At 45.6% G+C, this 60,618-nt stretch overlaps 1 protein-coding gene across 1 annotated transcript; it reads right to left on the bottom strand.

The window, feature by feature from the left end:
• Positions 1–27,390: 27,390 nt before the first annotated feature.
• LOC117089605 (myocardin-like) lies at positions 27,391–50,429 on the bottom strand. The gene is given in 11 exon segments (XM_033221036.1): positions 27,391–27,653; positions 27,655–28,000; positions 30,383–30,440; positions 32,813–32,901; positions 32,904–33,037; positions 33,039–33,159; positions 33,162–33,393; positions 33,768–33,834; positions 45,993–46,160; positions 49,766–50,025; positions 50,370–50,429. Coding segments are annotated over 11 exon segments (1,755 nt in total). The 3' UTR covers positions 27,391–27,433.
• Positions 50,430–60,618: the final 10,189 nt, after the last annotated feature.

The raw sequence follows: 60,618 nt of genomic DNA, 5'->3' as shown, positions 1-60,618 counted from the left end.
GACTAAAAAACTATACTCTACATATTTATGCCTTCGGGAAATGTTAAATATTGTGAAGCAAAGCAACTCATTATTGGTAAGACAACCAATTAAAACTGCAGAATTGTAGAGGTTACGGGTTACATGTAGAAGAAAATTTCATAGCAATAATCTTTTAAGACTATGTGAAGAGACTCCACAGTGAAGCAGAAATCAGAAGAGGCTCATAGACAGAAGAGACTTACCTTGTCTCAGATGAGACTTTGGACAGCAGACATTTGGGTTAATGCTGAAATGACTTAAGACTTTGGGGGACTGTTGGGAAGGCATGATAGGTTTGGAAATGTGAGGACATGAAATTTGGAGGGGCCAGGAGCAGAATAATATGGTTTGGCTATGTCCCTGCCCCCATCTCAACTTGAATTGTATAGCTCAGAATTCCCACGTGTTAGGGGAGGGACCCAGGGGGAGGTAGTTGAATCCCTAAGGTCTCTGAAATGAGAGCAGAATTAAGAATACTGTGTATGCTCTCAGTTCACCAGTTTATCAAAAGTAGCTTTATGATTCAGAAGGGTGTCTGTTCTTTTGCAATTAGAAGAAAAGAAAGAATATTTTATATTTCGACTCTTTGGATTTTCTTCACTAACAGTATTTCCAAGGCTAAGTAAGGGAGTTGCAAGTAGCACCAAGAAAAAAAACAGGCTTGAGCAGCTTTTTAAAAATGGTCTTAAAATATGCAAAATGGAGCCAGGTGTGGTGGCTCACTCTTGTGATCCCAGCAGTTTGGGAGCCTGAGGTGGGAGGATTGCTTGAGGCCAAAAGTTTTGAGATCAGCCTGGGCAGCAGAGCAAGATCCCCATCGTTACAAAAAAAAAATAGTGTTTTTAAAAATTAGATGGATGTAGTGGTACATGCCTTCGAGTCCTAGTTTCTTGGTAGACTGAGGTAGGAGGAGCTCTTGAGCCCAGGAGTTCAAGTCTTCAGTGAGCTATGACTGCACCACTGTCCTCAAGCCTGGGCAACAAAGTGAGACCCTGTCTCCCTCCATATATATAGGTATATAAATAAATATATATAAATAATATATTTATAATATACATAAATAAATATATACTTTAAATAAATACATATTAATACATATGTATTTATACATAAATATATAAATATATATTCATAAATATATTTTATTATATATATATATATATATATACCCACATGGAAAAGGGAAGGAGCCAAATTATCAAAGAAGTTATTGAAGAAGAAGATGTATTTGTCCTGCCAAATATCAGAACTTTTATAAAACTACAGCAATTAAGACAGTGTGGTCTTCACTGATTAACTGACTAATGAAAGAGAATAGAGCGCTCCCAAATAAATCTCCACAATTTTAATCTTTGATATGTGATGTAGATCACATGGCAGATCAGCAAGGAAAGAAATAAATTTTCAATAAATACAATTAAAAAATAGCGGTTATTGCTATAGAAAACAAAATGAAATTATATTTCTACTGTGCTCTATATACAAACATTAAATTCCAGATGGACCAGACTTCCATGTCAGAAACAAAACTTTAAAACTTTTAGTAGAAAATGTAAGTGAATGAGACACAAAAAGCCATTTAACCATTAAAAAAGAATAGACATTTTGACTATCACAAAAGTAAGAACTTTTTCATATCAAAAAGTGGAAAGATGGGCTGAACATGGTATCTCAAGCCTGTAATCCCAAACACCTGAGGTCAGGAGTTTGAGACCAGGCTGATCAACATGGTGAAACCCAGTCTCCAGTAAAAATACAAGAAATTAGTGGGGCATTGGTGGCAGACACTTGTAATCCCAGCTACTTGGGAAGCTCAGGCATGAGAAGCATCTGAATCCGGGAGGTGTAGCTTGCAGTGAGCCACTGCACTCCAGCCTGAATGACAGAGCGAGACTCTGTCTCAAAAAATTTTTTTAATTAAAAATAAAAGTTAAAAATTGAAAAGATAAACTATAAACGAGAGGAAGATATTTGCAGTACCTAAAACCTATGAAAGATTAATATCATATCGACGAAGTATAAGGAGCTCCTATGAATTAATTTTGAAAATAGCAACCCAACAGAAAATTGGGAAAATACATTAATAGGGATTTCACAAAAGAGAAAGTCCCCAAAACATAAAAATTTTCTCACCCTCATTAGTAATCAGGAAAATGCACAAGATACTACATATCTATTCTCTCCAAAAATATCAAGAAGTTTGAAAATACCAAATGTACTAGTCCACATTCACACGGCTGATAAAGACGTACGTGAGATGGGGAAGAAAAAGAGGTTTAATTGGATTAAGGGTTCCACATGGCGGTGGATGAACAGCACTTCTTACATGGCAGTGGGAAGAGAATATGAGAAGGAAGCAAAAGACAGAAACCTTGAAAAATCCATCAGACCTTGTGAGACTTATTCATTATCACAACAATAGCATGGGAATCTCTGGCCCCAGGGATTCAACTACCTTCCCCTGGGTCCCTCCTCCAACACGTGGGAATTCTGAGTGATACAACTCAAGTTAAGATGTGGGTAGGGACATGGCCCAACCATATTATTCTGCTCCTGGCCTCTCCAAATCTCATGTCCTCACATTTCAAAACTTATCATGCCTTCCAACAGTCTCCCAAAGTCTTCACTCATTTCAGCATTAACTCAAATGTCTGCTGTCCAAAGTCTCATCTGAGACAAGGCAAGTCTCTTCTGCCTATGGCCTGTAAAATCCAAAGCCCATAAAATCCAAAGCTAGTTACTTCCTGGATACAATGAGGGTACAGGTAATTGAGTAAATACAGCTGTTCCAAATGGGAGTAATTGGCCAAAACAAAGGGGTTACAGGCCCCATGCAAGTCAGAAATCTAGCAAGATAGTCAAATTTTAAAGATCCAAAATGATCTCCTTTGACTCCATGTTTCACATCAAGGTCATGCTGATGCAAGAGGTGGGCTCCCACGGTCTTGGATTGTTCTGCCCTGTGGCTTTGCAGGGTATATCCCACCTCCTGGCTAATTTTATGGGCTGATGGTGAGTGTTTGCAGCTTTTCGAGTCTCACGGTGCAAGCTGTCAGGCCCAATACAGACCTTAGAATGAATTAAGGGTGTAATTGATCAGTTAACTTCAGGACTTGTTATTTCAAAGAGATACATAAAATGAATAGATAGAAAGGCAAAAAGAAGAAAAACACACAACTTTACACACAAGAAAGAGGATTTAATCACAGATGCAAAAAATGTATAAGAGAATACTTTTGCAATCTTATGTTTACTTATTTTAAAGTAAGCTCTTTATTTGCTTGGAGAATATGAACTCCTACAGGTGTTTCTTTCTTTCTTTTCCCTTTTTTTTTTTGTTTTTTTTGAGACGGAGTGTTGCTGTGTCTCCCAGGCTGGAGTGCAGTGGCGCAATCTCGGCTCACTGTAACCTCCACCTCCTGTGTTCAAACGATTCTCGTGCCTCAGCCTCCCTGAGTAGCTGGAATTACAGGCACCTACCATCATGCCCAGCTAATTTTTGTATTTTTAGTAAAGATGGAGTTTCACCATGTTGGCCAGGCTGTGTTCGAACTCTTGACCTCAGGTGATCCACCCGCCTCTGCCTCCCAAAGTGTCGAGATTACAGGCATGAGCCACTGTGCCTGGCCTGCTACAGGTTTTTCAAAAATAGGTAGGAAGCATGAGGGGACCAGAAACACTGAAAAACTTGGAAAACGTTTCAAGGAACCATACTCCCCAAAGTAGCCAGGCCCATATGGTGTTATGGGGAACACTTTCAAAGCTTCAAACAACAGATAATTCTTCTGCTACTTAAGATTTCAGAGCACAGAAACAAAATGAAAGCATCCAAACTCACTTTATGAAATGGTCTTAACTCTGTTATCAAACCTGATGAAGATGGCACAAATGCCAAAACAACAAACCAATATCGCCTACAAGAATAGATACAAAAATTATTAATAAAATGTTAGTAAATAAAGTCCAGCAGTATATGTGTTTACATATAAACGTGTTATACATTTTAATGTTATTGAGGAAAAAAATTGGAAAATTGAGATTCATTTAAAAAATGAAAAATGCCCAGATTCTTACTAATCAAGATAACACTGGAAATCTATAAACGTGTTTCAAAAATAGAATCAGACTGTTGTTAGGACAATATGTTCTTTCTTATCTTCCGTTATTCTAAATATCTCTGTGATCAACATGTTAATGGTTAAAACTTTTTGCATATCTTTACTTCAGATCAACACTAAGTAATCAGAATTTCTGCCTTGAAGTGTGTCATGTTTTTTTTTTTTTTTTTTGAGACGGAGTCTCGCTCTGTCGCCTAGGCTGGAGTGCAGTGGCGCGATCTCGGCTCACTGCAAGCTCCGCCTCCCAGGTTCACGCCATTCTCCTGCCTCAGCCTCCCGAGTAGCTGGGACTACAGGCGCCCGCCATCTCGCCCGGCTAGTTTTTTTGTATTTTTTAGTAGAGGCGGGGTTTCACCGTGTAGACCAGGATGGTCTCGATCTCCTGACGTCGTGATCCACCCGTCTCGGCCTCCCAAAGTGCTGGGATTACAGGCTTGAGCCACCGCGCCCGGCCGAGTGTGTCATGTTTTAAAACTTTTTATATGTATTGCCAAATTATCCTGTAGATAAAAAATGGAAATTTTCGCCCTCCCAACTACAGCGTGTAAATACGCCATTTTCCCCATACCCTAACCTATGCTGTGTATTACTGCTCTTAATAATCCTGCGAGATGAATAGATGAGAAATAGCATATTATGCTGTTTTAATTTGCACTTGTTTTTACCACATTAAACATTTTCTCACATATTTCATGGCCGTTAGTATTTCTTCTTTGGTTAATTAATTCTCTATGTCCTTAGCCCATTTTTCTGTTGTAGGTCTACATTTTCTTACCAATTTTTAAAATATTTTTAGTCATATTAATTATACTAATGCTATTGTATCTTATGGCAAATGTTTTCTCTAGTTTGACCTTTCCTTTTCAACATCTCTGATGTTGATTTTTATCTTCCAGGAATTCTACGTTTTTTGCTTGTTTGTTTGTTTTTAGATGGAGTTTCACCCTTGTTGCCCAGATTGGAGTGCAATAGCACAATCTCGGCTCACTGCAACCTCCATCTCCCAGGCTCAAGCGATTGTCCTGCCTCAGCCTCCCAAGTAGTTGGGATTATAGGCATGAGCCACCACAGCTGGCCAATTTTGTATTTTTAGTAAAGACGGGGTTTCAACATGTTGGTCAGGCTGCTTTTGAACTGCTGACCTCAGGTGATCCACCCACCTCAGCCTCCTGAAGTGCTGGGATTACAGGTGTGAGCTGCCATGCCCAGCCAGAATTCTACATTTTTGATGTGGTCAGATCCATCAATCTTTTCCTTTATGTTTTATGCCTTTGGTTTAATGCCTAGAAGTCTCCCTTATCCCCAAAGGATAGAAATATTTGACTACTTTTTCATCTAAAACATTTATGTGTTAATTTTCTTTATTTTTAGTAAATTTTACATTCAACTTCTGGTAACAAAATGTTAACAAAAGCCAGTAGTTTTGACTCATTTCTCCCTCCAATATCCATTTGAAATAATTCATCAAATGTAATAGAGCAATTCTGTGTCACTCATGAAAGTTATGCAAGAAGTAAGGGAAATATATTTTTTCACTCTAATTTGCATTCTTGGTGAGAACTGAGAGAAAGCTGCTTTAATATAACAAGAGCTGGTTGCCATGAAGAAGAGCCACATTAAACAAGAAAGAGTTCTTCAATAAGAAACACATGACTTCCAAACTAACGAAACTCCACGGAGGCAGGAAATAGCAGATCTGGCACTGCCCAAAATGGAATTACTGTATTAGAAGACGAGCTGGAAGAATGATCCCAAAATTCAGCGGGGAAAAGTAGGTAATGCAATGAAATGGTGAGGAAGAAAGAAAATAGACGTGGAATCTTTTTTCAAAATATTCAAACAAATTTGTAATAGAATTTGCAGAGCAGATGATGAAGAAGAAATAAGCATAAAAAATACTAAAAAAGGCCAGGCACGGTAGCTCATGCCTGGAATCCCAGCACTTTGTGAGGGCGAGGTGGGGAGATCACCTGAGGTTGGAAGTTCGAGACCAGCCTGACCAACAGGGAGAAACCCCTGTCTCTACTAAAAATGCGAAATTATCTGGGCATGGTGGCGCATGCCTGTAATCCCAGCTACTTCGCAGGCGGAAGTCATGGAGAGCCGAGATCCGGCTATTGCACTACAGCCTGGGCAGTAACACTGAAACTCTGTCTCAAAAAACAAAACAAAGAAACAAACAAAAAAACATTTTGCAGAGCTGAAGAAAGGTTCAAGTCAAAATTAAAATATTTCACTAAGGGCTAGAAAATATTACTGCACAAGAAAAACAAAATTCCTAGACATATCTTGGTTAAATCTCTGAATTTTGAAGACACGCACACACACACCAGAAAAAAAGAAGTTTGTCTCCAAAAAGAGAAGCTAGTTTGCCTCATGCTCACATCTGCAATGCTCAATGCCAATAAAATTTGGAGCAAGATTACAGGGCACCCACGAAAATAGGTCATAACTCAAATACAACTCAAAAGTCTACATCTGGCCTAACATTCACAAACGAGGGCAAAAGGAAGTCGACAGGCAATGACTGAAAAGGTTTATCAACTACCCATTTTTTCTGGAAAAAAAACCCGCCAAAATTACTGTTTTTCAAAAGAAATAAAAATCAAAATATAAAACAGGAGAAAAAGTTCTTCATGATCTTGTGGTAGACAATGATTTCTTAAACAAGACACCAAATATTCTAATCTTAAAGGAAATAGTGTCAAATTGGACTACTTAACAGTTAAGAACTTTGGTTCTTAATGGTTCATGTGATGATACCATTAAGAGAACTAAAAAGGCCAAGCCCCATGGCACATGTGTGTCATCCTAGCACTTTGAAAGGCTGAGGCAGGAAGATCACTTGAGCTCAAGAGGTCGAGACTAGCCTGGGCAACTCCAAAACTCCATTTCTACAAAAAAAAAAAAAAAATACCCAGACCTGGTGGCAGGGCCTGTAGTCTCAGCTACTCTGCAAGCTGAGGTGGGAGGATCACTTGAGCTTGGGAGGGTGGTGGCTGAATTGAGTGGAGACTGTCACTGAACTCCAGCCTTGGGAACAGAGTGAGGCCCTGTCTCAAAAAATAAAAAACAGAATGAAAAAGAAATCATCAGAGTGGGACAAATTATTTGCAATACATTCAACCTTCATAAAACACAGAGAGAGAGAACTCAACTCCAAAATATATAAAGAATCCGGATGGGCATGGTGGCTCACACCTGTAATCTCGGCAATTTGGGAAGCTGAGGCGGACAGATCACTTCAGCCCAGGAATTCAAGACCAGCCTAGGCAACATCTCTACTAAAAAAACACAAAAATTAGCCAGACCTGGTGGCGCATGCCTATAGTCCCAGCTACCCGGAAGGCTGAGGTAGGAGAATCACCTGAGCCCATGGAGTCAAAGCTGCAGTAAGCCGAGATCAGGCCACTACACTCCAACCTGGGCAACAGAGAAACAGTGCGAGACCCTGTCTCAAAGAAAAATAGGTGTTTGATTGATAGATAGATAGATAGATAGATAGATAGATAGATAGATGTATGTGTGTATATATATGTGTATACATGTGTGCGTGTATGTGTGGGTGTGTGTGCGCATGTGCGCGTGTGTGTGTATGTGTGTACATAGAGAGAGAGCCTCCAGGGCCGGGAGCGGTGGCTCACGCCTGTAATCCCAGCCCTTTGGGAGGCCAAGGCTGGTGGATCGCCTGAGGTCAGGCGTTCAAGAACAGCCTGGCCAACATGGTAAAACCCCCGTCTCTACTAAAAATACAAAAAAATTTAGCCAGGTATGGTGGTGGGTGCCTGTAATCCCAGCTACTTGGGAGGTTGAAGCAGGAGAATCACTTGAACCCGGGAAATGAGGTTGCCATGAGCCAAGATCGTGCCACTGCACTCCAGCCCAGGTGACAGAACAAGACTTCATCTCACAAAAGGAAAAAAAAAAAAAAAAGAAAGAGAAGAATCCTATAAATCAATGGGAAAAAGGAAGAAACCTTCAGGATAAATTGACAAGAGATCAAGAGATTTGAATAGTCACTATCCAAATGGCCCAAGAACACAAAACGTTGCTCAACCTTGTTAGTCATCCAATATATGCCATTGATGTGAGAATGAAATACCACCACACACCCATGGAAGAGCTAAAATAAAAAGAGACTGGCTATACCAGTGTTGATGAGGATGCAGACCAAGTGGGACTGTCATATAATGCATTTTGGTGGGAGGAAAATCAGTACAGTGCTTTAGAGAGCTGTGTTTGCAGTACGCGCTAAGGCTAAGCAGTATGCACACTTCATGACCCAGTAATTTCACTTGTTCAACAGAAATGTGGACATATTTGCCACAAAAGGCACGTGCTAGAATGTTTGTATTGGCAACATTTGTAATAGTCAAAAATTAAAACCACTTGAAGTCTCCATTGACAACACAGTGGATAAAAAAAAGTGGTGTATTCACACAATACAATGAATCATATGAATTCATTATCATACAAAGGTGGTGTATACACGGAAAGAAAAATGAATGTATTCATGCTTCACCTAACAATGGATGGAAATGTGGATGAATCTCACAGTGGAGGCTGAGCATAAAAAGGCCAAATACAGAACAGTATATACTGTATGATTTCATTTACATCAAGTTTAAAAACAAGCAAAGTGAATCAATGGTAATAGAAGTCAGCATGGAACTTATCTTGGGGGAGCTGAGAAAGGGTGCTGTAGTACCTGGGAGGTGGCACACAAGGGGCTTATACAGTTCTGGTAACAGAAATGTCCGATTTCTTGATTTAAGTGGTGGTTAAATTGAGAATACTGATTTAATAAAAATTTATCAAGCTCTACACTTATATGGTGCACTTCTCTGTATCATATTTTAAAAATTAATATTTATATATTAATTAACAGAAGCTTAAACACTTGGAAATTATAAGGCAGTCTTCTAAGTTACCTCTTAGATCAAAAAGGAAATCAAGAATGTAATTATAGAATATATAAAAACATACTAGTATTGAAATATTGCATAAAAACCCATAGTTTCACCTCAAAACTGCACTCAAATTCAGAGAGATATTTTTAATGTTATCAGAAAGAAAGAAACAAGTTATGCTTTTATCTCAAAAAGCCCAAAAAGAGGAAAAATAGAAAATCATTATCAGCCAGGTGGTGTTTTTCACGCCTGTAATCCCAGCACTTTGGTAGGCTGAGGCAGTCGGATCACCTGAGATCTGGAGTTGGAGACCAGCCTGACAAACATGGAGAAACCCCATCTTTACTGAAAATACAAAAATTAGCCAGGTGTGGTGGCACATGCCTGTAATCCCAGCTACTCGGAGGCTGAGGCAGGAGAATTGCTTGAACCCAGGAGGCGGAGGTTGCAGGGAACTAGATAGTCCTATTGCACTCCAGCCTGGGCAACAAGAGCCAAACTCCGTCTCAAAAAAAAGAAAAAAGAAAGAAAAGAAAAAGAAAAGAAAAGAAAAGAGAAAAGAGAATCAATATCAAGCAACATAGAGGAATACATTCATAAAGGTAGAAGAATATGGATAAAAACAAAAATGATTAATAAATATAAAAATTACTGTTATGATAAAACAATAAAAGAAATAGATGACGAGTCCAAGAGAGAAAACAGAGATATGCAACGTTAGGAAAAAGAAAATGGTAGTAGGTTTGGATTCCAATTCACCAACTCAGGTGTATTTTCCATGACTGGACTTTGCGACTTCAGACCCATTCTATGGAGTAGCAGAAACAATGTTAGGCATTCAAGAGTTATCTCCTTTTTCCAGCATTGGCACTCATTTTTCTCAGGGGCAGAGGGTGTACCATATGTGGTACCATGACTGGAGGGTGGAGGAGAGGTTGTTGAGCTTCAGCCTGGGTTATTACACTTATTTGCCATCATCTGCTCAGAAGCCTGTGTGCATCTAATTTCTGGATGTCAGTTTAGGTCACTGTTGAGTATATCCTCGTTACAGACCATAAGGCTTTTTCATGAGTCTCTCTTCCACTTAACTGCAATGCCTGCTTCTTATAAGTGCTAGGAGAAAATTCTACAGCTTCCATGCCACTCTAGATGATAAGCAACTCATTTGCACCTCTCCAATGTTTGGGTTCCCAGAAAACCCCCTATGGCAGTGGAGCAAACCTCCAAGGTAGGTCAGGTCTGTCTGTCTGCCTGCCTGCCTGGACCTCGCAGAGCCCTTTCCACTGTAACGGTCCATGCACTGCTTGCACGTTAACCTTAGATATCTTTCTTCTCTTTGGGGATTTTGATGGTAGAGGTAGGCTGGGTGCCATGTGCAAAAATTAAAATTACCAGTAGAGGAGCAAGGGGATACATCTGTTGGTGGATCATCAGAATCTCATGTGACAACATGCAGATGTAGAGGCCAGAAAAATAATTGTAAGAGAATATTATGTATTTTGTTTAATCTTGATTGAGTATTCACAGTTGGGAAGGCACTGTGGTAAAGGCAGGGCTATCTATAGAAGTAAAGATAGACAAGAATGACTCTTGGATCTTCCCTTTCTCTCCTCTTTTCCCTTCCCAGCTTTTCTATTCTATCAATTTCGAAGTCTTTGTATTTCTACTAATACTTATGAATATTTGCATGATCTGCCCAGCTTCCTCTACTTTTTTTTTTTTTTTTTTGAGACAGAGTTTCTCTTGTTGCCCAGCCTGGAGTACAATAGTGTGATCTTGGCTCACCACAACCTCCGCCATTGGGTTCAAGTGATTCTCCTGCCTCAGCCTCCCCAGTAGCTGGGATTACAGGCATGTGCCACCACACCCAGCTAATTTTGTATTTTTAGTAGAGATGGGGTTTCTACATGTTGGTCAGGCTGGTCTTGAACTCCCGACCTCAGGTGATCCACCCACCTCAGCCTCCCAAAATGCGGTGATTACAGGCATGAGCCACCATGCCCAACCAGCTTCCTCCACTTTTGTGACCCTCACTCTGGCTTTCTGTCTGGATATCCCAGCAATTCTTCCTGGTCTTCCCCTCCCTCCACCCTAGCTATACGACTGTGCTCTGTTCCAACTGTTCTGCGATTCACCCAGCTTTTTGCAGTGCAACTTGTTTATTTTGCCTGTAAGTCCTCACATATGTGAATTCCTCTGGTGGGAGTACTTTTGACTCCTCTGTGGTTTTTTTTTTCTGTAATTTCATCTTTTATTTTAGGTTCAAGGAATACATGAGCAGGTTTGCTACATGGGTATATCGTGTAAGGCTGAAGTTTGAGGTACAATTGATCCCATCACCCAGGTACTAAGCATAGCACCCAATAGGTAGTTTTTCAAACATTGGAAAGCTCCCTCCCTTCCCCTTTTCATAGTCCCCATTGTCTACTGTTGTCATCTTTATAACTGTGAGTACTCAATGTTTAGCTCCCACTTATAAGTGAAAGCATGCAGTATCTGGTTTTCTGTTTCTGCCTTAATTCACTTAGGATAATGGCCTCCAGCTGCATCCGTGTGGCTGCAAAGGACATGATTTCATTATTTTTTATGCCTGTGTAGTATTCCATGGTACATATGTACCACACTTGCTTTATCCAATCCATTGTTGATGGGCACCAAGGCTGATTTCATATCTTTGCTATTATTCATGCTGCAATGAACATACCAGTGCATGTCATTTTGGTAGAACAATTTATTTATCTATCTCTCTGCCACCTGTAATGGGACAGCTGGATCAAATGATAGTTCAATTTTAAGTTGTTTGAGAAATATCCAAACCATTTCCCACAGTGGCTGAACTAATGTACATTCCCACTAACACTGTATGTGTTCCCTTTTCTCTGCAGCCTCATCAGCATCTGTTGTTCTGTTGTTTTTAGATCGTCTTGTTTTGGTTTTGTTGTGTTTTGTTTTTTGAGATGGAATCTCTCTCTGTTGCCAGGCCAGAGTGCAGTGTCACGATCTCGGCTCACTGCAACCTCCACCTCCCGGGTTCAAGAGATTCTTGTGCCTCAGCCTCCCGAGTAGCTGAGACTACAGGCGTGTGCCACTGCACCCAGCTAAGTTTTTGTATTTTTAGTAGAGATGGGGTTTCATCATGTTGGCCAGGATGGTCTCTATTTCTTGACCTCATGATCTGCCCACCTCAGCCTCTGAAAGTGCTGGGATTACAGGCGTGAGCCACCGCACCTTGCCAGACCTTTTAGTAATAGCCGTTCTGACTGGCGTGAGATGGTATCTCAATGTGAACTCCTTCTCTTTGATGACCCAAACTTGATGTCTAGAAAACTTTCCCTACCCCACTTCCCCAACTATGTTATTGATCCAACTATATACTCTAATATCACCTAACATTTCTTCTACCGTAGCCCTTATCACGTTTCACTGCCAATACTTATGATAAGAGGTAACATTATCCAGTGTTTACTGTTTGCCAGGAACTGGGCAAAGTCCTTTGAAAATATTATCCATTTAATCTGCATCACACAGCCTTGAGAGACAGGTACTATGATTTACTCCATTTCTCCAGTGGGGAAATTGAGGTTCAGAATGATGTTTAAAATTTGTTTTAAATTGTACAAGTGGTAGTAATAGGATTCAAACCCAGGTCTTACTCATCCCCAAGCTCTTACTTGCTCTCTCGCTCATTCATGGACTGTTCACAGGACTAGAACTTCCTCAAACACACAGTAAATCCAGGCTGTGGTTAATTCCCTCTGAGAAGTCGCCTCCTCTGTCAGCAATCTATCTGGGAGATAATAGAACACAGTAGCTCTAGAAGGAATTAAAGACCCCCCTCATTCCTGAAGTTTTCTCCAGCCTTGCTGATAGGCAGACCATCCTTTCTTGGTTTTCTACCCACTCCCTCTCATTCTCCTTTGCCAGTGCCTTAAATGTTGGCATTCCTCAAGATCCTCTTTTATTCTCACTCCACACATTGAGTAGGTCATAGTTATTCTCTTGATCTCAGTTAACATCTGAATGCTGATCCCTTCCATATCTGTTTCTCTGTTGAAGGCACTCTGAACTGCAGACCTCTCTATCTGAGAGATTGCTGAATGAATTCTTTCAGCAGGCCTGTGGCTAGGTAAACACACCATGGCTCCCATCTCTGATATTCTTCATCCCTGCCTATGGTGTAAGCTCCAGCAGATCACACATGATCTCCTGTACCTTTTTTTTTTTTTTTGAGACAGAGTCTCACCCTATCACCCAGGCTGGAGCACAATGGCACCATCTCCACTCACTGCAACCTCCACCTCCCGGGTTCAAGTGATTCTCCTGCCTCAGCCTCCCAAGTAGCTGGGGTTACAGGGGCACATCACCACACCCAGCTAATTTTTTGTGTCTTTAGTAGAGGTGGGTTTTCACCATGTTGGCCAAGCCCGTCTCGAACCCCTGACCTTGTGGTCCACCCACCTCAGCCTCCCAAAGTGCTGAGATTACAGCCTAAGCCACGGAGCCTGGCCCTGTACTTTCATCTCCATACTGCCCTAGCCACTGGTCCACGCTCAAACTGCTTCTTTTCCTTCAAACTTCCTCTCTGTCCTACGGTAAGTCAGTGTCCCCGCATCTACAACATCTGTGGCTGGATCTCATCACTTCTCAACACTCTGAGGTGGGGGCTTCTCTATCTCCCCATTCCCATATACCTTGGGATTTGGCAGTGGGGTTGAAATCCTCCATATCCTCACCCCTGCTTCTAGACTCTTATTAATCCACCTTCATGCAAAAGCTCCTGCTTATTAGAAGCATATGCTGTGGGGTTCTGGGGCTCTACCACTCCCCCTCCTTCCTTCATGTTGTCATCTTCATACTTCTCAGTTATTTCTCCTCACTCATTGACAATTTTTTTTTAAGACAGAGTCGTGCTCTGTCACTCAGGCTGAAGTGCAGTGGTGCTATCTCAGCTCACTGAAACCTCCGCCTCCTGGGCTCAAGCGATTCTCCTGCCTCAGCCTCCCAAAAAGCTGAGATTACAGGTGTGTACCACCACACCTGGCTAATTTTTTTTTTTTTTGTATTTTTAGTAGAGATGGAGTTTCATCATGTTGGTCAGGCTGGTCTCGAACTCCTGGCCTCAAGTGATCCGCCCACCTCAGCCTCCCAAAGTGCTGGAATTACAGGCTGTGAGCCACCACACCCAGCCTCACTGACAATGTTTAAGCTTGGATTGACCTACTCCTGCACTCCACGTCCTGCTGTCATTTTGGATTATATTAATGTCTACATGGCTGCAGATTTCCAGCCCTTTTACCTTGTCCATCCCAATAATTTTCACATCTGCTTCATTTCGTGTACATATCCCCAAGGCATCCTGTGGTCTTCATGGGGAGCTCCTCTTCTACAGAGTCGTCAGTTCAGACATACTCCTCTGAGACAGGCTCCTGGTCTGAAAATATTCTTGCTCACCTCACACCACACCATGAGAACTTGGGGGAGACAATACAGCACCTGTGCCAGAATCAAGCACACTGGGGTTCAAATCCTGACTCTACCATCTACTGTGTGCTCTTGGGCAAATCATTTACTTTTCCCTATCTTAAAAATGGAGATGATAGTAGAATCCAACTCTCAGAATTTAGAGAGTTAAATGAGAAAGTGTATGTAGAATTGACTTATTTCACACCAGGCAAGTGACACAGGACACATTAAATTAATATTAGCTAATGCAAGAGGGTGCCTCATGGCACGCCTTCTGGGCTGGAGTGTTCTGTTTTGGAGGAGATTGTTTTTATTATAGGGAGTTCTCAGTTTAGTGACCTCTCTTGATTGTGTAGAGGTAAGGTAGGTAGGTCCTTATTGTTCTGGGGACAGACATCCCAACCCTTCAGATCAATATAGGCTGTTTCTCCAGACGCCTCTTGTCACAGATAGTGCTGAAGAAGGTTGAATTGGTTTGTATGTCAATTCCAGAGGTTTTGAGGAGGGCAGAGACCAAGAGGTGAAGGTTTTAGCTTCAGATTTCAAGTTAGAGAGACCTTTAGGGAGAAGTGGGTTGGAAACCCACTTCTAAAGAAAACCTGGGCTGGGTGCAGTAGCTCATGTGTGAAATCCCAGCACTTTGGGAGGCTGAGGGGAGTGGATCACCTGAGGTCAGGAGTTTGAGAGTGGCCTGGCCAACATGGTAAAACCACATCTCTACTAAAAAAATATTTAAAAATTACCTGGGTGTGGTGGTGGGTGCCTGTAATCCCAGCTACTTGGGTGGCTGAGGCAGCAGAATGACTAGAGCCCAGTAGGTGGAGGTTGCAGTGAGCTGAGATCGCGCCATTGCGCTCCAGCCTGGGTGACAAGAACTCTCTCTCAAAGGAAGAAGGAGAAGGAGAAGGAGAGAAAGAAAGAGAGAAAGAGAGGAAGGAAGGAAGGAAGGAAGGAAGGAAGGAAGGAAGGAAGGAAGGAAGGAGGGAGGGAGGGAGGGAGGGAGGGAGGGAGGGAGGAAGGAAGGAAGGAAGGAGGGAGGGAGGGAGGGAGGGAGGGAAGGAAGGAAGGAAGGAAGGAAGGAAGGAAGGAAGGAAGGAAGGAAAACCTGGTGTCAGGCAAGGAGGAAGGTTGTCAATCAAATTATCTTGAAGCTAGAAAGAGATAAGACCGAGTAGCCTAGCCCCTGCACCATGTCAACTGAACAACTATGGTAAATGAAAGTGTATGAGGGTTCTAGGTCCTTCAAGTGGCTTGTATTTAGGGTGATCATGGCCCTTATTTTGCCTGTGATAGTCCGGAATATGCGTATTGTCTTGGCCTCCTTTAGGATTTCACATTTGTCCTGAACAAAAGTGTTGTGCTCTAGATGATAAATTATATGGTCACCCTCATGGGGTCTTGTCCTTGCCAGACCCTGGGAAAGTAACTGTGTGAAGCTTTACCAATCTGATACACAGCAGAGGCACACAGGGCTCAAATCTTGCCCTGGGAAATGCGTAACAAGAGCACAGGATGTAACACCCTTTTCTAGAGGGTCATACCACTCAGAGTTCTCTGCCAGTCCCTGGTGGAAGTCCAAGCTTACTTGGGCATGGGAATGTCTTGCCTAAGCATGATACCAAGGGAGTAACACCACACCTTTTGATGAGCCTCCTAGGCTGATATCAGGAGTAAGTGGAAAGTCCCTGGACTTCCCTCTTGGCAGCTGTGATATCAAGTCCTTCACCTAGAGGCCAGGAGGCACCCAGGCCCGTCTCAAAACAACCCATCTTAGTTGATTATTGTAGGATCTCTAATCTCGAAGAATATGTGTTTCTGTTCCAGTTCCATTACAAAAGATAGAAGCAGTGGATCCCTCTTCCCATTACTGGACACAAGGACGTGCCTTAACATATGGGTGTGATATGGGCTTTGGTGTGATAACATGGACTTCTTGTCAGTCTAGGCATGTGAGTATCAAGACTTCCATTTTGAGCCATTCCCAAGTCTCCACCCACCTAGCCACATGACTGTGCCCAAGTTGCTCTCACCTTGCTTACTTGCAATCTTCTTATTAAATCAAATGAACACTTTTCAGTCCTTATCTTTCCTACTAAACGGTGAACATGGGTACCCATTTACATTATGATCACGATGATGGCAATATAATTACATGATTAGTAGTATTGCATCAATACTTAGTCCACTTCTAATTTTTTTATCCTACCACTTTCTGACTCCTAGCTTCACTTTTAGCATAACACTTTGTTTATTCCATGGTTCGCTATTTTACTTCCTCTATAGTCATATCCTGAGCACCCGGTTCTGTTTTCTTGCTTTCATACCCATTTCTAAAGCACCCTCAACCTGGCTCAACTTTCCTTTCTGCCTTCTCTGCTTCCACTTTTGGACTGTTGATGCTGTTGATGAAAAGTCCTACCATTGTGCAGAGGGCATGATCTACAGTCAAGTTTTCCACTCTTCCCAGGCATCCTTCTATGTCTCCCAATCAGTTCTCTCTCCCATTCTCCACAGCTCTTAATTCCCACATTATCCACTGTTATTAAAACTCCGACTTCATTCATCTTCTGCCGTATAGGTGAGTGTTATCTCTCCATCTTGTTTCAAGTGTCAAATGTAAGTCACCCTGTGAAAATTTCCTCAGTGCCCTCCCACCACACCTGTATGACCTGCACACAGACCTGCATCTCTACCCACCCTCCTCTTTCTCTCCTGCCTCAACATCCCAAAGGCAACCTAACCTGGATCTCATTCTCTGCCTCCTTTTCTCTATCTTACACTACCTAATTCTCATTCGCTTTGAAATCAGCTCATATCTCTTTCCTCTTGAAAATTAGTCCTTTAAATGTCTGACTGTCTGCTATGGTCTTGTGTGTCTTCCTCTTACATTGCCACACTTCTTGAGAGAAACACCTGGATTCACTGTCTCCACTTACTGACCTCCTTTTAATTCCTCAGTTTGTACCCACCTGGCCTCACCACTACATCCAAATTGCTCTCACCTTGATTATAAAACACCTTCTTATTATTAAATCAAATGAACATTTTTCTTTCCTTATCTTAGTGGAACACAGTAGCATTAGAAGGAATTAAAGACCCCCCTCATTCCTAAAATTTTCTCCAGCCTTAGTGATAGGAATACCATCCCCTCCTGTTTTTCTAGCCACTCCCTCTCATTCTCCTTTGCCAATACCTTAAATGTTGGCATATCTCAGGATCCTCTTTTATTCTCACTCCACATAATGTATAGGTCACAGCTATTCTCATGATCTCAGTTAACATCTGAATGCTGACCCCTTTCATATCTATATCTCCATTGAAGGCACTCTGAGCTCCATATCTCTCTAGTGAAGACTTTTGACTTGAGTGTCCCTCAGATACCAGATGATCAAAAATCAAATTCATTATTTTTCCTATCAAGTAACTCTTCCTCATCCTGGTCTTTACTTCTGTGAATGGCACTAACATACGCTCCAAATTGAGCTCTTCCTCCTCCAAATCCAGAACCTGTCTCTCCTTGCCCATCCATACCCAATAATCAAGTTCCATATTTTGCAATCTATTAACGTGTTTCAAACCTACCTTCATCTCTCCATTTCCACCACCATCTGCCTTTTGGCTGGGTTATTGCCATGAGCTAAGTTGTTACCTTTTCTTTTGACTGCCTCCCAAACCCCATCATTCTTCTTTTGAGACAGAGTCTTACTCTGTCACCCAGGCTGGAGTGCAGTGGCATAATCTCGGCTCACTATAACCTCCGATTCCTGGGTTCAAGAGATTCTCCTGCCTCAGCCTCCCAGGTATCTGGGACTACAGGCGCGTGCCACCACGCCTGGCTAATTTTTGTATTTTTCGTAGAGATGGGAGTTCGCCATGTTGGCCAGGCTGGTCTTGAACTCCTGACCTAGGTGATCCACCCACCTCGACCTCCCAAAGTGTTGGGATTACAGCCATGAGCCACTGCACTTGGCCATCCCATCATTCTTTATGTTCTAAATTCGATATGTTGGGTTACTCATCGTTTCTCATGTCTGTAGAATAAGGAGGGCACAGCGATTTATCAGACTAACTCACACAAATGTACTGTGCTACCCCTCCCATGTCCTTAACACTCCAATCCACCTTGTAGATGGACTCATCTTTCTAAGGTGAAAGGGTTATAGCAGCACTGTCTTGCTTAAAACTCTTCAGTGATGTCCCGCTGTTTACAAAACAAGTCTAGACACCTCAATGTGTCTTATGAGTCCCTTCATGGTCTGGCCCCCATCTTGTCCCCTATTATGGATTGAATTGTGTTCCCTTAAAATTCCTACGTTGAAGTCCTAACCCTCAGCACCTCAGAATGTGAGCTTACTTGGAGCTAGGGCGTTTACAGAGGTAATCAAGTTAAAGTGAGGTCATTAGGCAGGGCACTCACGCCTGTAATCCCAAACCTTTGGGAGGCCGAGGTGGGTGGATCACCTGAGGTCGGGAGTTCAAGACCAGCCTGACCAATATGGAGAAACCCCATCTCTACTAAAAATACAAAATTAGCAGGAAATATGGTGGCAGGCGTCTGTAATCCCAGCTACTTCGGAAGCTGAGGCAGGGGAATTGCTTGAACCTGGGAGGCAGAGGTTGGAGTGAGCAAGACTCCAACCTCTGCCTCTCTGAGAGCAAGACTCTCTGTCTCTTTTCGTTGAGCAAGACGAAAACACTGCAGCCACGGACAAAAGGCACACGGGAGCTCGTTTTCCTGCAGAAGAGGAGCAGGCCCACATCACGGAAGAGGCTTGTGTCTTTTCAGGGCTCTTCTCTGAGAAAACAAGCCACACCACGACACGGGCTGAAAGAGGAAGCCGGGAATGGGAGATGGCCACAATGCCAGTCACTGGAACGCTGGCCTCACTGGACAAGCCACCCGTTTGGAACCCCTACCCTTTACCCGTGGCAGTGGCACGGTGCTGTACCCCGCCTGGGCTTTGGCCTCTGCTCCGTCCTCCCTCTGGCTGTGTATCACCTCTTTCTCCGGGGCGTAGATGGTTCTCGGTCTGGCTGGATGTCTTCCATAAGGATCACTTCCCAGTCCATCAGGGAGACATTTCCTGGAGATCCCTGTCATGATTGCTTCGATTTGCAAACCTGCTTCGGTTTGAGTCGATTTCCAGCGGGGCAGGAGGAGCTACAGGGCGCCTGCTGGGGTCTCAGGACTCCACTTCAGATCCGACTCTGGACCCCTCCGGGTGAGAAAGTATGGGCTGAGCACATCTAGTGAGACAGGCAGGCTCTCGCTGCAGCCCACAATCATCCCACGTGTCTCAAGGAGTGCTGTCCACTGAAAGTTCACTGACCCATCTCAGCCCTCTGCCTCCCTCCTCCTTTGAAAGACAAGTCCTTTTCTTCTGGGACAGGTGCTGTCACATATCTTCTGCACATCCAGTCTCATTTCTGAGAATGAGACTCCCCCCTGCTCCTGCGGGGACTGACCCCCCTGAAAATTTCGGCTGGCTGGTAGATCCCAGGCGTTTTTTGACTTTCCCTGGCATTCATGGAAAGGTTACCTGTGCCCTCCTTCCACCGGGCACATGCCTGGACACCATTGTTTCTTCCGCAATCGCCCCGTGTGCCCTCAGTGACACACGTTCACACAATCTGCTCGAGGGTACGCCACTGCCACGCATTGGCTCCACCTGGGAATCGCTGCCGGACCTGGTTACACGTGTCCTGGAAATCGGGATCAGGTTGAAGGAGCCCCAGGACCTTTAGATCAGGGCAGGCCACTGCTCTTTCAAAGGAGGGAGGCAGGAGCAGCTCCTTTCCTCACAGCCTCAGAGGGAACCAACCCCGCTAACACCTTGATTCCAAGCATCTGGTCTCCAGAATTGTGAGGCAACACATTTCTGTTGCTTAAGGCACCCTGTTTGTTGTTCTTTTTGTTTTTCTTTGAAATGGAGTTTCGCTGGAGTGCAGTGGTGTGATCTTGGTTCACTGCAACCTCTGCCTCCCAGTTTCAAGTGACTCTCCTGCCTCAGCCTTCCGAGCTCACCATCACGCCAGGCTAATTTTTGTATTTTTAGTACAGACAGGGTTTCACCATGATGATCAGGCTGGTCTCAAACTCCTGACCTCACGATCTACCTACCTCGGCCTCCCAAAGTACTGGGATTACAGGTGGGAGCCACTGTGCCTGGCCACTGTAGTACTTTCTTCTGACAGCCCTGGCCCTTTTTTTTTTCCTACGCTTCTACCAGCAGTACCCCTGCCCCCTTGTTCTACTCTCTACATCCCCTGAAGACGGTCAATTCTCTTAAATCTTCAGGCCTTTGCACAGGCTATTTCCTCAGCCTGAATGCTCCTTTCCTTAGTAGTTTGCCTGCCTAACTCCTGTGTCATTTAATGTCTTGGCTTAGTGACTTCCTCCTCTGGAGAGTTCTTCCTGGCCATCCATCCTTCCTCCACCTCCACCCACAAGACTTTATTAAATGCCCTTCTGGGTAGCACATAGCATGCAATTAATCAGACTATGCATTATTCCCTATTTTCTTGTCTCCTCGCTGGATGGCAAACTTCCTGAAAGTAGGAATTATGTTGTAGAAATCTACGATTTCTGCCTTTTCAGCACCCTTTGGTACTAGCTCCCCAATTTTCTCTTAGAAAAACTCATCTTCCCTACCGCCAGTCCATAAGATTCAAATGATCCCACTCCATAGCTCAGGGCTGAGCAGGGAATCCAGACCCTGTGCATGTATTTATATCTGCTTCTCATGGCCATAGAGATAGATTCAGGGGTGACCATTACCTGCTGGGACCACTGAGAGCAAGCTCTGAGATTTCTGCCAGGACTCTCAGGACTGAGAAACTCTCCTGTTGCTGGAATTACTACATGCGGGGCTGCTGGTAACCCATGACCTTGTTGATTCTACATGGGAGAGCCCACCAGAAAGTAAGGCTGACACAGGGGCAGAGAGAGCTGCGGTAGGGAGAAAGATCAGTTCTTAACTAAACCAGGGCTTGGGATATTTGTCCACTCCAGGGCTTTTTTCATAGTCTGACATTTCCCTTATGTGGTTCATATGTTCACCAATGACAAAATAATAGGCAGGAGTAAACTTAAGTAGAAAAGGTAGATTATAAACTAGGTCTTATTCAGGGTGTCCATATATATAGGCCTCTTGATACCCAATTTATCCTGCGTTATTATTCAACTTGCTCAGTTACTAAACTGATGAAAACATTGAATTGGCTAAGTTGTATATGAATGTGTGTATCTTAATGGGCATATGCATAGCTTGAGAATCTGTTTTGTAAAGGTTCTGATGGTATTAGTATGATCCATAGTAATATCAGTCAGGTAGTGTGTGCAGTGCTTAAGATCCAGGCTTTGGAGGTGGGCAAATCGCAGTCTGACTCTTGGCTCTGCCATTTCTCAGTCGTGTAACTTTAGGCAATTTATGTATCCTCTGAGCCTGGTTTCTTTATTTGCAGAAATGAGGATAATAATGATACTACTTCATGGGGCCATTGTGGGAATAAAAGGAAATAACACATATAAATAGCACATAGCAAAAAGCCTGGGTACATCACACAGCCACGAGAAAAAAAAGCTTTACATTTCTTTTTCAAATAAACATTTTATTTAAAAATATATGCATTTTCTTTTTAAAAAAAGAACACATGCCAACTTTGGTATTTTAGCCACTGCTTTTTGTCTCTTCCCAGTAACCCACATTTTTTTCTGATTATGTATAATTGAGCCAAAGAGACCAATGTGAAAACACCCCTCCACAAGGTCCCGCAGAGAACCTATGCTTGCTCTTTTTTTCTTTACAATGTGTCTCTTTGTGCTTCGCTGAGGGAGGGTTTTAAGCACCCAGCAATACATTGTCCTCCGTTCCCACTGCAGGGTCATTGGAAAGGAACTCTGAGGAGCAGTGTGGGTTCCTTTCTTCGGAAAACATTAAAATAACTTCCAGGATCCCCATCGTTATACTCCCCTTTTCCATTAACACACAGGAGCTATGAAACCACTTCTAGGAAATGCATGCTCCAGTGTTCATGACGGGAGCAGATGGGTTAAAATAAGCACAGGAGACCTTCAGGCATTGGTTTGTCTTAATCCACAGGGAAAATTGCTGAGTCCCAGAATCAAAAGGAAACTTACTCACGTTATTGCATTCAATGAGTCCTGTGACAATTTCCCTGGCAGATGACAACAAAATTCTTCCCAGATCTCATCCTGTCTTGCAATCGTCTCCCCATGGGTAATCTCAATCTAACCATGGTTTCTCTATAAACCTGGACTCTAGAATCAAACTCAGCTCCTTACACAACTGACCAGATCTTGGCACTATAGGATTGTCTTCTTCCAGGATCTGGGCTTTGTGTGTCTGTCAGTATCATCTGTCTAATAAACCATTGGCAATTTCGACCCTGAACCAATCTACCAGTTATATTGGATTTATGAGAAAACCAAGAACCCAGATTCTTTTCACTACAAGTTTTCTCATATCTGATATTTGATAGCAAACTGTGTACCAGCAATTAGGAACTTCCTTCTGTGAGGAAGGCAGCTGAGGGCTGTAGGGGGAAATCAAATTGCCTTCGTATTCTTAGACGATTTTCTTTAAGGGCAAGAGGCTCACCAGTAAGTGTCCCTTTTGTCTATAAAGCTGCTATGATAAATAGGGATAGGACACAAAAAAAGCTTTTTCCACCCTTTCCTTACTTTCAAGGGGCTTCTGTATCTGGCAATCAAAACAAATCTTCAAACCCTCGTGGATGTTTTAAATGATGGGAAATATTAAAAGATCTCCAAGTGATAGACTACTGGTGTTTGTCCACCAAGAAAAAGGCAAGAATTGTGGAGTGAGAGATAGCTTTTAGCTAAAAAGTGACCCCCACCTCTACCCTCCCTTTTGGAAAAATGAAGACCCCCCCTTTTTTTTAATCATAGCTAAAAGGTTTCTAGTTTGAGAACTGGGAGATTCTCAGTGTTCCTACATGTAGCAAATACAACTCCCTGGTCATTCAAATCTGAACAACCTGTGCTGAATCAATTCAGTATTGTTTATCTGAAGATTTATGTGCTTTGCCCATGGTTGGGTATCAAATATTAGCCACTGGATGACTAAATCTGATGTGGGAGTTTTCAGCCAGACCAGAATCTGTTTCTAGAAGAACTGATTGACTTTAAAATAAATAATACTTGGAAAGGACTATTTTGAATGCTTCAGATAGGTTTTACTGATTTTTTTTTTTTCAGGTTGGATGTAAATGTTTTTGACTGGCAAAAGAATGACAGTTCTCAGCTCCTTGATTGTTCAGGTGAATGTTGTCTCAGTTTCCTCAATTACTGGTACAATTATAGCAGTGCTAAGAATGACTTCTCCTTAAAAAAAAATTCTGATTTACTTCTCATAGTGTTACATCTTAGCTGAACTGAGAAGTTCATAGATCAGAAAGTTTGGCCCTTTTTTTCTTCCCTTCCTTCTTTCCTCTCCTTTCCTTCCTTCCCTTCTCCTTCCTTCTCTCTTTGCCCCCCTTCCCATCTCCTGTCTTCCTTTCCTTTCTCCCTCCCTCTCCTTCCTCCCTCCCCATCCCTCTCTTCCTCCCTCTTTCTCCCTTATAATAGAATATGCGTTGTCTCATTAATGTTGTTAGAAGCAGGGTGATGACTAATAAGCACTGGCTTGCTGCAAGCACTTGCACGAATAAGTTTTTTGACTTCTTTAGGTAAGTATGAATCTACTAGACTGCAGCAGATAGCTGCAAATGTCTTCAAGTCTTCATCACCGCGGGGTTTCAGAGGTTTTAAGAAAACTGCACATAGACATCTTCAGGTTGTAAGAGCATTAGGGAACTTGAGTGTGACCATCTTCGTAAGTCTCTGTACATCTTTTAGTCGTCCCTGATTTGTCATCACAAAAGACACAACTAAGAGTTTAAAAGAATTTAAAATAAAATTCTCAATGGGAGACAAATTCATGGATTATCTGATGTACTGGAAGCAGCCAACTTCATCAATTTTCTCCCAATTATCTCCAGTTTTCTCCCTCAATTTTCACATCTGAGCTATGAAGAGAGAGGGTGAATGTGGTTTGTGGAGACTGTGGAAGGAGGTTGAGAGCAGTTATCCAGAGATCTGCTCTTTTAACTGTGTTGGTTTGCATTGGGATATAGGAACATTTTATCTTTTGTCTACCATCAGGCGTATCTATCAGTCCTGGGTCATAGCCTAAAAGATCCCCATAAAAAAGCACAATCTGGAGAAGTACAGAGGCCTCCTAACTAGGTCTAGTCTCTCAGATAGAAATACCCAAAGGAAAAATATAATTAACGCTCAGTCTCAGGTCTCAGAGTAGGGGCACTGTGTGAATTTGTTTTCCAAAGGAAGTAAGGGGAAGAAAAAGAACATGCAAACAGCAAAACATGACACCTAAAAAGTGCACTGACCAGCAAGCTTTGTCAAGACCCCAAGACAACATCAACAGCTGAGGAATGAACAAATGTGTGGAGTATATTAATAAGGTTTTCTTCCCCAGTAGCTTCATCTTTGAAGGAAACACTGGCGATTTTTTCTTCTGGATTTTGTTGGTTCTGATGACTGACATAAAAGCAAAATAAAAAAATGTATCATGTGGATCTTTTAAAACACAATGCAGATAAAGGAATGTAAAATGATTTTCATGTTTCTTTCATATTCTTCTACAAGAGACTGTGATACCATTTCCAGCTACTAATGGTGAAGCTGTTCTGTCTTTTCACATCCATATTCACTGCCAAGATGAGCTTGTTCACGATAAGCAAGTAGCTGTGAGTCATCGGGTTGGAGCCGTTAGTCATACACAGAGAGGCAACGTGTAGTCTGGTTGATTAATCAGAAATTCATAGTGAAAAAGGCCAGGTATCATTCACATCAGATTAAGGGTTAAAGGCTTTTGATGTAGAAGTCAGTAATGCTGCTTTTGAAGATACACGCGCACACAGATATAACATACACATATGTATATATCTATCATACATACATGTGTATTTATGTGTGTGTGTGTATTCGCCCATTCACATCCCACCCACAGAATAAGATCTGGCAGCTTTCAGAGTAGCAATCACCAAAACCGCTCTGTGTTCACACATTTTTTACAAGTTAACAATGGAATGACTTCTAAATCTTTGGTTTATCAAAAAGAGAGCTTCTAAAATCACAACATTTTTGATTATTTTTTCTATAAGTGCACAGTGAACAACTTTTTTTTTTTTACAAAAGATATAAACAGTGCCTTAGTGATTTAAATAAAAAAAAACTAAACAACAGCAATAGCTCCTTTCTACAGCATGCAACAATATAAAATGGTGAACTGGAGCTACAGTGAGCCTTACAGAGATTGTCCTGAAATTTTAGTTTTTTCCAACTCCCAGCCAAAGCCACAAGAGGTAATGAGGAATGCACATTAGACCATTGTCTTTTTACTTCCATTGTTTTCAATGTGCAATTCTGTTTCCTTTCAAAAACCCAGATCTGAAATTCTCTCCTGTAAATATCATCCGTATTTGTCTTTACAATGTAATGATTTCCAATTTCCCCAGAGCAACACAAACCAATACTTTCTTGAAAACTGAATGAGAATAGAAGGAACATTGTGACTGATGAACCAAGTCGCCAGTTTCTTCCTCAAGAAATTCTTGCGACTTCCTTTTGCAGCAAATTGTGCGTGTGGAGAATGAGTTCTCCAGAAGAACCTGGATTGTTACATTTTTCAAAAATGGCTTTCTTAGGAGTATGGCAGCTTGTTAGAGCTGAGAAGTCCTCCCCTCCCAATGTTGGGGCAGAAAAAGAAAGATGGCCCAATAAGGAACAGGAAAGGATTGGTACCTTGAGGGAAAAGTGGAGTGAGAGAAAGATAAAGTGATAATAGCAAAACAAAAGGAGAAGTTGGACTCCCATAAGTAATAGTCCTGTTATAGGAACCCAGGGTGTTGATTCCAGGGTATGTGAAATGATGTTATTCTCTAGTCCTGTCTGAATTATCCCTGGTACGGCTTCCTTCCTGTGCCTCGAGATATGTTTCTACCAATGTGGTCATCTCGAGTCTTTGGAACTAAAGGGGGCTGGCTGTGTTGGGGAGTTTGTGGCATCTCCTTCAGGGAAGAAGGTCTGCATACTTCAGTGTTCTCATCTAGGACACATACTTATCAGCAGAGATATGGTGGGAATGATTGGGCCACTGGTTAAAAAAGAAGAAATTTCTGGGTGGAGTTCTGTGGACTCAGTTCAGGTTAACTGTTATTAGTGACCACACTGAGTCCTGGGTACAGGTTCAGAACCACTCCAATGGGGCAGTTTTGTGGTACAGGGACATTGAGTTGATTTAGCTTTCCTAAAAAAAGATTGGTTTTGTCCCTCTGTCTCAAGAACTTTTGATTTGACGCTGGGTCTGGCTTCTCTTTTGAAAGAGAGTAATGGAGACATTGGGCAACAGCTTCCATCGCAGGTATGTCTTCCATAACCTTGGAGGGCTGGCTTCCCTGTGCTCCCAAAAGACTGTGTTTCCTTTCCACGTTATCTCTAGTGAATTAATGAGAAAAGCTTGCAGTGTGAGCTTATGCCCCAACAATGCCTGAGAAAAATAATGGACTAGAAAATATACTGGCCTTTGAAAAGGCAGTGAAATATCTTTTTTGGCATCCTTAATCTGAGAAAGCACATTTCTGAATGCATGTTGAAATCATTAACAGGTACTGAATGTTGGTAAATATTACAGTAAATGTATCTCTTAAAATGTCTTCTATTTGTTCTTGTTGATTGGCACAGAAGTCTCCATTGCTTCTCTTTAATTCTCTTCTTCTTCTTCTTCTTCTATTTTTGGACAGTAAAGTACGTATGGCTGTGTGCTTTTCCCCATGGAACTCCTATTGGTCTTCCGTAGCGCTGGTGCATCGGGCATTCTACCACTGCTGTAAGTGAAAGTCCATGGAAGAACTCAAATTGAGATCAGTGACATCCAGGAAATCGATGTTGAAGATGCTGGGACTGCTGGTGCTGAGGGCGCTAAAGCCTGGTGTGGAACTTGGCGGAGTGAGGTCCAGCCACTCTATGGTTTCCCAAGGAGAATCAGTGAAGCTTAACTGCAGCCCACTGCTGTCCACAGAAGAGGGCGAAAACTGTCTGCATCGGAGAGAGGGGGCATGGCAAGATTTCATATGCATTGAAGAGGTCTTCTGCAGCCTTCCCAGAGAATCCATCCATTATCCCATCAAAATGAGGTTCTTCGCTCCCAATTTTTAGAAGGGTGACATCACTCACCTTTCCTAGGGGGCTCTGGGAATTTACTAAGACTTCAAGATGCTCATCACTGTCGGTGGCACAGGGATCAAAGGGGATCTGGCTGCCTGAAGAGGCTTGTTCAAAGGAAGCCGAGGGCTTGGGGAGGACAGCAGTTGGGCTTTGGGAAGATCTGAGTATCTTTGGAACTTTTTGAAGACATGAGTGATCCTCTCTAGCGTCTGGCATTTCTGTGGGCAATACACGATGTGACTTGTTAAATCACTTCAAATTGAGCATGCCATGCAATATGAGTGAGTTACACTTAGATACGGAAGACGGCCATGCTTCCCTGGTCACCGCTTATCACCCAATCTCATCTCTAAGCTGCTCTGTCAATCTCCAATTCATCGTCCCTCTGGTTTTTCCCAAACCCTTTCCTGTTGGGAATTCTACTCTGCGATTCTTAAACTCTCTTCCCTGAAGGTTCCTGTGCCTACTCCTCTGACCCCTGATGGTCCCTTGAGGACACTGATTCCATCCCGACACCCTCAGTGAGGGCCTGAAGATGAGGGACCAGGTGCCACACCATTGCCACTTTCTGATTGCTACTCCCTCTCCTTCTGATGACAACTCAGCAATTTTGGGTTTTGAGGGTGACACCAATGCCTCACCCCTAGCCTTCTGGTCACTCCTTCTCATTCACTGAAAACTCTACTTCCTACTCCATTGCCTTTCCCCCACTTCAGCCCTTCTCATTCTGTAACCTGAGCATCCTTGGAAATCACAGCATTCATGGTGGCCTCTCAGCTCCCGACCTGCTCTCAACTCCAGTGATTCCCTCTTTCCCACCCTGTCAGACATATCTTGGATTGTGCCATCTCCAAATACTGCATCCCTCTGAAAGTTCACTTTCAAGCTATGTTTTCTACTCGCTGTCCATCCTCTCCAAACCCTCCAAGCCACTTATTAAGTACCCGGTAACAATAATTTCTCAACCATTTACAGTCACGCCAATCCATAGACTCTACTACGTTATCACTGTCCACCAGTCCCTCTGGTCTTCACTTCTTTCCTTGTCCAGCCTGTAGTTTTGGCAGAACCCTACCTCTGGATGAACCTGATCGTCTGCCTTCGCTGAGCATGCTCTGGATCAGCAGAACACTGCAACAGAAAAATTAAACAACTAAGCTGACTTGGTTTCACTTTAGATTTCTGATGTCAGACCTACCGCTGGCATTTAAGACTGCAAAACAACCCTGCTGTGTTTCTCCAGAAAACTCAATTCATTCATAATTAAGTCATAAGTGCTCCTCTTCACCTCAATCTTCCACACTCCCCTTCTACATCCTCATGCGTTTCTAGCCTTGCCACATATTTCATTGAAGATATACAAGAGCAAGCCAGGTGCGATGGCTCACGCTTGTAGTCCCAGCACTTTGGGAGGCCAAGGTGGGCGGATCATGAGGTCAGGAGATCGAGACCATCCTGCCAACATGGTGAAACCCCATCTCTAATAAGTATACGAAAAATTAGCTGGGCATGGTGGCGCACATCTGTAGTTCCAGGTACTTGGGAGGCTGAGGCAGGAGAACTGCTTGATCCTGGGAGGGGGAGGTTGCAGTGAGCCGAGATTGCACCACTGCACTTCAGCCTGGTGACAGAGTGAGATTCTATCTCAAAAATATATATATGTGTGTGAGTGTGTGTGTATGCATATGTATATGTTGTGTGTGTTTGTCTGTATAAAAATACAGGCATCAGATATGAACTCTTCTCATTTTCCATCACAGAACTCATATACACACATATGTTTGTACCATCTCTTTCTTCTTCCCTCTTGTTACAGTGGAGGAAAGGTGTGTTCACTTGCTTGTTGTCTGTTTCCCTTACCAGACTGTACACTCTATAGACATCAGGACTTCGTCTGATGCAGCACTGAGACTAGCACAATGCCTGGCTACCCCTTCTCTGAGTCCTTTGCTACCTCCATCTCTGAAATTTTAAATGTTTTTGGCCCAAAGATTCTTCCCTGAGTTCTTTTCTTTTTTTCTACACATCCTCCTCAGGTCATCTTATTCATTTGTGTGGTTTGAAATTCTAGGTACACACTCTGTAATTTTTGAAGTAAATAAATGAACAAATTAAAAGGTGACAAAAAGCACATGTTGATTATGTTTTATTGCTAGCATGAATAACATTTAAGCCTGAATGAACCATCCAGTGGAAGGTTACTAATTGAATTTCACTTTGAGTTGGTGGCACAAAACGTTCATTATCTGCTTTTTTCTTTTCTCATAATTGAGAAGGCATGCACATTGAGATTAGAACATAGAAAGAAGTAGTGCAGCAAGAGAAAACACTTAAGGAAACAAGAATTAGGCTGAGACATGAAAACTATTAAAATGATTCTGAAAAATGCTCCTAGGACAAAGACAGTGAGGAATCATCCACTATGCTTTCTTTTATCAGCTGTAAAAATGTGCGAGAAGCTCAAAGGAAATGACTCTCCCTGAGGACTGCCTGGTACATCCGACTCACAGTGTGCATCTGATCTTGCTACCAAGAGTTCGTTCCTTAAGAGTTCAAGCAGTCTCAGAATGCCCTAATGGACAGGACACGGGCCGTCTTACCTCCACTTTCAATAAGCACGTCCGGGAGTTCATCCATCTGCTGACTCCGGGTCATTTGCTATTACAGATTTTTTTTTTTTTTTTTTGAGACGGAGTCTCGCTCTGTCACCCAGGCTAGAGTGCAGTGGCCAGATCTCAGCTCACTGCAAGCTCCGCCTCCCGGGTTCACGCCATTCTCCTGCCTCAGCCTCCAGAGTAGCTGGGACTACAGGTGCCCACCACCTCGCCCGGCTAGTTTTTGTATTTTTTTTTTTTTTTTTAGTAAAGACAGGGTTTCACCGTGTTAGCCAGGATGGTCTCAATCTCCTGACCTCGTGATCCGCCCGTCTCGGCCTCCCAAAGTGCTAGGATTACAGGCGTGAACCACCGCGCCCGGCCTGCTATTACAGATTAACCAAAGGAGGACAGACAATTTAGAAGGTGGTTATCTCCGCAGGAAATCATTACAAGCAGCACTGCAGGATTTTGAACTAGGTTTGGTTAAAGTTTTTTTTTTTTCTAATTGTGGTAAAATACACATAACTTTAAATTTACTATCAACCATTTTTAAGTGTACAGTTAAGGAGAATTAGGTACATTCACACTGTTGTGTGACCATGAACACCATCTGTCTTCAGAATTCTTTTCATCCTGCAAGATTAAAACTGTGTACTCATTAAACCGTAATTTCCCACGCCCCATCCTTTAGCCCCTGGCAACCACCATTTTCCTTTCTGCCTTGACGAATTTGACTATTCTAAGTCCCTCATACGAGTGAATCAGACAGTGTTTGTTCTTTTGCAACTAGCTTATTTCTCTAAGAAGAATGTCCTCAAGGTTGATCTATGTTGTGACATGTGTCAGAATTTTTTTTTTTTTGAGACGGAGTCTGACGCTCTGTCTCCCAGGCTGGAGTGCAATGGCCGGATCTCAGCTCACTGTAAGCTCCGCCTCCCGCGTTTACGCCATTCTCCTGCCTCAGCCTCCCGAGTAGCTGGGACTACAGGCGCCCGCCACCTCGCCCGGCTAGTTTCTTTTGTATTTTTTTAGTAGAGACGGGGTTTCACCATGTTAGCCAGGATGGTCTCGATCTCCTGACCTCGTGATCCTCCCGTCTCGGCCTCCCAAAGTGCTGGGACTACAGGCTTGAGCCACCGCGCCCGGCCAGAATTTCTTTTTTTTAAAGACTGAATAAAATTCCATTGTATAGATATAACACATGTTGTTTATCCATTCATTTGTCAATGGACATTTGGGTTGTGTCTACCTTTGGACTACGGTGAATCATGCTGCAATGACTATGGGTCTATTGCCTAATGGCTTTTTTTTTTTTTTTTGAGACGGAGTCTTGCTCTGTCACCCAGGCTGGAGTGCAGTGGCCAGATTTCAGCTCACTGCAAGCTCCGCCTCCCGGGTTTACGCCATTCTCCTGCCTCGGCCTCCCGAGTAGCTGGGACTACAGGCGCCCATCACCTCGCCTGGCTAGTTTTTTGTATTTTTAGTAGAGACGGGGTTTCACCGGGTTAGCCAGGATGGTCTCGATCTCCTGACCTCGTGATCCGCCCGTCTCGGCCTCCCAAAGTGCTGGGATTACAGGCTTGAGCCACCGCGCCCGGCCCTAATGGCTTTTTAACCATATTTGATTCAGCTTCAGTATTAATTTTAGGCAGATAAACTGCTGAATGAAACAGTCTACTACAACAGGAGAAAGGAAAAAGAAGGCAGAATGCTTCCTAGCACAGAGTATTTTAGAGTCAGTTCTATTATTTGACAGGTTTTCATCCCAGGAGCAGGACATCTTAGTATATAGAAAATGTCTTTTTAGGCTCTTACTTTGAAGTGACCTGAATCTACCTCTTGCTGGGTTTCTGCAATGTGGTCCAAGAACTTGGCTCGTATTTTGCTGGTTCTTCATTGCAGTAGCTTGAGGAAGCTGTAGACACTTGTAGGGTATGTCCCCTCCTCTCTGGCTCATCTCAGTAGAGTCTTATTTCTGGACGTCCACTTTGCCTGGCCCTCTTCTTTTGAAACTGAAGAATCAGCTGATGTTTACAGAAACCAGGGGAGAGGAATCGGGAGAACAAAGGCATATATCCATCTCACTACTCTGAGAGCCCAGACTCAATAAACACAGGTATCACTAATCAATATGGATGGGAGCACTGACCAAAAAATGAGTCATTTATCAGTTCAGAAGGTACCAGAAGCCTAAGTGTCTGGCAGGTAATTGAAATGAACTGAATATAGAATAAGAAAAAGAGGCAGAGAGCAGAGCATAGTTGTGGCTCAACGTAGCAGAAGAGCCTTGCTTTAGGCAATTGTCTTGCAGCAATGTGGCTCCTGGATTGCCAGATCCTCTAACTTTTTAGAAATGAGAAAGCCCACTTTGCATACCATCTCCTGTTATTTTAAATATTCTTTAAGCCAAACAAAACTTAACTGCAGGCTGACTTTGATGGAGGCAGCCAGGAAAGGCAGTGGCTTCCTCTCTGAACAGTTATTCCTTTTCTGCTTCTGAAAATGCATCCTCAGCTCCTCACCTGCCTCTGCTCTTGCTGGAGTTTCCAGGTGAGTTCCTCGATCACCTTCTGCTTCTCCACCAGCATCTTGTCCTTCTCAGAGTCCAGCCCACCCAGCTCAGAAGGAACAGAGCCCCCATTCAGGCTGCTCATGAGACTCCTCCGTGCACACGTGGACTGGGGACGGGTGCAGGCCGAAGGAAGGGGAGGCATCATTGAAGGTGTCTGGCTGGGGCCCGGCCACCAACAGGTCAGAGGAGGCTGGAGAGATCGGGGTCTGGAGCTGGTGCTGCCAAAGTGGTAGAAACCATTAGAGAGGGCACTGGTGGAAGAAGTCTGGTAATTGGGCAGAGTGTTGGGTGTGACAGGAAAAGTGACAGTCGTTATATCCCCAAAGTTCGGCCCTGGGTTGCCAGAGCAGTCCTGGAAGGGTCGAAGCTGGTCCCTGAGGGCCGTTTTGGTGCCTGACACAGGCAGGCCCCGAATTCGAAGCTGTTGTCTTAATTCAGAGACCTAAAGAAATCAGAATGTGGTTAGTGTGCTGTTTAACGACAACATTTTTAAAAGTGTATTCTTTATAAAATTAGCTTCAAAACATCACAAATGGAATTTTACAATACCCACTCTTTTTTATACTTCTTTCCAATTTCCTCTCCTACCCCAATATAAACCAGTTTTGCACAATTTTAACAATTACTTTTAACTTTATCATATATGATGTTTTCATGGCCTTAGAGTCATAGAAATGTAGAGCTTGAATGAATGGTAGAAGTCGTCTAATCTACTGCCTGTCATCCCTCATGGCGATCCGTGTCCCCGTTCTCTAGATGAGAAAACATATCCGCCTGGGTTTAGACACAAACCCTCCAACAATAGTCTTGAAGTACAGCGAAGTCGGCAGCTTTTCTGGCTTCCTTGGTGAGGGCTCTTCCTACCACGTTCTCTTCCTCAAACCTGAGCATGCACCAGAACCACTGGAGAGTGTGTTACAAAGCAGACTGCAGGGCCCCACTGTGGGGTTTCTGGCTCAGTTGATATGTATTTCTAACAAGTCCCCAGGTGGTGTCCAGACCTGACTTTGAGAACCTCGGCTCCTTATGAACATTTACATCCTAATTTTAAAGACCAGCTGGATAATAGTCGTCTACTGAGAGAGTAGGCGGTGATAAGGCCACCGGTTCAAATCCTGGCCCTGCCTGTTACTAACTCAGTGATCAAATCACTCCGTGCCTCAGTTTCCCTTCTGGGAAATGGAGGGAATAGCACTTTATGCATTTTTGTGAGGGTTAAAATGGCTTAAAATGCATAAAGCACTTGGAATAGTGCCTGGCAAATAGTTGTGCAATATAAAATTTTACTAATATTATTATGTTAATTCACATGTAATTATCTTATCCCTGTATTTTTTAGAATGTTCTTAAACTGGAAATTCTTAATATCTACAAATATGAGAACTGGTTAGGTAAATGATGGTGTATGCAAATGATGGGACACTACATATCCAGTAAAGCTGATGCTATAAATATTTGCTGACATTGGGTGATTACTTGCTTATGGTATAGTAATAAGTGAACAAAGTTTGAATTGATTGTATTTTTCTAAAAATTATATAAACAATGTATGGATATATATACACACATATATATTTAAAGCTATGTTTGCATATGAAATTATCCAGATAAAAATATGCTAAAATGTTAAAAATGGTTCTCCTTATCTGTATGTTCCAAATATTTCACATAAATTATTACTTTTGTAATTAAAACAGGAAACATATTAAATACATAAATTTCAATAATTTCATAAAACAGAAGACTATAGGCAAATATTCTGATATTGTAGGAAATTCTGATATCTGTCGGAAAAGATTGCTTGAGAGAAATATTGAAAACAAAATTTAAAACTTCTGTAAGTCAAGAAACTACAAAGCTCAAATACAAATAGCTACCTTGGGAAAAACGAATCGCAACACAAATAATAAAGTGTTAAAAAGCTCAATGTATCAAGTGTGCTAATTGATTAAAAAGAAGATTGAGGCTGGGCGCGGTGGCTCAAGCCTGTAATCCCAGCACTTTGGGAGGCCGAGACGGGCCTCCCAACTCATTGACTCAAAATGAGTTAAAGACCTACTTGTAAGAAGTAAAGATAAATAACTTTTACAAGGAAATAGAGGAATAAATCTTCACACACACACACACACACACACACACACACACACACATACGCCCACACACCAATCGCAAGAGAGAGGGCAAGAAACTCACAGAGACTGAGAGACAGAGAGAGAATCGAAAACCGGATACGCACAAACACATACACACACAGAGGGTCACACAGCAGTGGCCCAGAAACCAACACCCGCAGGCAGCCGCTGAGGCTACTGCGTTCGGCTCTCGACCGAGAACGACCCTCGGTGGAGAGATCAGCCCACGGGTCTGCAGGCCGACCCATCCTCGAGATCACGGGGGGGGCACGACTTCTGGGGAGACTCACCCGAACAGCATTTGGGCGGGCCTGAGGCTGGGATGCGGTGCTGCTTCCCCCGGACCCCGCCTGTGCTTTCGATATCCTGATCAGCCCTTTGCCAGGACTCCTGACATCCGGAGACAGTCCTGTCGACCCCGTGGAGAGGTCAGGCTGGAGCTTCGGAGCCCCGCCACCCAAGCACTGCCACGGAGGTCTCCTGTTTGCCAGACCTCAGGGCGTGGTTTCTATGACAACCCTGGGAACCACTCTGACTCCAGCACTCGGTCGCGCCTCGCGGTTGTTGATTGGCTGGACCACCCCGCGCTCCGCTGCGGGCAGTCAGGCTGCGTCCCCTTTAAAGGACGTTGTCCGCTGAGTACCAGCGGCTCTCCTGCAGCAGCCTGCATCCGGGGTCCTATAGGGGGCTGCGTCAGAGAGAGGCCGCTGGCGGCGTCCCAGATCCAAACCCAAGATCCCCGGGAGTCCTGTCTTCAGGACCTCCTTGAGCCGATTTTTACCGGGGGAGGGGGAGCTTCAGGGCTCCTGCTGGGGTCACCTCAGGACCCCTCATCAGATCCGATTCCGAACTCCGTGTTTGAATGGGTGGGCTGAGCACATCGCCTCAGGCAAACAGGGCCTGGCGGCAGTCCAGGACGATCCTGCTGGCCTCAAGGCATGGTGTCAGCTGAAAGTTCACTGAGCCCTGTGCCCTCTGCCTCCCTCCTTGAAAGAGCAGTGGCCTGCCATGATCTAAAGGGCCTGGGGTTCCTTCAACCTGATCCCGCTTTCCAGGACACCTGTCAACATGTCCGGGGGCGATTCCCAGGTGGAGCCAATGTGTGGCAGTGGGGGACCCTATAGCAGATGGTGTGAACGTGTGTCACTGAGGGCACACGGGGCGATTGAGGAAGAAACAATGGTGTCCAGGCATGTGCCCGGTGGAAGGAGGGCACAGGTGACCTTTCCATGAATGCGAGGGAAAGTCAAAAAACGCCTGGGATCTAGCAGCGGGCCGAAATTTTCATGGGGGTCAGTCCCCGCTGGATCAGGGGGGAGTCTCATTCTCAGAAGTGAGACTGGATGTGCAGAAGATATGTGACAGCACCTGTCCCAGAAGAAAAGGACTTGTCTTTCAAAGGAGGAGGGAGGCAGAGGGCTGAGATGGGTCAGTGAACTTTCAGTGGAGAGTATGCCTTGAGGCTCATGGGATGATTGTGGGCTGCAACGAGAGCCTGCCTGCCTCACTAGATGTGCTCAGCCCATGCTTTCTCACGCGTAGGTGTCCAGAGTGGGATCTGAAGTGTAGTCCTGAGACCCCAGCAGGCGCCCTGAAGTTCCCCCTGCCCCGCTGGAGATCGGTTCAAACCGAAGCAGGTTTGCAAATCGAAGCAATCATGAAAGGGATCTCCAGGAAGAGTCTCCCGGATGGACTGGGAAGTGATCCTTTTGGAAGACATCCAGCCAGACCGAGAAGCATCTGTGCCCTGGAGAAAGAGGGGATACACAGCCAGAGGGAGGACGGAGCAGAGGCCAGAGCCCAGGCGGGGTACAGCACCGTGCCACCGCCATGGGCTTAGGGGGAGGGGTTCCAAACGGGTGGCTTGTCCAGTGGGGCCAGCGTTCCACTGACCGGGATTGTGGCCCTCTCCCATTCTCGGCTTCCTCTTTCAGCCTGTGTCGTGGTGTGGCTTCTTTTCTCAGAGAAGAGCCCTGAAAAGATACAAGCCTCTTCTGTGATGTGGGCCTGTCCCTCTCCTGCAGGACAATGAGCTCCGCTGCGGCTTGTGTCCTCAGCTGGAGTGTGTTCATCTTGATCCATGAAAAGAAGCCACACGGGATGGAAATGAGATTTCATCTGCTCAGGGAGCCACGCATCTCCTCACGTGGTCGAGGCCTTTACAAATCCAAAGTGGAATCGCCGCGAAAACGGTTGATAAGCGGACACATGACCCGGGCAAAGACGCGAAGGGAGGCTCACGAAAGACAGGCTGACATGAAGGAAATGGCTTTTTGGCGCACAGGGCACATTCCTCCAAACACTCACACACATATACGCAAACACGGAAACACCAACCGACAGAGAGAGGGCAAGAAACTCACAGAGAATCAGAGAGAGAGAGAGAAGCGAGAATGGGAGACACACAAACACATACACACACAGACAGTCATAGGGCAGTGGCACAGAAACAAATACCCCCTGGGAGCCGCTGAGGCTACGGGGTTCGGGGTTCGACATTCGATCGGAAGGACCCTCGGCTGAGAGAGCAGCCCACGGGCCTGCAGTCCAACCCGTCCTCGAGATCACGGGGGCACGACTTCTGGGGAGACTCACCCGAACAGCGTCTGGGCGGGCTGAGGCTGGGATGCAGCACTGTCTCCCCGGGCCTCCGCCTGTGCTTTCACCATCCTGGTCAGCCCTTTGCCAGGACTCCTGGCATCCGGAGACAGTCCTGCGGACCCCGAGGAGAGGTCAAGCTGCAGCCTGGGAGCCCCGACACCCAAGCACTGCCACGGAGGGCTCCTGTTTGCCAGGCCTCAGGGCGTGGTTTCCGTGACAACCGTGGGAACCACTGTGACGCCAGCACCAGCTTGCGCCTCGCGCATGCGCATTGGCTGGGCCGGCCCGCGCTCCGCTGCGGGCAGTCAGGCTGCGTGCCCTTTAAACGATGGCGGCCGCTGGGCTTGGCATCAGGGGCTCTCCTGCAGCAGCCTTGGCAGCGGCTGGACCCGAGGTCCAGTACGGGGCCACGTGGAGAGGGGGCCGTGGGCAGCGTCCCAGGACGAAACCCAAGACCCCCAGTAGTCTTATCTTCAGGACCTCATTGAGCTGATTTCCACCGGTGGAGGGGGAGCTTCAGGACACCTGCTGGGGTCATCTCACGACCCCCCATCAGATCCGATTCCGGACCCCTCCGAGTGAGAATGGATGGGCTGAGCACATCGACTGAGCCAGGCAGGGCCTGGCTGCAGCCCAGAATGATCCCATGGGCCTCAATCTCAGCTCACTGCAAGCTCAATCTCGGCAAGCTCTGCCTCTCGAGTCCAAGCAAATCTTCTGCCTCGGCTTCTCTAGTAGCTGGGACTACAGGCGCCTACAACCACATCTGTCTAATTTTTGTGTTTTTAGTATAGACAGGGTTTCACCAAGTTGGCCAGGCTGGTCTCGAACTCCTGACCTCAGATGATCCACCTGCCTTGGCCTCACAAAGTACTGGGATTACAGACATGAGCCACCCTGCCCAACTCCTACCAATTTGTATTTTTTAAGATAAGCCATCCGTCATTTATTCTGTGTAGATTTGCTTTAATTTTCACCCCACAAGGTAAGTTTTGTCTCCCCAATTTAAAAAGTGAAAATAAAACCAGAATCATAGAACCGGGCGCAGTAGCTCATGCCTGTAATCCCAGCACTTTGGGAGGCCGAGGCGGGTGGATCACGAGGCCAGGAGATCGAGACCATCCTGGCTAACACGGTGAAACACCGTCTCTACTAAAAATACAAAAAAAATTAGCCGGGCATGGTGGCGGGTGCCTGTGGTCCCAGCTACTCGGAAGGCTGAGGCAGGAGAATGGCATGAACCCGGGAGGTGGAGCTTGCAGTGAGCGGGGATCACGCCACTGCACTCCAGCCTGGGTGAGAGCGAGACTCCATCTCAAAAAAAAAAAAAAAAAAGTCATAAAGAGGTCAAAGGATAGGCAGTTTAAGCAGCTTATGAATGACAGAACTGAGGCTTGAAGCTAAGCAACTTGTTTCAAGGGCTTTGCTATTGTATGAGAGAAGAGTGGAAAGAGAGCGATGGGCAGGAGAGAACGTGGCTGGACTTGGCCACTCACTGTGTGTATGGGGAGAGGTGCCATCTGAGTCCTGGGAGATTGACATCAATGGCGGAAAGAGGGAGAGTAAAATGAGGAGTTGATATGAAGGGACAGTGGCAAGTTCACTCAGTTTGGGAAAGTCAAGTCTCAGGTACCAGCAGGACAACTGAGAGAAAAGGCATCCATTTCCATCAGTAAGAGTTAGCCAGGCTGTGTTGTCAGGGGTGGGAAAAGAAATTTCAGAATCATGTGTATTGTGTGGAGCGTTGAACCTAGAAGGGTGAATGTGACTGACAAAGAACAAAATGGAAAGAGTGAGAAGGAAGGGGAGAAGAGGAATGAAGGACACATATGATGCATTCACAATTGGGGAAAGGAAGAAATAAGAGGAATGGATGAAGGTGACCTCCTCAAATAGTAATCAGAAAGGTCATATAATGAGGTGACATTAGCAAGCAATTTTCATGTTTTGCTACATAAAAGGAAAAGAACACTGAGAGAAAAGTCTTTGAATTCTTTTTGAAAAGTTCATGGTTATATATGACAGTATGTGGATAATTTTTTGTATCCTATTTAAAAAAATTTACCAGGCACATGACTCACGCCTATAATCCCAGAACTTTGGGAGGCCAAGGTAGGCAGATCATGAAGTCTAGAGATCAAGACCAGCCTGACCAACATGTTGAAACCCCATCTCTACTAAAACTACAAAAATTAGCAGGGCGTACTGGCGGGCATCTGTAGTCCCAGCTACTTGAGAGGCTGAGGCAGGAGAATGGCATGAACCCGGGAGGGGGAGGTTGCAGTGAGGGAAGATTGCACCACTGCACTCCAGCCTGGCGACAGAGAGGGACTCCGTCTCAAAAAAAAAAAAAAGAAAAGAAAAGAAAAGAAAAAACTGGAGAGAGAGAGAGAGCATACCACAGAGACAGAGACAGAGAGAGACTGAAAGTTTAAAAAACTGGGAGAATATCTTATTCATATTAAGAAATAATGATTCGTATTTTAAGGTGTGATAATGTTATTGTATCTTTCGTTTTTTAAGAGTACTTATCTTTTAGAGCTAGAGACCAAATTATTTGGATGAAATTGTATGATTTGCTTCAAAATAATTCAAGAAAGGTAGGAGAAGTGAGTTGGAGTATAAAATAAACAAGATTGGACATGAGTGATAATTGTTGAAGTTTGTTGATGAGTAGATAGGGTTCATTAGACTTTTCTATCTACTTTTGTGTATATTTCCATTTTTCCATAATAGTTTTAAAAGTTATTAATGATTAAAACACCAGTGAATGTACGAAAAAGGTATATACAAACCTTTGTCCTGAACAAGCCCATACAGTGTAATATTCTTAAATAATAATTTAAGGTAAATTAAACTCAACCATATTCATTTTATTTTAGAATATGAGCCACATTATTTAATAATGTAGTTAAATTATTCAGTGCCAAGACAGAGTCTAAAAATAAATGTAGAACTCATCAATTTTAAGTAATTCAAAATTAAAACAATAATGAGATGCCATTTTGTACTTTCCCAAACCGGCAAATCTAAAAGATAATGATAAAACAATTCCAGCAAGACTGTAGGGTGAATAACTAAATAATTGCTGATGTAAGTTAATTCAATCCTTTCTGATAACTTTTAGCTGATTATAAAGTAGCATAAATTGATTGTTCAAATATGATAGTATGTAGAAAAGTCAACATTATTTTAAAGTATAATTAAGACTCACAGAAAGTGGATTATATTTCCTTCTAGGTTTAAAATGCATATACGCTAACACGGTGAAACCCCGTCTCTACTAAAAAATGCAAAAACTAGCCGGGCGAGGTGGCGGGCGCCTGTAGTCCCAGCTACTCCGGAGGCTGAGGCAGGAGAATGGCGTGAACCCGGAAGGCGGAGCTTGCAGTGAGCTGAGATCCGGCCACTGCACTCCATCCTGGGTGACACAGCGGGATTCTGTCTCAAAAAAAAAAAAAAGCATATAAACATTTTGTCTTAAGAAATTGTCTTGAAAAAATTACGTGTACATAAATTACTGGCATACTTCTTTTCTTAACACATCATGAATATTTTTCATAACAGTTAATATTCAATAAATATTTAAATTTTTAACAGTAGCATATCACTTCACCACCTAGTTAACATTCCACTGCTGGACACTTAACTAGCTATCAGATTTTGGCTATTCAAACTGTGATTTCAGTGCGGGTGCAGTGGCTCACGCCTGTAATCCTAGGAGTTTGGCAGGCCAAGATGGCAGATCACTTGAGGTCAGGTGTTCAAAACCAGCTTGGCGAAGATGGTGGAACCCCATCTCTACTAAAAATACAAACAATTAGCCGGGTGTGGTAGTGCACACCTGTAATCCCAGCTACTCAGGAGGCTGAGGCAGGGGAATTGCTTGAACCCGGGAAGTGGAGCTTGCAGTGAGCTGAGATCTGGCCACTGCACTCCAGCCTGAGCGACAGTGAGACTCCGTCTCAAAAAAAAAAAAAAAAACCTATATATATATACACACGTGAATTAACATAATAATATTAGCAAAATTTTATATTGCACAAACATTTGCCAGGCACTATTCCAAGTGCTAAATACATATAGATATATGTATATATATGATTTCAGTGACCTTTCTGGCTTCATTTATTAGTTCCTCTGATTATTTCCTCAGGCTAGAATAAAATTCCTGTATTAAATATATTAATATTGTCTAAAGTTTTTGATATATATTGTAAAATTTCTGCCCTGAACGTTTGTGTCCGTCTCTTTCCAGAAGCAGCTCTTCTCAAGCATTAATGTGTGAACTGAATCACCCAGGCTCTTGGTAACATGCAGATTCTAATTCAGGTTTGTGGAGGGGCCCAAGATTCTGCATTTCCAACTAGCTGACAGGCGATGCTGATGCTGTTTGTCTAAGGGCCATACTTTGTTATTTTTTTTTTATTTTTTTTTTTTTTATTTTTTTTTTATTTTTTATTTTTTATTATACTTTAAGTTCTAGGGTACATGTGCATAACGTTTATATCATGTATGACTCCCCAAAGCAATCCCTCCCTCCTCCCCCCTCCCCATGATAGACCCCAGTGTGTGATGTTCCCCTTCCCGAGTCCAAGTGATCTCATTGTTCAGTTCCCACCTATGAGTGAGAACATGCGGTGTTTGGTTTTCTCTTCTTGTGATAGTTTGCTAAGAATGATGGTTTCCAGCTGCATCCATGTCCCTACAAAGGACGCAAACTCATCCTTTTTGATGGCTGCATAGTATTCCATGGTGTATATGTGCCACATTTTCTTAATCCAGTCTGTCACAGATGGACATTTGGGTTGATTCCAAGTCTTTGCTATTGTGAATAGTGCCGCAATAAACATACGTGTGCATGTGTCTTTGTAGTAGAGTAATTTATAATCCTTTGGGTATATACCCAGTAGTGGGATGGCTGGGTCATATGGTACATCTAGTTCTAGATCCTTGAGGAATCGCCATACAGTTTTCCATAATGGTTGAACTAGTTTACAATCCCACCAACAGTGTAAAAGTGTTCCTATTTCTCCACATCCTCTCCAACATCTATTGTTTCCTGACTTCTTAATGATTGCCATTCTAACTGGTGTGAGATGGTATCTCATTGTGGTTTTGATTTGCATTTCTCTGATGGCGAGTGATGACGAGCATTTTTTCATGTGTCTGTTGGCTGTATGGATGTCTTCTTTTGAGAAATGTCTGTTCATATCCTTTGCCCACTTTTTGATGGGGTTGTTTGTTTTTTTCTTGTATATTTGTTTGAGTTCTTTGTAGATTCTGGATATTAGCCCTTTGTCAGATGAGTAGGTTGCAAAAATTTTCTCCCATTCTGTAGGTTGCCTGTTCACTCTGATGGTAGTTTCTTTTGCTGTGCAAAAGCTCTTTAGTTTAATGAGATCCCATTTGTCAATTTTGGCTTTTGCTGCCGTTGCTTTTGGTGTTTTAGACATGAAGTCCTTGCCCATGCCTATGTCCTGAATGGTACTACCTAGATTTTCTTCTAGGGTTTTTATGGTATTAGGTCGAACATTTAAGTCTCTAATCCATCTTGAATTAATTTTCGTATAAGGGGTAAGGAAAGGATCCAGTTTCAGCTTTCTACTTGTGGCTCGCCAATTTTCCCAGCACCATTTATTAAATAGGGAATCCTTTCCCCATTTCTTGTTTTTGTCAGGTTTGTCAAAGATCAGATGGCTGTAGATGTGTGGTATTATTTCTGAGGACTCTGTTCTGTTCCACTGGTCTATTTCTCTGTTGTGGTACCAGTACCATGCTGTTTTGGTTACTGTAGCCTTGTAGTATAGTTTGAAGTCAGGTAGCGTGACGCCTCCAGCTTTGTCCTTTTGACCTAGGATTGTCTTGGCAATGCGGGCTCTTTTTGGTTCCATATGAACTTTAAAGCAGTTTTTTCCAATTCTGTGAAGAAACTCATTGGTAGCTTGATGGGGATGGCATTGAATCTATAAATAACCTTGGGCAGTATGGCCATTTTCACGATATTGATTCTTCCTATCCATGAGCATGGTATGTTCTTCCATTTGTTAGTGTCCTCTTTGATTTCACTGAGCAGTGGTTTGTAGTTCTCCTTGAAGAGGTCCTTTACATCCCTTGTAAGCTGGATTCCTAGGTATTTTATTCTCTTTGAAGCAATTGTGAATGGAAGTTCATTCCTGATTTGGCTCTCTGCTTGTCTGTTACTGGTGTATAAGAATGCTTGTGATTTTTGCACATTAATTTTGTATCCTGAGACTTTGCTGAAGTTGCTTATCAGCTTAAGGAGATTTTGGGCTGAGACGATGGGGTTTTCTAAATATACAATCATGTCATCTGCAAACAGGGACAATTTGACTTCTTCTTTTCCTAACTGGATACCCTTGATTTCTTTCTCTTGCCTGATTGCCCTAGCCAGAACTTCCAACACTATGTTGAATAGGAGTGGTGAGAGAGGGCATCCCTGTCTTGTGCCAGTTTTCAAAGGGAATTTTTCCAGTTTTTGCCCATTCAGTATGATATTAGCTGTGGGTTTGTCGTAAATAGCTCTTATTATTTTGAGGTACGTTCCATCAATACCGAATTTATTGAGCGTTTTTAGCATAAAGGGCTGTTGAATTTTGTCAAAAGCCTTTTCTGCATCTATTGAGATAATCATGTGGTTCTTGTCTTTGGTTCTGTTTATATGCTGGATTATGTTTATTGATTTGCGAATGTTGAACCAGCCTTGCATCCCAGGGATGAAGCCCACTTGATCATGGTGGATAAGCTTTTTGATGTGCTGCTGAATCCGGTTTGCCAGTATTTTATTGAGAATTTTTGCATCGATGTTCATCAGGGATATTGGTCTAAAATTCTCTTTTTTTGTTGTGTCTCTGCCAGGCTTTGGTATCAGGATGATGTTGGCCTCATAAAATGAGTTAGGGAGGATTCCCTCTTTTTCTATTGATTGGAATAGTTTCAGAAGGAATGGTACCAGCTCCTCCTTGTACCTCTGGTAGAATTCAGCTGTGAATCCATCTGGTCCTGGACTTTTTTTGGTTGGTAGGCTATTAATTGTTGCCTCAATTTCAGAGCCTGTTATTGGTCTATTCAGGGATTCAACTTCTTCCTGGTTCAGTCTTGGGAGAGTGTAAGTGTCCAGGAAATTATCCATTTCTTCTAGATTTTCTAGTCGATTTGCATAGAGGCATTTATAGTATTCTCTGATGGTTGTTTGTATTTCTGTGGGGTCGGTGGTGATATCCCCTTTATCATTTTTTATTGCATCTATTTGATTCCTCTCTCTTTTCTTCTTTATTAGTCTTGCTAGCGGTCTGTCAATTTTGTTGATCTTTTCAAAAAACCAACTCCTGGATTCATTGATTTTTTGGAGGGTTTTTTGTGACTCTATCTCCTTCAGTTCTGCTCTGATCTTAGTTATTTCTTGCCTTCTGCTAGCTTTTGAATGTGTTTGCTCTTGTAAGGGCCATACTTTGAATAGCAATGTAGTAAAGAGCTTTTGAAAAATGTAATTTGGAGTGGGGCGCTGTGGCTCACGCCTGTAATCCCAGCACTTTGGGAGGCTGAGGTGAGTGAATCATCTAAGGTCAGGAGTTCCAGATCAGCCTAGCCAACATGGTGAAACCCCGTCTCTACTTAAAATACAAAAATTAGCCTGATGTGGTGGTGCACGCCTGTAATCCCAGCTACTTGGGAGGCTGACACGGGAGAATTGCATGAACCCAGGAAGTGGAGATTGGAGTGAGCTGAGGTTGTGCCACTGCACTCCAGCATGACCAACACAGCAAGACTCTGCCTAAAAAAAAAATTAGTTTTGTTTAATTTTTGCTCCTACTTAACTAACACAAAGCCTTCTTATTCCTTTGCAAATTTAATAAATACAAATTATATATATATTCTTTTGATTTGCATTTGTTGGATTACTAATGATGAAATACATACATTATTTTCCATATTTTAAATTTTATTTTTGTTTCTGAAAAGCTAGATCGTATATTCCTTGCCGAATTTTATACTGGGTATCAATCTTTTTTTTTTTTTTTCTTTTGAGACGGAGTCTCGCTCTGTCACCCAGGCTGGAGTGCAGTGGCCGGATCTGAACTCACTGCAAGCACCGCAGACTTCTTCTATATTGGTAAAAAAAATTATTAGTCATAATACTGTGTGTGTGTGGGTGTGTGTGAGTGTGTGTGTGTGAGTGTGTGGAGGAAAGTGCCCTGTGCGCCTAAAAGCAATTTCCTGCATGTCGGCCTGTCTTTGGCGAGCCTCCCTCCGCGTCTGTGCCTGGGTCATGTGTCCGCTTGTCAACCGTTTTCGCGGCGGTTCCACTTTGGGTTTGTGAAGGCCTCGACCTAGTGAGGAGATGCCTGGCTCCCGGAGTAGTTGCAACCTCATCCCCAGCCCGTGCCGCCTCTTTTCGTTGAGCAAGACGAACACACTGCAGCCACGGACAAAAGCCGCAAGGGAGCTCATTGTCCTGCAGGAGAGGAGCAGGCCCACATCACAGAAGAGGCTTGTATCTTTTCCGGGCTCTTCTCTGAGAAAAGAAGCCACACCAAGACACAGGCTGAAAGAAGAAGCCGCGAATGGGAGATGGCCACAATCCCAGTCCCTGCAACGCTGGCCTCACTGCACAAGCCACCCTTTTGGCAACCTTCCCCTTAAAGCCCGTGCCGGTGGCACGGTGCTGTACCCCACCTGGGCTCTGGCCTCTGCTCCGTCCTCCCTCTGGCTGTGTATCCCCTGTTTCCCCGGGGCCTGGATGCTTCTTGGTCTGGCTGGATGTCTTCCAAAAGGATGACTTCCCAGTCCATCAGGTGCACACTTCCTGGTGATCCCTGTCCTGATTGCTTTTCTCTCCAAACCTGCTTCGCTTTGAACCCATTTCGTCCGGGGGTGCGGGGGCTTCAGGGCGCCTGGTGGGGTCTCAGGACTCCGCTTCAGACCCGCTTCAGGACCCCTAAGTGGGAGAATGGATGGCCTGAGCACATGGACTGAGGCAGGCAGGATCTCGCTGCAGCCCACAATCATCCCACGGGCCTCAAGGCGTGCTGTCCACTGAAAGTTCACTGAGGCTTCTGAGCCCTCTGCCTCCCTCGTCCTTTGAAAGACAGGTCCTTGTCTTCTGGAAGAGGTGCTGTCGCATTTCCTCCGCACACCCAGTCTCGTTCCTGAGGACGAGACCCCCTCTGCTCCTGGGTGGACTGACCCCATGAGACTTTTGGCCCGCTGCTAGATCCCAGACGTTCTTTGATTTTCCCTGGCATTCCCTGAAAGGTCACCTGTGCCCCTTTTCCACAGGGCACATGCCAGCACACCGTTGTTACTTTGACAATCGGCCCGTGTGCCCTCAGGGACACATGCTTCCATCATCTCTTCCGGGGTGCGCCAGTGCCACGCATTGGCTCCACCTCGGATTCGCCCCTGGACCTGTTGACAGGTGTCCTGGAAAGCGGGATCAGCTTGAAGGAGCCCCAGGCCCTTGAGAAGCGCGGCAGGTCACCGCTCTTTGAAAGGAGGCAGGCAGAGGGCTCACGGCGCAGTGACATTTCAGCTGACTCCACGCCTTGAGGCTCATGGGATCGTTCTGGGCTGCAGCCAGGCCCTGCCTGCCTCAGTCGATGTGATGTGCTCAGCCAAACCATTCTCCCCCGTAGGGGTCCAGAATCGGATCCGATGGGGGGTCATGAGATGACCCCAGCAGGCGCCAGGAAGCTCCCCCTCCCCTGGTGGAAGTGGGCTCAAGGATATTCTCAAGTCGGGACTCCTGGGGGTTGGATCGTGGGACGCCGCTCGCGGTCGCCTCTCCCACGCGGCCGCCTTCAGGACCCCGGATGCAGCCGCTGCCAAGGCTGCAGCAGGAGAGCCCCTGGCGCCCAGCGGCCGCCGTCCTTTAAAGGGGACGCAGCCTGACTGCTGGCAGCGGAGCGCGGGGCGGCCCAGCCACTGCGCATGCGCGAGTGGCGGGCGGGTGCTCGCGGCCAGCGGGTGCTGGCGTCACAGTGGTTCCCACGGTTGTCATAGGAACTACGCCCTGAGGCCGGGCCAACAGGAGCCCTCCGTGGCAGTGCTTGGGTGGCGGGGCTCCGAGGCTCCAGCCTGACCTCTCCACGGGGTCGACAGGACTGTCTCCGGATGCCAGGAGTCCTGGCAAAGGGCTGACCAGGATGTGGAAAGCACAGGCGGGGTCCGGGGGCAGCAGCGCCGCATCCCAGCCTCAGGCCCGCCCAGACGCTGTTCGGGTGAGTCTCCCCAGAAGTCGTGCCCCCCGCTGTGATCTCGAGGATGGGTCGGCCTGCAGGCCCGTGGGCTGATCTCTCCACCGAGGGTCGTTCTCGGTCGAGAGCCGAACGCAGTAGCCTCAGCGGCTGCCTGCGGGTGTTGGTTTCTGGGCCACTGCTGTGTGACCCTCTGTGTGTGTATGTGTTTGTGCGTATCCCGTTTTCGATTCTCTCTCTGTCTCTCAGTCTCTGTGAGTTTCTTGCCCTCTCTCTTTCGATTGGTGTGTGTGCGTGCGTGTGTGTGTGTGTGTGTGTGTGTGAAGATTTATTCCTCTATTTCCTTGTAAAAGTTATTGATCTTTACTTCTTACAAGTAGGTCTTTAACTCATTTTGAGTCAATGTTTACATATGATGTAAGGAAAAAGACTAACTTCATTCTTTTGCATGGAGATACCCTTTTCTTCCAGGATCATTTATTGAAATGACTATTCTTTCCTCCATTGCCTGACTTGGCTCCCGTTCAATCAATAATGAACCTACATGTTGGACTCTTGATACTACTTCATGAATAAGTGTGGGTCCATCCTTATGTCAGTATCACAATCTTGATAACTGCAGCTTCCTGGCAAGTATTGAAATTGGAAAACATGAACCATCCCACTTTCTAGGGTTTTTTTTTAAAACCACTTGATTATACTATGACTGATATACAAAAACCCATATATGTTGGATGTATACAACTTGATGACTTTGGATACACCCCTCAAACTATCAACACAGTCCAGACAACGAACATCTGTATCACCTGCAAAAGCTTCCTCCTGCTGTCTTTGTGTATGTGTATTTTGACAGCACATAAGTTCCACCCTCTTAGGAAACTTTTAACGACGGTGTTACAACAATAGGTACTCTGTTGTACAGTAGATCTCTAGGAGTTTATCATCTTGTATAACCAAAACTTTATACCCCGTGACTAATAACTCTGTCTAGGAAAACTGGGAGATATTAGCCAGCAGACTTTCTAGGTTTTTTTTTTTTTTTTCTTGTTCACTTATTGGGGCGATTCTGACTCCATTGCATAGCTGTATATATTTTAGGATCCACATGTCAATTTCTGTCCTAAAGCCAGCTGAAACTGAGAGGGTCACAATGACTCTACATCAATCCAAAGATACGACTTTGACAATATTAAGTGTTCTGATCCATAAATCTGGGATGTCTCTCAATTTATTTAAATGAAATATAATTTCATTCATGATATTTTCCAGAGTTCTCTGTACAAATGTACACTTTTGTTAAATTCATTCATATATATACATGGATGTGCATATATAGTTGTGTGTGTGTGTGTGTGTGTATATAGATATATATATTTTGAGATGGAGTCTCACTGTGTCATGCAGGCTGGAGTGCAGTGGTACAATCTTGGCTCACTGCAACCTCTGACTCCGGGTTCAAGCAATTCTCCAGCCTCATCCTCCTGAGTAGCTGGGACCACAGGCATGCACCACCACATCCAGCCCAATTTTTGAATTTGTAGTAGAGACCAGGTTTCACCATGTTGGCCAGGGTGGTATCGAACTCCTGACCTCAGGTGATCTGCCCACACTGGCCTCTCAAAGTGCTGGGAGCAGGGATTACATGAGTGATCCACTGTGCCCAGCCTCATTTCTGTATATTTTTATTGATACTATTCTACATGGATTTTCTTCACTTTGATTTTGGAATAATTGCATACACACATAAACACAATTTTTTTATAATCATTAATTCTTCTAGATTGGTAAACAAATTTATTAGTCATAATACTGTGTGTGTGTGTGTGTGTGTGTGTGTGTGTGTGTGTGTGTAGGAAAGTGCCCTTTGCGCCTAAAAGCGATTTCCTGCATGTCGGCCTGTCTTTGGCGAGCCTCCCTCCGCGTCTGTGCCTGGGTCATGTGTCCGCTTGTCAAGCGTTTTTGCGGCGGTTCCACTTTGGGTTTTTGAAGGCCTCGACCTCGTGAGAAGATGCCTGGCTCCCGGAGTAATTGTAACCTCATCCCCAGCCCGTGCCGCCTCTTTTCGTTGAGCAAGACGAACACACTGCAGCCACGGACAAAAGCCGCACGGAGCTCATTGTCCTGCAGGAGAGGAGCAGGCCACATCACAGAAGAGGCTTGTATCTTTCCGGGCTCTTCTCTGAGAAAAGAAGCCACACCAAGACACAGGCTGAAAGAAGAAGCCGGAATGGGAGATGGCCACAATCCCAGTCCCTGCAACGCTGGCCTCACTGCACAAGCACCCTTTTGGCACCCTTCCCCTTAAAGCCCGTGCCGGTGGCACGGTGCTGTACCCCACCTGGGCTCTGGCCTCTGCTCCGTCCTCCCTCTGGCTGTGTATCCTCTGTTTCTTCGGGGCCTGGAGGCTTCTTGGTCTGGCTGGATGTCTTCCAAAAGGATGACTTCCCAGTCCATCAGGTGCACACTTCCTGGTGATCCCTGTCCTGGTTGTTTTTCTCTCCAAACCGGCTTCGGTTTGAACCCATTTCGTCCGGGGTTGCGGGGGCTTCAGGGCGCCTGGTGGGGTCTCAGGACTCCGCTTCCGACCCGCTTCAGGACCCCTAAGGGGGAGAATGGATGGGCTGAGCACATCGACTGAGGCAGGCAGGATCTCGCTGCAGCCCACAATCATCCCACGGGCCTCAAGGCGTGCTGTCAACTGAAAGTTCACTGAGGCTTCTGAGCCCTCTGCCTCCCTCGTCCTTTGAAAGACAGGTCCTTGTCTTCTGGAGAGGTGCTGTCGCATTTCCTCCGCACACCCAGTCTCGTTCCTGAGGACGAGACCCCCTCTGCTCCTGGGTGGACTGACCCCATGAGACTTTTGCCGCTGCTAGATCCCAGACGTTCTTTGATTTTCCCTGGCATTCCCTGAAAGGTCACCTGTGCCCCTTTTCCACAGGGCACATGCCAGCACGCCGTTGTTACTTTGACAATCGGCCCGTGTGCCCTCAGGGACACATGCTTCCATCATCTCTTCCGGGGTGCGCCAGTGCCACGCATTGGCTCCACCTCGGATTCGCCCCTGGACCTGTTGACAGGTGTCCTGGAAAGCGGGATCAGCTTGAAGGAGCCCCAGGCCCTTGGAAGCGCGGCAGGTCACCGCTCTTTGAAAGGAGGCAGGCAGAGGGCTCACGGCGCAGTGACATTTCAGCTGACTCCACGCCTTGAGGCTCATGGGATCGTTCTGGGCTGCAGCCAGGCCCTGCCTGCCTCAGTCGATGTGATGTGCTGAGCCAAACCATTCTCCCCCGTAGGGGTCCAGAATCGGATCCGATGGGGGGTCATGAGATGACCCCAGCAGGCGCCAGGAAGCTCCCTCTCCCCTGGTGGCAATGGGCTCAAGGATATTCTCAAGTGGGGACTCCTGGGGGTTGGATCGTGGGACGCCGCCCGCGGTCGCCTCTCCCACGCGGCCGCCTTCAGGACCCCGGATGCAGCCGCTGCCAAGGCTGCAGCAGGAGAGCCCCTGGCGCCCAGCGGCCGCCGTCCTTTAAAGGGGACGCAGCCTGACTGCTGGCAGCGGAGCGCGGGGCGGCCCAGCCACTGCGCATGCGCGAGTGGCGGGCGGGTGCTCGCGGCCAGCGGGTGCTCGCGTCACAGTGGTTCCCACGGTTGTCATAGGAACTACGCCCTGAGGCCGGGCAAACAGGAGCCCTCCGTGGCAGTGCTTGGGTGGCGGGGCTCCGAGGCTCCAGCCTGACCTCTCCACGGGGTCGACAGGACTGTCTCCGGATGCCAGGAGTCCTGGCAAAGGGCTGACCAGGATGTGGAAAGCACAGGCGGGGTCCAGGGGCAGCAGCGCCGCATCCCAGCCTCAGGCCCGCAGACGCTGTTCGGTGAGTCTCCCCAGAAGTCGTGCCCCCCGCTGTGATCTCGAGGATGGGTCGGCCTGCAGACCCGTGGGCTGATCTCTCCACCGAGGGTCGTTCTCGGTCGAGAGCCGAACGCAGTAGCCTCAGCGGCTGCCTGCGGTGTGGTTTTTGGGCCACTGCTGTGTGACCCTCTGTGTGTGTATGTGTTTGTGCGTATCCCGTTTTCGATTCTCTCTCTGTCTCTCAGTCTCTGTGAGTTTCTTGCCCTCTCTCTTGCGATTGGTGTGTGTGCGTGCGTGTGTGTGTGTGTGTGTGTGTGTGAAGATTTATTCCTCTATTTCCTTGTAAAAGTTATTGATCTTTACTTCTTACAAGTAGGTCTTTAACTCATTTTGAGTCAATGTTTACATATGATGTAAGGAAAAAGACTAACTTCATTCTTTTGCATGGAGATACCCTTTTCTTCCAGGATCATTTATTGAAATGACTATTCTTTCCTCCATTGGCCTGACTTGGCTCCCTTGTCAATCAATAATGAACACCCATGTTGGACTCTTGATTCTACTTCATGAATAAGTGTGGGTCCATCCTTATGTCAGTATCACAATCTTGATAACTGCAGCTTCCTGGCAAGTATTGAAATTGGAAAACATGAACCATCCTAATTTCTAGGGTTTTTTTTAAAACCACTTGATTATACTATGACTGATATACAAAAACCTATATGTTGGATGTATACAACTTGATGACTTTGGATACACCCCTCAAACTATCACCACAGTCCAGACAACGAACATCTGTATCACCTGCAAAAGCTTCCTCCTGCTATCTTTGCGTATGTGTATTTTGACAGCACATAAGTTCCACCCACTTAGGAAACTTTTAACGATGGTGTTACAACAATAGGTACTCTGTTGTGCAGTAGATCTCTAGGAGTTTATCATCTTGTATAACCAAAACTTTATACCCCGTGACTAATAACTCTGTCTAGGAAAACTGGGAGATATTAGCCAGCAGACTTTCTAGGTTTTTTTTTTTCTTTCTTGTTCACTTATTTTGGCGATTCTGACTCCATTGCATAGCTGTATATATTTTAGGATCCACATGTCAATTTCTGTCATAAAGCCAGCTGAAACTGATAGGGTCACAATGACTCTACATCAATTCCAAAGATACGACTACTTGAAAATATTAAGTGTTTGCCATCAAATCTGGGATGTCTCTCAATTTATTTAATGAAATATATTTCATTCATGATATTTTCCAAGTTCTCTGTACAAATGTTACACTTTTGTTAAATTCATTCATATATATACATGGATGTGCATATATATGTGTGTTGTGTGTGTGTGTGGTGTGTGTTAATATATAATATATTTTGAGATGGAGTCTCACTGTGTCATGCAGGCTGGAGTGCAGTGGTACAATCTTGGCTCACTGCAACCTCTGACTCCGGGTTCAAGCAATTCTCCAGCCTCATCCTCCTGAGTAGCTGGGACCACAGGCATGCACCACCACATCCAGCCCAATTTTTGAATTGTAGTAGAGACCAGGTTTCACCATGTTGGCCAGGGTGGTATCGAATTCCTGACCTCAGGTGATCTGCCCACACTGGCCTCTCAAAGTGCTGGAGCAGCGATACATGAGTGATCCACTGTGCCCAGCCTCATTTTGTATATTTTTATTGATACTATTCTACATGGATTTTCTTCACTTGATTTTGGCATAATTGCATACACACATAAACACAATTTTTTATAATCATTAATTCTTCTAGATTGGTAAACAATTTATTAGTCATAATACTGTGTGTGTGTGTGTGTGTGTGTGTGTGTTGTGGAGGAAAGTGCCCTTTGCGCCTAAAAGCGATTTCCTGCATGTCGGCCTGTCTTTGGCGAGCCTCCCTCCGCGTCTGTGCCTGGGTCATGTGTCCGCTTGTCAAGCGTTTTTGCGGCGGTTCCACTTTGGGTTTTTGAAGGCCTCGACCTAGTGAGTAGATGCCTGGCTCCCGGAGTAGTTGCAACCTCATCCCCAGCCCGTGCCGCCGCCTTTTCGTTGAGCAAGACGAACACACTGCAGCCACGGACAAAAGCCGCACGGGAGGCTCATTGTCCTGCAGGAGAGGAGCAGGCCCACATCACAGAAGAGGCTTGTATCTTTTCCGGGCTCTTCTCTGAGAAAAGAAGCCACACCAAGACACAGGCTGAAAGAAGAAGCCGGAATGGGAGATGGCCACAATCCCAGTCCCTGCAACGCTGGCCTCACTGCACAAGCCACCCTTTTGGCACCCTTCCCCTTAAAGCCCGTGCCGGTGGCACGGTGCTGTACCCCACCTGGGCTCTGGCCTCTGCTCCGTCCTCCCTCTGGCTGTGTATCCCCTGTTTCTCCGGGGCCTGGATGCTTCTTGGTCTGGCTGGATGTCTTCCAAAAGGATGACTTCCCAGTCCATCAGGTGCACACTTCCTGGTGATCCCTGTCCTGGTTGTTTTCTCTCCAAACCTGCTTCGGTTTGAACCCATTTCGTCCGGGGTTGCGGGGGCTTCAGGGCGCCTGGTGGGGTCTCAGGACTCCGCTTCAGACCCGCTTCAGGACCCCTAAGGGGGAGAATGGATGGGCTGAGCACATCGACTGAGGCAGGCAGGATCTCGCTGCAGCCCACAATCATCCCACGGGCCTCAAGGCGTGCTGTCAACTGAAAGTTCACTGAGGCTTCTGAGCCCTCTGCCTCCCTCGTCCTTTGAAAGACAGGTCCTTGTCTTCTGGAGGAGGTGCTGTGGCATTTCCTCCGCACACCCAGTCTCGTTCCTGAGGACGAGACCCCCTCTCCTGGGTGGACTGACCCCATGAGACTTTTGGCCCGCTGCTAGATCCCAGACGTTCTTTGATTTTCCCTGGCATTCCCTGAAAGGTCACCTGTGCCCCTTTCCACAGGGCACATGCCAGCACGCCGTTGTTACTTTGACAATCGGCCCGTGTGCCCTCAGGGACACATGCTTCCATCATCTCTTCCGGGTGCGCCAGTGCCACGCATTGGCTCCACCTCGGATTCGCCCCTGGACCTGTTGACAGGTGTCCTGGAAAGCGGGATCAGCTTGAAGGAGCCCCAGGCCCTTGGGAAGCGCGGCAGGTCATCGCTCTTTGAAAGGAGGCAGGCAGAGGGCTCACGGCGCAGTGACATTTCAGCTGACTCCACGCCTTGAGGCTCATGGGATCGTTCTGGGCTGCAGCCAGGCCCTGCCTGCCTCAGTCGATGTGATGTGCTGAGCCAAACCATTCTCCCCCGTAGGGGTCCAGAATCGGATCCGATGGGGGGTCATGAGATGACCCCAGCAGGCGCCAGGAAGCTCCCTCTCCCCTGGTGGCAATGGGCTCAAGGATATTCTCAAGTCGGGACTCCTGGGGGTTGGATCGTGGGACGCCGCCCGCGGTCGCCTCTCCCACGCGGCCGCCTTCAGGACCCCGGATGCAGCCGCTGCCAAGGCTGCAGCAGGAGAGCCCCTGGCGCCCAGCGGCCGCCGTCCTTTAAAGGGGACGCAGCCTGACTGCTGGCAGCGGAGCGCGGGGCGGCCCAGCCACTGCGCATGCGCGAGTGGCGGGCGGGTGCTCGCGGCGAGCGGGTGCTCGCGTCACAGTGGTTCCCACGGTTGTCATAGGAACTACGCCCTGAGGCCGGGCAAACAGGAGCCCTCCGTGGCAGTGCTTGGGTGGCGGGGCTCCGAGGCTCCAGCCTGACCTCTCCACGGGGTCGACAGGACTGTCTCCGGATGCCAGGAGTCCTGGCAAAGGGCTGACCAGGATGTGGAAAGCACAGGCGGGGTCCGGGGGCAGCAGCGCCGCATCCCAGCCTCAGGCCCGCCCAGACGCTGTTCGGGTGAGTCTCCCCAGAAGTCGTGCCCCCCGCTGTGATCTCGAGGATGGGTCGGCCTGCAGACCCGTGGGCTGATCTCTCCACCGAGGGTCGTTCTCGGTCGAGAGCCGAACGCAGTAGCCTCAGCGGCTGCCTGCGGGTGTTGGTTTCTGGGCCACTGCTGTGTGACCCTCTGTGTGTGTATGTGTTTGTGCATATCCCGTTTTCGATTCTCTCTCTGTCTCTCCGTCTCTGTGAGTTTCTGGCCCTCTCTCTTGCGATTGGTGTGTGTGCGTGCGTGTGTGTGTGTGTGTGTGTGTGTGAAGATTTATTCCTCTATTTCCTTGTAAAAGTTATTGATCTTTACTTCTTACAAGTAGGTCTTTAACTCATTTTGAGTCAATGTTTACATATGATGTAAGGAAAAAGACTAACTTCATTCTTTTGCATGGAGATACCCTTTTCTTCCAGGATCATTTATTGAAATGACTATTCTTTCCTCCATTGGCCTGACTTGGCTCCCTTGTCAATCAATAATGAAACACACATGTTGGACTCTTGATTCTACTTCATGAATAAGTGTGGGTCCATCCTTATGTCAGTATCACAATCTTGATAACTGCAGCTTCCTGGCAAGTATTGAAATTGGAAAACATGAACCATCCTAATTTCTAGGGTTTTTTTTTAAAACCACTTGATTATACTATGACTGATATACAAAAACCCATATATGTTGGATGTATACAACTTGATGACTTTGGATACACCCCTCAAACTATCACCACAGTCCAGACAACGAACATCTGTATCACCTGCAAAAGCTTCCTCCTGCTATCTTTGCGTATGTGTATTTTGACAGCACATAAGTTCCACCCACTTAGGAAACTTTTAACGATGGTGTTACAACAATAGGTACTCTGTTGTGCAGTAGATCTCTAGGAGTTTATCATCTTGTATAACCAAAACTTTATACCCCGTGACTAATAACTCTGTCTAGGAAAACTGGGAGATATTAGCCAGCAGACTTTCTAGGTTTTTTTTTTTCTTTCTTGTTCACTTATTTTGGCGATTCTGACTCCATTGCATAGCTGTATATATTTTAGGATCCACATGTCAATTTCTGTCATAAAGCCAGCTGAAACTGATAGGGTCACAATGACTCTACATCAATTCCAAAGATACGACTACTTTGAAAATATTAAGTGTTCTGATCCATAAATCTGGGATGTCTCTCAATTTATTTAAATGAAATATAATTTCATTCATGATATTTTCCAGAGTTCTCTGTACAAATGTTACACTTTTGTTAAATTCATTCATATATATACATGGATGTGCATATATATGTGTGTGTGTGGTGTGTGTGTGTGTGTGTGTGTGTATATATATATATTTTGAGATGGAGTCTCACTGTGTCATGCAGGCTGGAGTGCAGTGGTACAATCTTGGCTCACTGCAACCTCTGACTCCGGGTTCAAGCAATTCTCCAGCCTCATCCTCCTGAGTAGCTGGGACCACAGGCATGCACCACCACATCCAGCCCAATTTTTGAATTTGTAGTAGAGACCAGGTTTCACCATGTTGGCCAGGGTGGTATCGAATTCCTGACCTCAGGTGATCTGCCCACACTGGCCTCTCAAAGTGCTGGGAGCAGCGATTACATGAGTGATCCACTGTGCCCAGCCTCATTTTTGTATATTTTTATTGATACTATTCTACATGGATTTTCTTCACTTTGATTTTGGCATAATTGCATACACACATAAACACAATTTTTTATAATCATTAATTCTTCTAGATTGGTAAACAAATTTATTAGTCATAATACTGTGTGTGTGTGTGTGTGTGTGTGTGTGTGTGGAGGAAAGTGCCCTTTGCGCCTAAAAGCGATTTCCTGCATGTCGGCCTGTCTTTGGCGAGCCTCCCTCCGCGTCTGTGCCTGGGTCATGTGTCCGCTTGTCAAGCGTTTTTGCGGCGGTTCCACTTTGGGTTTTTGAAGGACTCGACCTCGTGAGTAGATGCCTGGCTCCCGGAGTAATTGCAACCTCATCCCCAGCCCGTGCCGCCTCTTTTCGTTGAGCAAGACGAACACACTGCAGCCACGGACAAAAGCCGCACGGGAGCTCATTGTCCTGCAGGAGAGGAGCAGGCCCACATCACAGAAGAGGCTTGTATCTTTTCCGGGCTCTTCTCTGAGAAAAGAAGCCACACCAAGACACAGGCTGAAAGAAGAAGCCGGGAATGGGAGATGGCCACAATCCCAGTCCCTGCAACGCTGGCCTCACTGCACAAGCCACCCTTTTGGCACCCTTCCCCTTAAAGCCCGTGCCGGTGGCACGGTGCTGTACCCCACCTGGGCTCTGGCCTCTGCTCCGTCCTCCCTCTGGCTGTGTATCCTCTGTTTCTTCGGGGCCTGGAGGCTTCTTGGTCTGGCTGGATGTCTTCCAAAAGGATGACTTCCCAGTCCATCAGGTGCACACTTCCTGGTGATCCCTGTCCTGGTTGTTTTTCTCTCCAAACCTGCTTCGCTTTGAACCCATTTCGTCCGGGGTTGCGGGGGCTTCAGGGCGCCTGGTGGGGTCTCAGGACTCCGCTTCCGACCCGCTTCAGGACCCCTAAGGGGGAGAATGGATGGGCTGAGCACATCGACTGAGGCAGGCAGGATCTCGCTGCAGCCCACAATCATCCCACGGGCCTCAAGGCGTGCTGTCAACTGAAAGTTCACTGAGGCTTCTGAGCCCTCTGCCTCCCTCGTCCTTTGAAAGACAGGTCCTTGTCTTCTGGAGGAGGTGCTGTGGCATTTCCTCCGCACACCCAGTCTCGTTCCTGAGGACGAGACCCCCTCTGCTCCTGGGTGGACTGACCCCATGAGACTTTTGGCCCGCTGCTAGATCCCAGACGTTCTTTGATTTTCCCTGGCATTCCCTGAAAGGTCACCTGTGCCCCTTTTCCACAGGGCACATGCCAGCACGCCGTTGTTACTTTGACAATCGGCCCGTGTGCCCTCAGGGACACATGCTTCCATCATCTCTTCCGGGGTGCGCCAGTGCCACGCATTGGCTCCACCTCGGATTCGCCCCTGGACCTGTTGACAGGTGTCCTGGAAAGCGGGATCAGCTTGAAGGAGCCCCAGGCCCTTGGGAAGCGCGGCAGGTCATCGCTCTTTGAAAGGAGGCAGGCAGAGGGCTCACGGCGCAGTGACATTTCAGCTGACTCCACGCCTTGAGGCTCATGGGATCGTTCTGGGCTGCAGCCAGGCCCTGCCTGCCTCAGTCGATGTGATGTGCTGAGCCAAACCATTCTCCCCCGTAGGGGTCCAGAATCGGATCCGATGGGGGGTCATGAGATGACCCCAGCGGGCGCCAGGAAGCTCCCTCTCCCCTGGTGGCAATGGGCTCAAGGATATTCTCAAGTCGGGACTCCTGGGGGTTGGATCGTGAGACGCCGCCCGCGGTCGCCTCTCCCACGCGGCCGCCTTCAGGACCCCGGATGCAGCCGCTGCCAAGGCTGCAGCAGGAGAGCCCCTGGCGCCCAGCGGCCGCCGTCCTTTAAAGGGGACGCAGCCTGACTGCTGGCAGCGGAGCGCGGGGCGGCCCAGCCACTGCGCATGCGCGAGTGGCGGGCGGGTGCTCGCGGCGAGCGGGTGCTCGCGTCACAGTGGTTCCCACGGTTGTCATAGGAACTACGCCCTGAGGCCGGGCAAACAGGAGCCCTCCGTGGCAGTGCTTGGGTGGCGGGGCTCCGAGGCTCCAGCCTGACCTCTCCACGGGGTCGACAGGACTGTCTCCGGATGCCAGGAGTCCTGGCAAAGGGCTGACCAGGATGTGGAAAGCACAGGCGGGGTCCGGGGGCAGCAGCGCCGCATCCCAGCCTCAGGCCCGCCCAGACGCTGTTCGGGTGAGTCTCCCCAGAAGTCGTGCCCCCCGCTGTGATCTCGAGGATGGGTCGGCCTGCAGACCCGTGGGCTGATCTCTCCACCGAGGGTCGTTCTCGGTCGAGAGCCGAACGCAGTAGCCTCAGCGGCTGCCTGCGGGTGTTGGTTTCTGGGCCACTGCTGTGTGACCCTCTGTGTGTGTATGTGTTTGTGCATATCCCGTTTTCGATTCTCTCTCTGTCTCTCCGTCTCTGTGAGTTTCTGGCCCTCTCTCTTGCGATTGGTGTGTGTGCGTGCGTGTGTGTGTGTGTGGTGTGTGTGTGTGTGGTGTGTGTGTGTGTGAAGATTTATTCCTCTATTTCCTTGTAAAAGTTATTGATCTTTACTTCTTACAAGTAGGTCTTTAACTCATTTTGAGTCAATGTTTACATATGATGTAAGGAAAAAGGCTAACTTCATTCTTTTGCATGGAGATACCCTTTTCTTCCAGGATCATTTATTGAAATGACTATTCTTTCCTCCATTGGCCTGACTTGGCTCCCTTGTCAATCAATAATGAACCACACATGTTGGACTCTTGATTCTACTTCATGAATAAGTGTGGGTCCATCCTTATGTCAGTATCACAATCTTGATAACTGCAGCTTCCTGGCAAGTATTGAAATTGGAAAACATGAACCATCCTAATTTCTAGGGTTTTTTTTAAAACCACTTGATTATACTATGACTGATATACAAAAACCCATATATGTTGGATGTATACAACTTGATGACTTTGGATACACCCCTCAAACTATCACCACAGTCCAGACAACGAACATCTGTATCACCTGCAAAAGCTTCCTCCTGCTATCTTTGCGTATGTGTATTTTGACAGCACATAAGTTCCACCCACTTAGGAAACTTTTAACGATGGTGTTACAACAATAGGTACTCTGTTGTGCAGTAGATCTCTAGGAGTTTATCATCTTGTATAACCAAAACTTTATACCCCGTGACTAATAACTCTGTCTAGGAAAACTGGGAGATATTAGCCAGCAGACTTTCTAGGTTTTTTTTTTCTTTCTTGTTCACTTATTTTGGCGATTCTGACTCCATTGCATAGCTGTATATATTTTAGGATCCACATGTCAATTTCTGTC

Source organism: Trachypithecus francoisi, unplaced genomic scaffold (assembly GCF_009764315.1).
Source record: "Trachypithecus francoisi isolate TF-2019V2 unplaced genomic scaffold, Tfra_2.0 Contig00871, whole genome shotgun sequence".
NCBI classification, from domain to species: Eukaryota; Metazoa; Chordata; class Mammalia; order Primates; family Cercopithecidae; genus Trachypithecus; species Trachypithecus francoisi.
Note: the sequence above shows the minus strand (reverse complement) of the source record. Positions and strands in the feature narration are given on the sequence as shown.